Source organism: Pecten maximus, chromosome 2, assembly GCF_902652985.1.
Source record: "Pecten maximus chromosome 2, xPecMax1.1, whole genome shotgun sequence".
Lineage (NCBI taxonomy): Eukaryota > Metazoa > Mollusca > Bivalvia > Pectinida > Pectinidae > Pecten > Pecten maximus.
In genome coordinates, this window is record NC_047016.1 from 29072709 (window position 1) to 29144797 (window position 72089).

At 33.9% G+C, this 72089-nt stretch overlaps 1 protein-coding gene and 1 long non-coding RNA gene across 2 annotated transcripts; one reads left to right on the forward strand and one right to left on the reverse strand.

Moving 5' to 3' along the window:
* Positions 1-10856: 10856 nt before the first annotated feature.
* LOC117321753 (homeobox protein HOX3-like) lies at positions 10857-55687 on the reverse strand. Its single transcript, XM_033876269.1, has 3 exons — positions 55600-55687; positions 20208-20889; positions 10857-16590 (listed from the first exon to the last, which is right to left on the reverse strand). The coding sequence occupies exons 2-3, from the start codon at positions 20827-20829 to the stop codon at positions 15701-15703; spliced, it is 1512 nt and encodes a 503-aa protein (XP_033732160.1). The 5' UTR covers positions 20830-20889; positions 55600-55687; the 3' UTR covers positions 10857-15700.
* On the forward strand, positions 37902-55810 carry LOC117321754. Its single transcript, XR_004531406.1, has 2 exons — positions 37902-38045; positions 55631-55810. It is a non-coding gene; the product is annotated as an uncharacterized LOC117321754 (long non-coding RNA).
* Positions 55811-72089: the final 16279 nt, after the last annotated feature.

The window sequence follows — 72089 nt, forward strand, 5'->3', positions numbered from 1 at the left end:
TTATTTCCTCTTGCAGGAGACAGGACGTTTGGAGGATCCCACTTAATTACATAGCATAAAAACTCTCTTCTTTGAACAATGTTTGTTTGTATGTTAGAGTTTTTAATGAGTTCCATGAGTCGGCTATAACTTTTTTTTCTTACCTTTGAACAAGGTACTATTTACATTTTGTGAAAAAACTATATGTCATAAGCAATTGAATGACTTTAAAAAAAAAAAAAAAAAACCTGATAATTTTGCAAATAGTTTTATAGTCTCAGGTAGTGAGCTGTTTTGCTGTTTCCGGCAGGTTTTAGTCGCCACAAGGCCGGGTAACAGCGCCGAGATATCGAATTGTACATATGTATCAAGTTTACAAAATATGAGATACTCCGCGGGCTCGGCGTGGTTTCCTCTTGATTGACGGGCACAAAAAATACGGTCATACCCCACCGCGCTTCATTTACACGAGATTGCAGCAAACCAAGTAATCTTTAAACTATTAATGTATCACATTTCATGCGTTGATCCCATAGACTGTGTCGGGTGATATTTGAGTGACATCCGGCCGACCCCGGACGCCATAGTCAACACTTGTCCGTCAAAGTGGTTTTTGTTCGCTCCTCAACTTTGGAAATACATATAAACTTAGTCATGTCGAAAATTAAAATATGATGAAAAACAAATTTAAATGGTTTGAAATGTGCGAGAATTCCAATAAACGAACATGTTGAATAGCAGCACATTTTTGAGCGTATAAAACTAGCTTTAGAAAGGTAACACACGCATATATCACACTTTATTTTGACGCCTGTTGAGTCATAGAACCTGTGAATAAAACCAAATGGGTATCGCGATAAGGGTTATGACGGCCACCTGCAAATGACCATCATTCAGTTGACACTCTAATAATCAGGCATACAAAAAAACAAACAACGCCATTTTATTCTTCAGGATATCGGAGAATCACGTTTCCGTTTGCAAATATCGTATTGGTGAATATTGTACAATTTTTTAAGAGGGATAGGTGCAAAGAGGATTGGGGGATGTGAGGGGGTTGAGATATCTGTTGCACAACCTGACGGTAGGATAAGGCATATTTGTGATAGTAAAAAGTAAAAAGAATGAAAAAAAAAGAAGAAAAAAAGACCAAAGCTAGAGCTAGATTATTGAATATTTTTGCAATTTATTATATCACTATTAATTGGCATATAAATCAATACGGTTTAAGCTGCCATCCAGTGAGTCATACATGGACGTTTTCAATCAAAATACATGTAAAGGCAGTTTTTCATATCAGCCATATTTACAACTACAAAGCTATGATGGCTTTCCTTTTAGATTTTTCATCAGCATGAAACTATATCTACAATAAAGGTGCGTTTTCAGTCCGTTGCACATGAAAAACAACTAAATCAACAAAATCTTATCAGAAAAAGAAAACCGGATATGATATAATATTGTTTCCTTTTTTAAACGTAAAATATTATTTTCCGTACAGTGATATGTTGAAATTATTTTAAATTTCTATATCAAAAAGACATGCGCTTTAAAACTATCACATATTTTGTGTAAATTTTATTTTTTAAATGATTACAGTTACCCAAGGACGATATTGACAGACAACAACTACCTTCATACAATGAGATAAAACCACCTGTTGGTTTTCCTGTTTGCCACTGGGTAGCTTTATCATAGGGGAACAAAACACACAGTTTGTGAGGACTAGAAGTAAACCTCGACGATGACCCGATTGATAGAGGCTGTAGGAGCCACACCTTTGAAGTCTACTAAATTATTGTCACTGAATTGTTGTTTTCATTGTAAATATTTGAGTGTGTTTGTAGCCCGTGACACACTGTACCTGTTACTAGAGTAATGGATACCCAGCATGCATTGTGTCGTCAAGGAGCGAGGGATGGATGACATGACATCTACGTTGTGTACACGCTTGATTCTGCATCTCCGTTATCCGCGATTCTTGTGTAGTTGTCAAACAGACAACCCACCTCAAGAATGTTCTTTTGATGTTTTTGTAACAGTCAGAGCCTCCGTTTTCGTGAGATTCTGGACTGATTTCTCAATTTCTTATTTTAAATTTTGTACTTCCAGTTGAAATACGCTTGCGATACGTAGACCTAATGCATTCACCTAATAAGTTAAAAGTTGTCAGACATGTCACACGTTATGTTGTCGGGTGAGTGTTAAAAGTTATCAATGAAAATATCATTTCTGTTAACTTTATTTACCCCTTAGGACATAATGATACTTTCTGTTCTGGATTATCTTTTATCATTCTGAAAACAGTTTGAGGCCACTACGCTGCTATTCCGTCAGGTGAATATTTAGGAGGGCTCGAACCCGGAAATGAGGTTTAGTACATGGAATAACATTTTATCGTTATATACCAATGCGCATGCTTCAATCACTCTGACTTCGATGCAGATTTAGTTTCTAACTAGGCAGCGGGTAAGGGCTCTACGAGGAAATAGTTCATTAATTTAAACTCTGGGTTAGAGGCTAAGAGAATCAATCTAGACCAGCGGAGGAAAGGTAGCGCAGGCCGATGTAATACGGGGCTTTGTCCATGTCTACCGCGGGGAATACACAGTCGTTAGGACGCTACACCGATATGGAAATCCAAATCTCACAAAATCCCGTTTTAACTCTCGCATCAAAGTCTTTTCAAATAGACCCATATATCATATGAACATTTTCAGTCGATCTGGCTGATGCTGGATTCAGGGGATTTCTTAAAATCGTTTTCAAATTACATATTAGAATCAGAGTGCCGAGACTGCCAACACAGAAAGGACAGATACTGTCAAAATTCAAAATCCTCCTTTTACTGTTCACTGTGAATATGAATATGTCAAAGTTTGAGATAAGTTATATCAAGTTTATGAAAGATTTAAATATGAATTTACACAGTCATAAGTATTTAATCTTTTTGAATCTAGGGCAGGATCTAATTCTACCCGAAAAATTACGACAACCAGCGTAAAGTACATTGCGGTGTTCCCTATATACCATGTAAAACACCGATTTCCTTTTTAATGCCATTTGGTGGTTTCACTGATAAGGATGGGTGTTATCACTTAGTCAAAATGCATGCGATCCGATACATATTTGAAATGAGCAGACGGTTTTTTCAAAACGAAGACGTATTGTTATGATACAAATTCTCTATGGGTGATAACAATTGTTTAAATCGATGATATTAGTTATCTAACGTTCGAAAAAAAATAGTTTGAAATATTTGATTTTTTTAAACTCCCTATTAGCTGAAGGATACTAACAAATAAGTTATTTTTGAAGTAATAATCACATGATGATGATGTTGTCAAGTCTAACTGGGATATTAGAACTATTTATGTTTGGTTCATTACCAACTGTTATGGTACAAACCCTGTGATTACGATTTGTACATCATATCCTCCATTGAATGATTCGTATGAGTAGACAAATTTTGAGAATTTATCTTTTCACTTCTTGTTTGACGTTCTTCTTAATGTTTCCGTTGACATTTCTCTACAATGGGAAACCAAACTAAACCAATTATGATACAAACCAAAACAAGGCACCGAAAACATGGAAAAGCGAGAAGTGTTTTATTCACTTTTATGAATTGACTATTTCGTTTTAAATTTCGGTTTCGATAAATACTAAATATTCGTCATGACAGTAAACATATTACTTGATATGTGCCTGATATCTTACATGTCCGATTGTAGCTACACATTAGATTGTTGCCTGATTATTTGTTATACGGTGTGGTTTTGTATTTGTATTCTTTTTGAAATTTCAACTCATTCTGCGTAATACTTAGTCATTAGTCCTGCTGTTACCGTGCTGTAATTGCGTACACGAGAAAATAAAATAAACTGAAATGTTTGAAATATTTCCATATTTTCATTTCAAAAATATGAATTTATTAATATGATATTTACATACATACATGTACCAAATGATGATGCTAGAGATCGTCTAATACTGTTTTTTGTCTTCCTAGGCCACACGTGTGTAACTAAGGGCCAAACATGTGTGGACATGTAAAGGTAAGGAAATCAAAATTGTCATTGGAATAATTAAATATACAGGCTACGTTCGTCATGACATCGGTTTTTAATAAAGTTATGATATTCAAGCATTTGAGTGGGACATGTAGTATTTCTATCCGGGTCAATGCATGACCTGTTTCTCCCTACCGTAGCGACAATTTGACTGATCTAGATTCTGCCAGCCATTGGGAGGTGACCCGGGTTGACGTGGTAATCACATTAACCTACCTTTACGAATAAATGCGAATTCTTGCCCTTTTATCTGGCAATAAAGATTGTGCACATGCAGCTTAATGTTATGTGCTCCGCAAGCGAACTACATGACTTCATTTATGTATCAACACTGCTCGCTCCCCAAGGTGTCGAACACACAGTAGGACATCATACATCTCCGGAGTCAGTAACCGACCTGGAGGCTGGCCAGGGAGGAATCGGAAAAATATACATATACCGTAGTTTGTTTCATGTCGACAGTGTTTTTTTGTTTTCTTTTTGAGAGTTACTTGGATCTAACCAAATGTGAATATATTTATAAGATTGAAAGCTCTAGCAAACTCAGTTTAATTAATGATTATATTACTGCAACAGAAAGTAAGATCAAGGGAAGCTGTCTACACCATGTCGGGTTTTTACACTCAAAAAGAAATTGCAATTATCATTTTCAAGATGGATTGATATTTTACCTTTCAGTAACTGAACATTAGTGTTTTTGTGTTGTGACTGTATTTAAACACGTAGATTTTATTTCGTAATCGTTTGAATCATTTGATTTGAGTGTTTTCACTAACATCCTTTTCGCAAAGATGTATTTTAACCAACAGGATACCTTTATGCATAGTCACTGCACGAATCAGTAGCTTGGACAAAAGGTAGTGAAATTGAATTTAAATATACATTTGTATGTTTTAAAAATATCCAAAATTCTTCCCATGGCATACTTTAAACCGTTGCGTAAGATAGTACAGAAAAAAAACAACTTATATGTGTTTTTATCAGTGACATTGAAAGTTTTGTGATAAAGGTAGCATGTGTTTCACGGCAGAACGACACTGGGATGCCGAAAAAAGATTGCCAATGTGAAGGTTTTCAACGCTTTGTGAAACAGAAGGTATTTGGCATGCAGTAACGCAATGAGTGGTCCTAGAGTGAGAACAGACTTGGTCATGTTTAAAAATAACATAAGAATCATGATATTACGATATAGGAAGTGTGCTTTTTGTCATGGTTAATTAAATAGTTTACAATAGGTAATTTTGAATTGGAGGTGCTCTGAATGATTTATAGATAGTCTTAATGAAAACAGAGGGATGCAGTAACCATTGTCTTCCTATGATCTTTGCTATTGTTTGGACGCAAATGCCAAAATATAAACATATGTATATAACTCCATTACGACCTAAGACATCGGCAGTAAACCGCCTAATAGAAAATACATATAAAGCGGCTTCTGGATTGACATAATTACGAACCCTCAAATTTTTCTCAAACAATTGTGTTGTCCACTCATGTTTATGATCATCTGAAAATTTACAATTTTCCTATTTGTATTGATTGATAGATTGTTTGTGCACATTCCATGGTCCATTTACTCGTATCAGTACACAGTGAAGTACATAGCTATTCTTAAATTATGCAAATATTTAAATGGCAGTATTAACTTAAATGAAACGCATATACATACATAATTATACCATTTTATTAAGACATATTCCATGTTTCACAGCATACGCACAATTGGTATTTAAGAATTTTAATCAGAAAGCTGATTAAGCCGAGGAGAGTATGTATATAGCTTTATCAGGGACCCTCGGAGGTTTACATAGATAACAAACCTTACCATGTGTTAATTGGGAAACAATAGATTGAAAGGGATATTTGAAAGCTGATAAGATAGGTGTCGATAGTAGAACAATGTATTGTTTCATTAGCACCGTTTATCCGGTTTTTCTCATGAATTAAGAAGCGTAACTTTGTATTTCGAATTAAATCCATGCCTACTTTTACCAATACCTGGGTAGTATCTTTAAGTTTCCGTGAATCTGTATCGATTCCAATACATGAATATACTTTATATATATATCAAACGAAAATATGTCGAATATACTATAAGAAATACGTCCCTGATGAGACACAAATGATAACGATTTCTCATCTAAACAACACGGATACAATGCAAAGCTATTGTTACCTTTTTCATCATAGTAAATGTATATGATACAATCATTTTTTTTACAAATAGTACTGGTCAAGTTAAGATTGGAAAAAAATGTGTATATGATATTTCCGCTACATAAAACAACAACAACAACAACAACAGCAAAAAGGTCGATAATCAATTTAACCCGACACATCCTACATGTATCACGATAAAGGTTTTGGACGAGCAACTTTAACACGGCGGATTAATACGATTATCTACCGGAAGTGCCGGCTTTTTGCTAATTTTAAAATAGGCTGGAACTGTCGCCAGAAAAAAAAGAAAAATATTAGTTCGAGTCTTCGCATAACAAAAGTGCGTTGTGAAATTGAATCCCAGGATTATCAGCAGAATACCGATATCTGATACAACACGTAACTTTTCAAGTTTTCCAAATCTTGTTTAGATGTTAGATATTTTTGTCAAAATATGCAGACTATATCTTAAACACCGAACAATATGTATATTCGCGGATATTCTATCCCCGATTCGATTCAAGTATATTCTGTTTATCAAAGTATAAGGGCTTTTTTGTTGTTAAAAAGCACAAATGATCACTAGTGGATAAGGCATTCGTCAATTAAAAGATAATGCTTATATTTCAATAACATGTATTCATAACCATGCTTCATGAGCCGCAAGTTAATCCCAATGCTTATCAAGCCGGTCAAACTTAATCCCGAAATATTTATAAATGAGATTAGGAAATGCACTTTATTCCTTCATTTGTTATTCTGATATCTTGTGTATGTATAACATTCACCAGACCGCCTATACAGTATATTCCAAATATATACCAACACTTAAAGTCTTGTTGCAATGTTGGCAGATTTGCACATTCGAAGTATTGACAATATAAGTGAAAAAAAAGAGATATTTGTCAGGACAGACGAACAAGCTCGAAATTAGAATTGATTTATTATATCAAAATCACACCGGAAAGATGATACACATCGTTATGATTATGGACCATCTGCTTAAAAAATCTTTTCTTTCTCAGCGAATCGTTTTTAAAGTAAAATGGGGATATTTGGATCTATATTCATGCAGAGAGTCCGTAAACCGTTAGCGGTAAATAACACTTTAAATAGCCACTTGGATGTCACATTCATACTAAACACCGCTATCAAATGTCTTTTTATTGCAGAGACAGCGTACATAACTTCACAAATAAGCTAGCAATCGTTCATTATATCGATCTATGCCTTAAAAAATAGGGAACGATACTGGTTAAGTAAATATGACTGGGCCGGTTTTGCTTCACTATATTCTACAGGATGCTACGTTGTATAACGGTAGATTTTATCAGAATAATAAGTCAGTCTTCAAAATCTCCTCAAAGAGGCAAACAAAACTTTAAGACATTAAAGAAATGAAACACCGCATTGCTCTCCGTCCTCTCAAGATGGACACCCATCATGTACTTTATGTAATAAACATAACCTCCGTGGTAGTAATATACATCAATACAACTCTTTTCAAGATGAACATTAAACATTCAGATGCTTTTCTCCCTATTATTTTTATGGTTTCATTTTATGTTAATATTTCAAAACACTGATAATCAAAACAATGTATTGTTTGAAACATTATTCATGTATTTTATGTGTTAACACACGAATAAATCGGAACTGTCGTTCCTTAAAACAGCTGGGTTATTGATAAAGTGTACGCCAATGCCATACAGCGAATGATATTACGAACATTATTCTTGCTTCCACGTAGGTATGATCTGTTGACAAATCGCAACATGAGAGATTTTCAGGAAAAAAGTGTTTGATTATTGGTATTATGACCCAATGTAAGTATCTTCGAGTACAATAAACACTTAAAACGTGAATTGTTGCAGATAGTTGACATGCAATGCAATGCCTTTGGCAGATGCGGAAGTGGGTGTCACACGCGGTGCAGCATTCAGGAACACCCGGATGTACTTCAAGGCTCTTCAAGAGTCATTTACATGTCTCATTTTTCGTTCGTCGTCTGTATTTACTTCAGGATAAGGTTTGTCATCTGTATGGGGTGAAGCGGCTCATTTTGTTTTTGTTATTTGTATACCTGACATTGTTTTTTCGTCATGAAATATCTTTAAATAAAACCCAACAAAACATATGTATAAAGCTGATTGATAGATATCACACAAAATAAAGAGTAATTTTTTATCCTTTCTATGATAATAAATTACCAAAGAATGCAAACCCCTACATTCACCTCATTTTGAAAATGAGACGAAACCTGGAATTGACCTACATTTGTATGGTTAGAGTCGTCGATGAGGCGGACCCTCCCGGAAAACCTTATCTCAATCTCGATGTACTTTGTCAAGGGTCTCCATGTAAACATCTATTCCTGCTGGTATTTTGTCCTAGTTTTGAGTTAGATTTACGGCTTCGTAATCATGTCGGGATTCTCTGCTGTTTCAATAAAACAGTTCTATAAAAATAGAAACGAGACAGAAATAGAAGTTTGGGTATTTTATTATAGGAATGTTTCGGTTACAGAGAATAGTATCGTGACCTAAACTGGATGTACTTGATCCAGCTACTTAATCGGTGTCATTAGCCCCACAATACGCTATACGTTGTTTATACATATTGTGATGATTTTTGGGTGTTCTGACATACAGAACGGCCAATACTAGGAATGATACCGCTATGTTTTCACGAGATACATGAACAGATACACAATCATTAAAGTGCATGTGTCTGTAAAGATACAAGACACTTTTCACGGCACTAAGGAATACTCAATTCACGTAATCAGTGATGACGCAATCTACGGTCTTATCAATGGAAACATCTCCCTGGTTGCAGTAAGACACGATTTCAACTTCACTGAGCGCTTATGTACAAGATCTTATCCACGTAACGTTAATGCATGTAATGTGATCTTATTAAGCATTGAAATGACTCCATGTAAAGAAATACTACCTTACAATATAAATACGGCTACCTTGTGTCCATCGTCAGTATAATATACCATAGGCGGATGAGTGGACTGATAAGTAAGTATATATACAGACGTTTTACTCGTATAGCACAACTCCTAATGCAACATTTTGATACAATAACTTATTTCATCAGATGATAAAATTACCACTTATATACATGATAGAATTATACACATGTATCATACTTTATTTTATAGGTATTCTTTTTAATTTCCATAATTTTAAGAAAATATTGAAGTATTTTGGGTAATTCGGAAATATACTGCTTAATTAAAATACTCTTACTATGTAAAACGTCTGGAATTGTTCAGTCTATGTCAGTGTGTATCTCTAATTCCAGAAGTAAATAACATTATAAGCAATGTTCAAATAGTGTATTATAGGATTTGATTAGTTTTGTTGCTTAGACAAACAAGTTATTTTTGTTAAATATTTTATCCCAATAGAAGAACTATAACTAGCATTGGATTACGAACTGGATGGATAAAACTCCTATCATACGTCGGAATGCTTGATAATGATTGCAGCATGTATTTTGTCGATTATTACTATCTAATTTAAGTCTGGTGTGTTGATGGTGATTGGGATGTATGCTATACCAGGTAAGTTTATTGCTACGAACAGAACGGAAAAACCTATAATAATCAGTAAATATACCAAAGTTTAAGACACTAAAGATATTTTCAATAAGTGTTATTTCAATTTTCTTCTGGTTTCAACTATTTGTTTTCGATGATATGCATATGTTTACAACCAAGCAATGTTTATTAATACTGTTTTTAAACTTTGAGAATGTATCAGAAATTATCGGTAATGTATGATTAAAATGAATCTATTAAACACCTCAATTTATGACCTTTTGGTTGTTGATTGTTTCACATTTTGCCAATAGGGAAACATTATTTATTGAAGTGAAAATTTTAGAAATTGTTTTTATAAGGATTTGACCAGGATTGATAATACGGTTGTCGCGGCGATAAGGCAGAATAATATTATCCTTCAAAAACTTCTGCCTTAAAGTTACATCGGGCTCCTTTTAGATTTATTTTGTTTCCCTCGTTTTGTTAATTTCGGTCAAGTTAAACGTACATGTTCTGTTATTATTTACCTTGCCCTTGTGTGGGGTTTCTGTCCATCAAAATATGCACTGTAAAGACATTTCATTCAGGAAAAATTAGTTAAAAAGGGTTGTGGATAATTTATCCTACTTTGTTTTGCATAAAGAATGAACAACTTCCTTGATTCAGCAATATATGTTATAACAGTGAAACTTATCATTACAACTAGTTTGACAAGCTTCATCTGTAACAAATACGGGATGATTTAGTACTCATTTCAAGAGTTTCCATGCAAATCTATATCTTATTTGCATTTCCCCCCTTTTTTGTCGATTTTGACTTAGAATTACGGTTCCATTCGAATGTCGGTATTATACATTTGTTGAGATGTATCGTAAATAACAGTTAATGAAAGTTGTACTGATCCGCTACAAAGTAGCATATATCGGTACCTCGTTAAACTGTCATTCACCAATGTTCATATTGACATTATAGAGCATGGATTTCTAGGTACAATTTGTATGTTTTGTATTACTCTCTATAATGGCAGCCAACGGACGGTATATCAAATGTAGTACATTTACTATCTAAAAATGCATTCAACTAAATCATATTTGAAAAATGTATTTATTTCTCATTTGAAGGTCATTGTACATCATTATAACATTGAGCAATAAACACTAAAACAGTTCACAACATTATTTAAATACTTACATACAAATATTTGATAACTAAAAACATGCGCCTAGGCTAGCGATAGCCACCTCTATCGATTTGATATTTCTAAATATACCTGGCATTTAAACATGAAATGTCATACAGAACAGAATCAGCGCGTGACAGCTGTATGTTTTCTATGAACAAGATCTATATGGTCTAAACAAACAACGTTAAACTTTTCAGGTTTCTATATATTTCTCTTTGAGGAGTAACTTCTGGATATTAACCATTTATTATTTTACTGATTTATTTATTTGCCAAATGATTATTATCGTACGCTATTGATATTGGCGGGGGTCGATTTAATCAGGGTGTGGTTAACTTGTTTAAATTATCTGAAATAGTTGACAATAAATTTGATACATTTATACACTGTTAACCACTATTGAATAGATTAATCAATGACAATTCATTTGTCTAAGATTAATCAATGGCAGTTCAATTGTCTTTGTGAAAAAGTGTGTTATTGCCTTGGTACAACAAAACACTGACTATGTACAAATCATTTAGGTCGATATTATTACATTGTTAATACTTAACTTATGTTTTCTGGTTTTGGCTGTTCGTATTACATAACACCGACTGATAAATAAAGATATTATCTTAGTTCCCACTCAACAAGCTACATAAAATACAATCAATATCAGAAAAATAAAAATACAGATTTACAAATATTTTCTGCATAATTAAAGAAATGAAACAATATACAAGTATTCTCGTAAAACAGGGTATATTAGGCAAAAGAACAATTCATGCATTGATGCATTCATATGTAATAACAGTAACTATAAGACAACATTGTCATATTTTACCCTTTTGACGTCATAAATATCTGATAAAAATGAATGAATATTTAGGTATTGTCTATAGATACACATTCAATCAATGATTTTGATATATTAAACACTTATTAACCTAGACTTTCGGTAGGCGACACTATTATCAATAATAATAATTACGTCTGATGTATATACTGTGAATGGCAAATGCTAATTATTTTACTAAAGATAAACTGTATATTTTTCTTTTTTTATCCGGAATATTTTGCGTTTATATTATGTAACGTTTTTTACTGACTGTGATACACGTTGGATGTAAATATTCACATAATGATATATGAATAATCTTGTTTTTCAATACACATATTCATTACTGCAATATGAATTTTGACAGATATGTAAATTATTACATTCATTGATGTAGCAAAATTTCATACTATTTATCGCATAAAGAATATTTCCCTTTATGCGATATCTTTCATTATCTGCGAATAGACGATGTATTATGTTAAACAAAGACAATTGAGGAAGTAGTTTTCCTGGCCTTTGTATATAAAAACACAAATACTAAGACGTATTTTAATAGGTAAACTCTTACTGTGTTTTTCTGATGTGCTGACGTTATGGTTGATTTTTATTTCTAGTGTATGTAATAAAACTGTATATAAATAGCACATGATAATATGTTTCGTGTATACTTATTACGTTATATCAACGGAATATATAATTTTGATATATAACATATAGCAGTTTGACATTCTTTTTTGCACTAAAAAAGTTTTTTTATACTTTGTTTCTCGGTGAGTAAATGGGACAATAGGAAATTAAACAAAATCTAATAGAATAACATTGATATTCGTTATCATATAGCTTAAACTAAAAGAATTGTAATTAGTATATTACGTTACACCATCTTTATGAGTAATCATGTATCGAAATTCTCGTACAACAAATAGTATCTGCTAACCCAATGTTAGTATTGTTTACAACACTTCCTAGAGACTATCTACAGCTGACGTGTTTAGATGCCCAGGAGATTCACTACCACGGGAAAAGCACACGATACGGCCATAAATATTAACAGCCAATGACAGATGTCGAGATTGGAGATCAATTGAAACATATTGAGGTCTGGACAGACGGCGGTCATCCTGATGTTAATGACCACTAGTGAATATCATAATACCCATGTCTTTATGTCCAGCACGTGGACATGAATGCGCTCCATTTAACTGACCGTTCCTCATCACACCACGTGAATCTTAAGGTCAGATTTCAATGATAAAACTCTTCACAGTTGTACAATTCCTGATTTAAAATTTTATCAATAAATGTGTACCGCATTGATTACTAGCAAATTGACTTTTCATTTGACATAAACATGCCTGAAGCACCATTTGTAAATATATAGATTATCTGACACGGTCCAGTGAAACTAATCAACCAGATACGATCGTAGATGTCTACAAGGCTAAACTAAATTTCTAATATATTCAAATAAATATTTAAGTTTTATCGAAATAATTAAAGCGGTTCCTGATCTAATAAAGTCTTATGCTTATTACCAAAGGTAATTGTTATCAAGGATAATACATATTTAACGGTAACGTAATTCATCCTTTAAATACATACATACATGTACATATCTTTACATATTTTTGTAGGCCTAGTCAATTCTTATGCTCATCACGATTCAAGGCTTGATCGCAGGATGCCACAAACATTTAGCAAACTCTTTTCTGCCGTTGAGTTCAAATCAAATAAAAATATCCAATTAAATATGTTTAGGAAGAGCAACTGGTCATTGACCTAGGGGAAGGCTCAGTTTGTATGTAATATTTAATACGAATGTACAAAATTTCTTTAAATTATCGAAACGAATTTTATATAGAGCCACAATGACTTAAAATAACTTCAAAAAGGTATAACAGTATGCTAATAGAAATAATAATATAAAAAATAGAAGAAAAAATGGAAAATAAAAATAAATAAACAGAAGTATAAATGACGTTTTTCATCATTTGTGATATACTTGGGTTAAGTGCAATCTGATCATATGATTCAAAGTAAGTGTACGTGTATCGATAGAGACCAAAAATACGTCAACCATTACCTGTCAATAACTCAAATAATAGTTTTCTCATTACGTGTAGAAAGGAAATGGGCACCAAAACGTCTGACGAGAAAAACGTATTCTTAAAAAGGGGGAAACAATACTTATTTTAGAAATTAATCCATAAAGTATGAAAAAAAATTAACAACGAGAAAAATTGACGAAATTCCACATACGATACTGACCTTACGAGGATATAATATGCAAAAGAATCAGGAAAAGTGATTTGAATAGGCCACAAACAATTGGAGATAAATTGATAAAGGTTCAGAATAAACCTGTTTGTGCTGGGAGGAGGATTAAGTAAGGAACTTGATCCAATCGCATTCCCTGTTATCATGAGGCAGGCAAATAATTACAATCAATATCACAAATCGCCCGAAGGATACACTATCGAGAAAAATGTCATTGGCAATTCCCATTGGTCGAAATGCTTCACTTCAAACCAACTTGCGTTGATCTTTTGTGGTATGTGGATAGGCGAAGATGTAGTAATTGAATCTGTGGGAACGTCAGTTAGAGATCGTGAGTCGTGCCAAACAAACCATAGGCAATTATCTATAGAGAGTCGGTTTGTGTTATAGTTATTTTCTATTTTCCCTATGGAAAAGTTTAAAATTAGAGCAATGCTATGACAACAGGCTATGCGTTTCCTATACGAAAAGTATTTATGTGGACGTCTTTCTACCACTTTGTGATTTCTGAGAGAAGTCTGAAGGTCAAAAATATCTCTTTAAGCATGTACTATCTTTAATTAGTAGTATTAATATTTATTCCAATTAACTTCTTCTTATAGAAAAAAAAGTATCTTGAAATATACTTGAAATAACCTACCTTTGTCTTTTTTCTATATCTGGGATTGTAATATTACACAACGCCCCTCATCTTGTGTCTAATGCTCAATTCTTATTAATCCAGTTCCCAGATCTGCCGCCAAAACAAGACGGATGCAGATGGTGAGAGTAAAGGCCGTTTCGTACAGGAAGCGATAAACCTTTCAATGTCTTCTCCCAACCCCATACCACATGATAAGCTAGTAGGTGTCGTAATTGGTCTATTTCCGATTTGATGCTTTTATTACTTATTTACATATGTAACTTTTAATTACTTAATTGTGGTTAAGAAACCGATACATTTAATTACATAATTGCGGTACCTACGATTAGTGTCGGGCTATTCCCGACGGAATATCTTCAACCTGCCATGTATTCATTCTATAGAAGGATCCTGTCATGGGATTGTCAGTATTACTACTAGTTTATACGATCGGCGTTTAATTGGCAGGGTTAGTTGAGTGCATTAACACACCATGGCATGTAACAATTAAATCATTAGTTTGATAGTTAAGCAAAGTAATCGTCACCGCATAGCAGGTACGCGAACAAGTAAAATAATTTCATGTTTTCCTGTACATAATTAAGATATCTTTCTACAAATAAATCTTTTAAAACATATTCTGTTTGTGATTTTTGTGCATGTTAAGGCTTTAAAAAGAAAACATAGAATGGTAAATAAAGAGTAAATTGAAACGAAATCACGCTTATTAACCAGATTAATGATTTGTTAACAGTAAAAAGTTTGTATCATTGAGCACTGTAAGAAAATAGTTAATGAAATGCATTTACACTGCTCGGATTTGCATACATTAATATGACTATTATGTTTCGCCTGCTATCAATAACAAAGCATTAAAAATGTATCTAAATGGAATTTCAGCTATGCATCAATCTGACATTGAACCTATACCCCTTGGTAAAATGCATGCTATTTAGATACAATCTATACCGTACTTTTTACTCAATACTTATTTAATTCCTACAAAAATACCATAATGATATTCCAATTAAAGGTGAGTCAGTTTTGGCACATAGTCATAGCCCTGAGAGTAACAGTTATTTACGCTACTGACCGCACAAGGCATGGTGGACGGGTATATAGAGTTAACTCCCATGTTGACCCCGGGATCAGTGTCCTCCATGGGGTTTACATCCGGGTACATATTATTCATATAGTGACCGGAGTGATAACCTTGACCGGGTTGGCTCACGTGTAGGTACTGTTGATGTGACGTCATATGTTGTTGATGTTGATGATGCTGAGGAGGTTGTTGCTGTTGATGAGGTTGGCCCATATTTTGCATGTTCATATTTGGGCCATTTTGGTGATGGGGATTAGGGGACATTGATGGTTTCATTAAAGGAGAGTTGGGACTCTGCTTCTGTTGGTACTGCTGATAAGGATTCATGACATTTTCACCTGGATAAGAATTAACTCCGATATTAGTCTGATTTGAGTGGGGATGAGGTTGAGGACTGGGCAGCTGCGGAGAGTGCTGTTGGGCCATCCCTTGGTGAATAGATAGTCCCATCCCAGGCTGGATTCCGTGCCCGTTCACATTGCCGTGACTTAGACCATCCGGACTAAGTTTACCGCCACAGTCACTTCCTAAACCATCCGGTCCTCCCGACAAAGATCCTTGACTATCACTGTCCGTTCCGGAAAGATTACCCCCGTCCAGCCGTCCGCATTTATCAGAAGATTTATGTCTTTGTTCCTTTTTAAATTTCATTCTCCTGTTTTGAAACCAGATCTTGATTTGTCGCTCTGTGAGATTCAGGAGGGCTGCCATTTCTATCCGTCGTGGTCGACATAAATATCTGTTGAAGTGAAATTCCTTTTCCAGTTCCACCAGCTGGGCGCTTGTGTAGGCGGTCCGGGCTCTTTTGGTTGGTTCTGAAATGAAATCGTGTTTCAAGTTATTTTCAAAGAAGAATTTTTTGTACCAATAACTGTTATATATATAAGATGACTACCTACAGTTTTGCTAAATCAAAACAACTTCCATTGATGTATTTTCCATAGTCCTTTGAAATAATGTAATATTACTTTGCCTTGGTTTTATATACGGAAGTTATTTATGTTTGTAAAGCAAACAAAAAGGAAAGGAAAGAATATTCTAGATCGGTGAATAGTCTACTTATAATTCCCTTAATTTTTCAAGCATGCATATTTATCCTAACCACAGAAGTTTGTTTGAGCTTAATTTTATATTCTATGAGGGAAATCAAATTACTCCAAGTGATAGGATATAAATTCTGTACGCTGATATAGAAATATTTATTATTTTGAATTATCGTTTTTTTTACATACCACCTAAGACCTAAACCTAAGAGGACCGTCGGCATCCATAAGGTCAAGGAAGTTATCGATGATAGACGAATGCTATTTGGTTTTGTTATGGTACTGTTTCTGACGTGATTTTTCACATATCTTGTTTATCTTGAGAAATCAGCAGACTGCCTCGAACATTTAGCCATTCGCTTAATTCGTATAATGATTAATTATTGATATCACTATTATTGCTTTTAATGGACAACATATTTTCTTACATTTCATCAGACCCGTTTTGATCTTTCCAATTTTTCTTCTGAAAATTCTCCAAGATAGAAGCGCAGAGCAATTGTATTTTATGTTTATTTTTTAGTATTTATTTAACCTTACGCAGATTTCTGCTTTCATAACAATGATTGATAGATAAATATATATTGATTAATTACCATTTCAGTGTTCTTATTTATGTTGATGTAAATCAATTGTTTTTGTTTTTCCTGATTGTCAATATAATCATATATGTGCAATTTGAATCTTTACAATTTACACGAGTAATTGGTGTATTTTATTGAAATATATATCCTCATAAATTGGCGTATTGTATGCGCATTCAAGCGGAACGATATATTGACCACAGTAATTTCTGTTTTATGGATATCGAATGATGTTACTATAATTGATATATTAAATGGGAAGATTAAAAACACCTTGTTCATCTGAAAGTTATCTATTTTGCTAACTTGGTACAAATTGTTTTGATCCATTATTATATTGACAAACAGGAAAAACGAAAAACAAGTCCAAGGACAAGATAATAGATATGGACGCTAGTTCTACTTTAATACAACTATTGAAGATAGATGAAGATATTCTATAACACAATTTGGGCATTAATATCAAATTATGTGCAAACTAGGTGTATTCATGATGTCGCCTAAAAACATCAAACCAGATTTCATAATTTTAAATCATCCAAAGTAGGGCAAACAGCTAAATAAACCATTAAATATCAATCAAATAATAGATGCATTAAACTCATTTATCATTAAAATATAAAAACGTAATGTTTAGATTTTTTTCTACAATGTAAGCCATTTTTGACGTTGCTATTTATATCCTGATATAAACAATCTCTGAAATGTATATGATAATATCAGCATTATTTAATGAATCATCTAAAATCATGAGTTGGATATAGATGAAAAATTGAAGATAACAGCTAAAAATGGTATTCTATATTTTCAAAATGTATTGACGTAAATAATAGATATATACTTGGAGAAAAATAGCAAATAATGAACTTTGTAGGTATGTATCGTTAACACAAGCGCAAAAATTACAGAAAACATAGAAAATATAAATATAATAATCAAGCAAATATTCATGGAAATAAAAATGTTAATGTAGTTATTGTCGGAAAGTAAAACGAAAAAAAAAAACAAAAACAAAAACAAAACAAACAAAACCTGCGGTTATTGTGTATTTTTACACCAAAATGATTATACTTTAGTTGGAATGAAACAATCTTATTTGAATATCAATGTAGAGAGGTACACAAGTTGTATGCATATTCATCAATGAATGTATAATTTATACTTCTCGTATTGTCTACTCAACAATTCTCGTATGACATTAAATTGGCATTTTATTTCCGTCAACCATGCGTGACCTATTTGTAAAATAATTATGAATTCAAGCGTATGATAGTTTTAATGCTTAACTGTTTTTACACATTCAATCAATATTGATTGATCAATTTGCGAACATGCATGTCATTTGTATTATGTTTCCGCATTAACTTTGATATCACCTATTTTTGGTTAATGTACATAGCTCATAATATACTATTGAAATGCTCGTAATTACTTCTATCGACCTAACATGAAATAAAATATGATATCAATCAAATGATCGAGAAATAAAAAAGGTATATTTACGTAACCGAAAACACAAACACAACGAATTAATGAATATAAGTTTGTGTATGTTATGTACAATACACATATCCGTTACTTAATCAATTTCCATGTGATATGTTTTTGTATGAAAGAGGCAATCTATTATTTGCAATTTCGGTTATGTCATCGTCATTTAGATGTCTTGCTTTCGAGACAATACTAGTTGCTACAATACATATGGGGAACGTATGTTTTATATCGATATTCTGTTATTTTATCAAATTGCGTTGCAATCATACCTCTGACATATTGGCAGTAAATTATATATATATAGAAAATATCTTAATATGTATCGTAGTTACATTCTATTAACGTATTCTATCACTCAATATAATATACATGCATATACTTAAACAATACAATATACATCTTGAATTATTGTAAAATAGAACAATGATAAAGTATATTGGAATACATTGTATCGATTAATTAATGATATATTTCTTTCAAAAGTGTTATGGTATTAGATAAAATATTTCAGTATTAAGTAGGTAGATCTGAACTGTATTGAAGAATGTAAAACTACCGTGTCAGTGTACGATTCTCATCCCAACAGAAGCGTCTATATATCACAGTTTTAATCCATCACTCCCCCGTACACCGTAAATCTCGTGTCGGACAGGTTTAAACTGTACACTTCATTGCCGTGTTAATAGTTCTAGTTTATTGCCAGAAAACGTCGGATGGGTCATCTATCAACATCGCGAATCCTGGTCAGAGATCTCGTACACCTCTGCTTCATTTAGTACCGTTACGAGCTCCTCGTGGATAACAGGGAATGTTTTACATGGCGGACTTGTTTATGCTTTAATTCGAAATTGTTCTAAAGGGTGTGTTTAACTTAGAAAAATGAAACACGCATCGATACTGTTCTGCTTTTGAACCGGTTATTCCATTTTATAGAAACAAGTCTGATTATTGTATTATCATTGATGTGAAGTATTAATATGTCGAATGCATATCATTTCAAGTATCCTAAAGACAACTTTGCAAAAATATCAAATATTTCTAATAATTTAACAAATATGTATATTTACTGACATAAACCGATGACAAAATATTTCTTCTGTTTTTTGATGGCATCCATAATTAAAAGTTTTAGTTACACCTGCATTATAATTAATATGTTTTGTGTGTGTGCAATTGGGTTAATTAACAGTAAGGTTTACATATCAAACACCAACCATGCATAGATAATGAGACGTTACACATATGATTTTGGACTAAAGTAGGACAGCTGTCATCATGGATTATTTCAAACAAATTCAATAATGAACTCACCTGATAATTGTGACTGTGATTGTGCTTGCGACTGTTGTTGTTGTTGCTGTTGCTGCTGCTGAGGTGGAGTTGTTTGAGATTGTTGCACAGATTGTGTTGCTGGTGGTTGTTGTTGCTGTTGTTGTTGTTGCTGTTGATTCTGTTGTTGTGGTTGATTCTGTTGATTCTGCTGCTGTTGACGTTTTGAATTTTGCCTAGAATCCTTCATCCATGGATAAATCTCACCTTGTTTTCCAGGAATCACTGATCCGGTGTTTGTTCCCCCGGGGGGACAGGGCAGAGTCTGTATGCTGTGTCCGTTAGGGTACGGCTCGTTACCAGGGTAATGTGCCTGGGTAGGAATATATTCAGATCCATGTGAAGGATTATGGGAACTCTGAAGAGAACACGGATAGAAGTCTCCACCAGGTGGAGAGGGGCTAGGATGCCCGTACGGTGCGTCAAAGGATGGGTATCCATTTTCAACAGGGAAATATGCCTGGTATGGCGGCGCGTGGTTATAGTAGGCTGCTGTTTTGTGCATGTCTCTGTCTCTGCTAGTTAATTCATTCTCCAATCCATACGACATATTATGAGGGTTCAAATCATCGCCGGAACAGCAGACGACCTGTCGATGGGTCATGTGACTAATTATGCACCAATCACCTGTCAGCTTCTATACTCGGAAGAATGGAAGTTCAACCTGAAAAGAGAGAAACCAAATACAACTGAAGAATACAATCCACTGCCGATTATTCTGAATTAAGCCGTGATGAAAAATGCATTAATTTTGTATCGTGGTAATAAATTTCACATAAATAACCTCGGACCTGACAAATATTTTGGTCGTATACAATAGCCTTTATAACACCTCCCCTCGCAGTCTGTCTGACTTGCGTAAGGACACTTTGGAAAATTTACTGTTGCTTTCATCAAACTTTTGCATTGGTGTTCCAATTCAATGGATTCGGAGATCAAAACTTCACCGACCTATTCACAGTCCGCCAAACTTGTGTAAGGGGATTTAGTTTCATAAAGTCGGAAAATCAAATCGTAATTTGCAACGTATTTTGAGGTTATCGTTAATTATTTCATCCGCCCTAACTGATAATCTGTACCCAAACACCACCGGACTAGGCGCGGAATAATACCCCTGACACTTAATTAAATCCCGAGCAAGGTATTGTTAGTTTGATACATAATTAACTGATTCATTTATAATTTTTTGTGTTTTTGTTTAATACGTATTTTATGTACAAATACTTATATACAAATTTCATATTAGATTAATATTAATGCATAACAAAGTAATATACTTAAAAAAATTATCAGATTTAAGAATTCTATTTATTTGCGAGATTACCGTAACTAAATAATTTATATAAATCATCTATTTTTATATTAATGATTATGGATGATTCGATTCTGTCAGACGAGGCAATATGCGTAGGTAATAATGAAAGTCCGCTGTTGTGTAATATTGCTTTTACACTGTATGCAAAAACATATTCGGATTGCTACAGTAGGATTTTAAAAATTCGGTTTCGCATACGTAAGTGAACTGGTTCTGTTAACAGAGACAGTGAAGAAAATAAAGTTTATTTTAGAATAATAATTACAGTGAAAACAAAATTGAATTACAATTGTAGATAGGTAAAGTTAGAGAAAAAAGCTTACATAACGTCTGCTAAAATGTAACAGTATGCTGTGGTATCTGGCACATTGTTATACATATCATTGAGCCTTTTGGATATATTCCTTTATGAGAAATCTCTGCATGATTACATGTAACATCCACACGTGTTCTGACTAAAACTGAAGACAGGAATAGGCAAACCATATCATTATAGGTGATATGATATCTTTGTTATTTCGTCTCAATTAAACCTTTCAAGAAAGGTGTATATGTTTATATCAGCATGTCTTTTTGCATGCATGGTGTTTATGAAGTTCTATACTGATGTGCACCCCAGTTATCTCGTTCTGTGCAACGTGGAGCGGCTCAATCAGCACTTCTCTAAAGAAATTCGATAACTTTTGCAATCAAGCATTACAAGCTATCTAAGTTAATTGAAATTGGAACAATTGAATTAAAACCAAAGACAGTGCTGGTTCTAGGTATCAGACGAGTGACTGGACCAAAAGTCGGGCCAGTTGTAGTCGTTTCCGTAGCCTCTAGATGACATGAAACTGTCTTTAGGTTGTAAATGTCAGGATTTATCACACATCAGCCATGACAGCTTCTGTCTAGATTGATACATGATAAATTGAACGATAGATTATTACGCGGGCTGTAACGGTAAATAGTAATCCGCGCAGAAAAATAATTCCACTTTAACTCCTTCAAAGGCGAGTAGCCGCGCACAGAACATAGTCATGATCAAAGCTGTAGATTATGAATTCAAATCGTGCGAACTGTAACACCGTATATGACATTTCTACAAAACGCCCGTCATTCTATCATATAAATATATCCATCAAGTGTATAACAAGACCATCTCCTAGCTGGTGGGAAATAACTAATCGAATTATTCGCTTGTATTGCTCTTCTTACATAGAAGAACCATCATGTGGACAAAAATTATAGTGAGCGGTTGACATTATATATAGACGCTTTTTGATCGCCCTGGAGGCGCGATAGAACGTGTAAGCCTGTTATAAAGAAGGATAAAATCGTTAAAATAAGAATTAATGAAAATGTTTCTCGGTAGGCGGACCGCAGGCTGCCTAAAATGAATTTTTTAATGTTCAAAATTATGCCCAATTTACTTTTGAGAAAATTGGATTTTTGCAACATGGTTGAGTTATGTTGATTTGTTCGTTTGAACTACTTTGATGTATCAGTTTTTGGTTTACTGAAAGCATGTTTCATTTCCGTTTAGTCGAAACATTTTCCACAAAATTGAAATTTCAATGAAACTTGCTCCTTTTGAAAACAAGTTGTTTTGTGAATGCGTCTCCAGTCAGCGTCAAGATTGACTCGGCTTTATAAACATATATACGTTTTAGATGTCACTTGAGCAAGAGAAAAACATATTTCGCATGGTTGTTTCATCAAACAAATTCCTGTTCTTAAATTGCCATGTCATGTCTAAGATGTCAAAAGTGTGTATGAATGTGTTGTTTCAAGCAAGGAGATGGGCATCTGAATTAAAGATTTTTGTAATTAATACCCATCAAACTGACGTAGTGAAATCGTAGCGGTAACGACTGTAACTACTCATATCACATCATGAGGTAACCGGAACGGATGTCAGCGAAACTAACGGCTAAATATAGAACAGGATGTGACCCACAGAACACGTCCAGAAATGAAAACAAAAATATTCTATAGCTACACGCTTTATGTTGTTAGTACAATAGGGTACGCGTTGTTAGTACAATAGTGTACGTGTTGTTAGTACAATATTGTATGTGTTGTTAGAACAATAGTGTACGTGTTGTTAGTACAATAGTGTACGTGTTGTTAGTTCAATAGTGTACGTGTTGTTAGTTCAATAGTGTACGTGTTGTTAGTACAATAGTGTACGTGTTGTTAGTACAATAGCGTACGTGTTGTTAGTACAATAGTGTACGTGTTGTTAGTACAATAGTGTACGTGCTGTTGGTACAATAGTGTATGTGTTAGTACAATAGTGTACGTGTTGTTAGTACAATAGTGTACCTGTTGTTAGTACAATAGTGACGTGTTGTTAGTACAATAGTCACGTGTTGTAAGTACAATAGGGTACGTGTTGTTAGTACAATAGTGTACGTGTTGTTAGTACAATAGTGTACGTGTTGTTGGTACAATATTGTACGTGTTGTTAGTACAATAAGTGTGACGTGCTGTTGGTTACAATAGTGTCCGGTGTTAGTTACAATAGTGTACGTGTTGTGAGTTTTACAATAGGGTACGTGTTGTTAGTCACAATAGTGACAGTGTGTTTAGTACAATAGTGTACTGCTGTAGGTACAATAGCTGTATGTTGTTATTACAATAGTGTACGTGATTGTTAGTACCAATAGTGTACGTGTTGTTAGTACAATAGGTACCGTGTTGTTAGTACAATAGTGCATCATGTTGTTACGATAACAATAGTGTACGTGTTGTTAGTACAATAGTGTACGTGTTGTTAGTACAATAGTGTACGTGTTGTTGGTACAATAGTGTACGTGTTGTTAGTACAATAGTGTACGTGCTGTTGGTACAATAGTGTACGTGCTGTTGGTACAATAGTGTATGTGTTAGTACAATAGTGTACGTGTTGTTAGTACAATAGGGTACGTGTTGTTAGTACAATAGTGACGTGTTGTTAGTACAATAGTGTATGTGTTAGTACAATAGTGTACGTGTTGTTAGTACAATAGTGTATGTGTTAGTACAATAGTGTACGTGGTGTTAGTACAATAGGGTACGCGTTGTTAGTACAATAGGGTACGCGTTGTTAGTACAATAGTGTACGTGTTGTTAGTACAATAGTGTACGTGCTGTTGGTACAATAGTGTACATGTTGTTAGTACAATAGTGTATGTGTTGTTAGTACAATAATGAACGAGTCGTTAGTACACAAGGGTAAGTGTTTTGAAAGTGTTTATCAACAGGAATCTGATCTGGCATCGATGACATTAACAGTATTGCAGTTTGTTTGCAACAAAGTAATGTATTTAATTAAGGATTAACATCAATTATTTTTTTCTGTTATACAGTCATAACAGAAAAAACTGGAGTGTACTCTAAATAAACCGCGAAGCGGTTTATGAAGAGAGTACACTCCAATTTTTTTATGTTATGACTGTATAACATAAAAAATAATTAATGTTAATTCTTATAATTTAATTTCGTCTTATACACACCAAGATATTTCACTTTCTTTGGCGAACTCTTTTCTGTGATAAATTATTACGCAACGTCATCAGCCAATCAAAAATGACGTTACATTTCGCAACGTCAAAAATTTTGTTATGGAGGTATAACAAAATTATTTCAGCCAATGAAAATGCGGGTTTCATACAAAATTAAATTATAGCATGATGAACACACACACACAAACCTCCATCCAGATTTGATTCCCCGCACCACATGTGGCAACAGTCACAGAAAAAATGCACGTGATATGTAATGAACCTGTCCTTTGCTGGCCCTTGAAATCGACAAATCATTGCCTAAACCTTTTAAGTTTAATTCTGATAGCAACTTTAAAATTAGGATGATGAATTAACAATAGATAAAGAGCCAAAACGACCTGGAGAAGAAATTATATGTATTATTCACTATGATATATTTCCCGTGCCACTGCCGTTCATGTACATATGATAATGGCTCTATGATTACAAAGAATCATTTTATTCCCACACTTCACAGAATGGTGAATAGTTGTACGATATGATGTTACTGTAATCCCTTGGGCTGTTATAGATCGAACATGCAAATATGTACCTTAATCAGGAAAGGGAAACAAACATTCCAAGTAATTCACATAGTTATTTGAACAAACCAATATATCAATAGAAAAAAAGATCAATTGACTAGTTTCATCATGTGGAGTTTAATTCACAGTTATCAAATTGGACATAAATCTGTACAATCCTTGGGGCTTTTTCATCAGGCCCATTTATTCCATTATCTGCCTCTGTGACGATAGAAAGTAACACAGGTTGTCAAGTTTTGTAGAGACAGGAAATTGTTCTGCCTTTTTTGTAATTAGAGCACAGAAACTGTACCCTGTTTAAGCACGGTCCATTTGGCTAAAGCAAATTGTTTGCATATATTTAGATGGTATTTCATATGCTAATATCATACATGTTCACCTGAATGAAATCGAACAGTAAAAGGCTCTTGTGTGTATTATATACATTTGAAAACAAAGGTTAAGTCATACACATGACATCAGTTATTGCTACTGTAGGACTTAGGATTAACTTGTTGCCAAATCATCGACTACGTTAAGCATGAAGACAACCGAGTTAGAATTACAAACTAATCGTTTAGCAATTGGCATAATAATGTATAGGATTTACATTCTTATAACTTTATCTCAAATTAAGCGTGTGCTTGCATACATAATATTTCTACTGTTAAAATAGCAGGATTGGTCAGGACCGTTATACTGCCGTGAATGCAATTCGTTGCATGAAAGTTAATTACTGACTGTAGTCGACAGAACAAACATGTTTCATAGGAATGACCACTATATGGCTAAGGTCATCATCTTGTGTCCAATAGTTAATATTATAAGAAATAAATAAAGAAATAAGAAAATAAATATTCTTTAAAAAAGTTATCATTTGAGATCCCCACAAATGACTATCTATGTAAATGAATTAACCCAATATAAAAACGCATTGAGTTAAGATCGTGTCTACTCGTGTGGACCTAAGTCTGCCATTTTTAGGAAGCGCCATTACATGGACCTTTTTGCTAGCCAACAATACTAGCTCTATATTTTACTTTCTACCCTAGAATGTAAGCTTACCCCAAGGATAATTGAGTGACCCATGGCCATCCTCTGCTGGATCTGCATCACCGATTATCTGTGACGTTACAATCCTTCGGTGACAGAGGATAGACAGGTCCCCATGATGAATGGGGATTTCATTACTAGAAATGCAAACAATAACTGTTCAGCTACTGCAGATCAAAATTCTTCAAAACAGATGCTGATATCCTTGTTTGTCTTTGCTCGTGATAATTACTTTCAGCAATCATTTACAGGATATTCTTTTCACTGAACAATTAGCAAATCATCTGTTCTGGATCCCACTTCCTGCTATAGCAAAAAACCTACTTTTATCATGTTACAGTTACAATGTCAGAAGGTCCAAAATAAATAGATATGCTTAATAAACATAATGTAGTTACACCAAAATGATATAACCATTGCAATAATTGTGCAAAGCAATTTACGTTAACCAAACCCTTAGTCGTAACAAATACATTTCTATCTAACAAACTATAACGTAATCTGTTTTCCAAAATTATAAAGCTTAACAAATGGATAAGGTAAAACGTCATCCTAGTTCGTATATTTATATGTCTTATTTGAGGGCATGTTCAACATACAATAGATTATTTAAAGGACACGATATCTTGAACCTATCCTAGGCAGTGCCAGTGTAACCTGTAAGCAGTATTGCATCTGCCCGTGTCTTTAATTGACAGCGCGGGAACCTGGCTTAGTTTTCTCGTGTGTAATAGTATACGCCACAAATGACATATTTCGGTTTAAAAAGAGTATACAGTGCGGCAGGGGGCCCCTTTGATACTGTTGAAATTGATGTGGGATAGCCGGTAACTCTTCATAAACCATGGCCACCACCACCACACAGATGAAAGTACGTCAGATTCCCGGCAACACTTCAATCATATCCAGGTCCCATTCCCCCCAATGCTTATAAAGGCAAATGTTTACACGATTAGACGGCCAGTCCAACGGGATGTGCGACTGATACAAAGGATCTTTGCGTTACAAAACAGATGTAGGATGATAGCATGGTGTTATCACAGAAAAGCAAGAAGGCTAATGAAAAAGACAGCCTCTCAATGTCTAGATGTAACGCATGGCTATTATCTAAGGTACTACAAACAATAGATCGACTGCGGTATATCTGTTTTCCGTATACTATCATAACATATGATTTTTTTTTTTAGAAATAGATTACATAGTCAAAATGTCAAAAAAGAAAAATGCCAAAACGATCAAACTGCGTTCATATTCTCGATATTTTCATGGAATGGGTATGTGTGTAAGTCACAGATTGTCATGTGCGTTCATTGTTAAAACTATATATCAGAAATAATATGAAAGTATATACTTATATATTATTTCCCGTGTAATCATTGAAACTAATGCTATAGTGGGATGGATTTTCTGTTTACAATCACTTGAAATGTGAAGGCAAGTCTGCTTATATGATAGCACAATCCATAAAAGTAACTTGTAATGGAAAATAAACCATTTTATTTACACAAGATACACTTACTGATGTCACATTCAACCTTCATATCCGACAATGATATTCAACTCTAAACATAATAACCCACAAATGATAATACTAGGTAAATAACACTCAACAGTTCAAGAACAACTTCCGGTTTCAGTTTTCATGAAAAAACACAATTGTTGATTAGTTTCCTATTTTCCCATTAGAATGCTGAACTCAACCGTAAGGTCAAAAAAATCCCCATTTTAACCAATTTGTGTTTCCATTCAAGTGTTGCTACTAGGCTGCATGTGTACGGTCTCACCAATCCGCAGTGCTGATTCGTCCTGACAGCTTGGAAACGATACTTGCAATGATTTTATGAAGCTTGACACGTCCAAAAGGTACCAACAGTTAATCAGCAAGGATCACCGTGGCAGTACGAGATGTGTTCGTGAACATTACCATGCAATCAACATCGACAGATATATGGGTTTCCTATTCTCAGAATATTTCAAGAATCATACAAATTGTTTTTCATTTGATTTATATCCATATACACAATATTCAACTGTTTCCGTTATAGGAATTAAAAATCTAGTTTGTATAATCAGTTGCAGGATTTGGTCTAAAATCCATAAAGGAACAATGACCTTGTCTGAAAATAATTTTGATAACTATATACCTTCCTATTTTAAACATGTTTATTCAGAGAATACTCTATAAGGAATACTAAGCATTGTCGAGATGGTTTACTGTGATAAAAGTAAAAAAGCAGTATAAATCACATTAAAAGCTATTACTGAAGGCATGTCTACATATCTATCAGTCCAATATCAAATTAACTTGAGATAACACGTAGCCAAACATTTGATTAGTTACACGCACGGTACATGTATCATATTCCGCGTATTTTGCGTGACGGTTAAAATCCAACTGTAACGTAATAACTGCGAAAACAATATGACGTCACATATTTTTTCAAGATTTGACGATTTGAAACTGTATTTAATGTGACTAACGCTCCAATTGACAGAAATCCTTGTCATCCGGTGACGTATTATTGATAAGTAATAATTTCGTGAATCATAAACAGAAATGCGAAACAAGTTTACCAAATATAAGCACTTTAACAAAACACTGGTACTTTTATTTTTGTAATATGCTGTTTAACTGTTAATATTCGCAGGGAATTTAATTTCACCGGATTCCCGGTCATTATATAAAACGCTTAAATGATATCAAGGGAATATTTATATATAAACATATAGGCAAAAATGTCATGGAAAAAAGATAGGATATTCCGGAGGGTTGAACGCCACTTTTATAATCTCTGACTCTAAATCTAGGTCAAATCGTATTAATATGCCACAATAAGAGAAATGAAATAGTGAGACAACACATTATCAGATTTGTTAACATCAGTGTTCATATTACCACACAAGGTAAATAGGATCGTAACGGTTTAACACACACATTGGTCTTCATTCATTTTACAATACATAAAGCGAAGAATATGATTGAAATTTTATGTAAGAGTGTTTTCTATTCAACATTGATGTATATGATCATTTTCATATTATGGTTCCAATGAAACCCACGTTATACATGGAAGATCATTAAACTATAAATCATATATGAGTTTAGCGTAACATTGAATGGTGCTCGGGTTGCACAGTGGTAACACATTTGCCTGTGCAGTTCCCTCCCACATTAAGGCCCTTTCACGCGCTTCTATCCCAGTCAAAAAAAGTGATTAATATTAGTTGACATAACTTGTTTCACAGTTATTGTAAACTAATAAAGCCTATTTTTTAAATTGAACGTTCTCTGCTTAGAAATTCTGCCTGCTATAGCTAATATTTTTTTTTATAAATCCTAAAATATATATATATATATATATATATTGTCAAATATTCAGGATCTTACGGAAGAAAATCTGCGACAAAAATAGATGTCTGCAATTAGACAAAGACATCGGACATCAAATCTATCAAATAGATATATTAACAGACAGCCACGTGGGTTTTCTCTCGGTTCTGCAGTTCCCTCCCACATTAAGGCCCTTTCACGCGCTTCTATCCCAGTCAAAAAAAGTGATTAATATTAGTTGACATAACTTGTTTCACAGTTATTGTAAACTAATAAAGCCTATTTTTTAAATTGAACGTTCTCTGCTTAGAAATTCTGCCTGCTATAGCTAATATATTTTTTTATAAATCCTAAAATATATATATATATATATATATATATATTGTCAAATATTCAGGATCTTACGGAAGAAAATCTGCGACAAAAATAGATGTCTGCAATTAGACAAAGACATCGGACATCAAATCTATCAAATATATATATTAACAGACAGCCTTACCCTGAGAAGCCAATCCCCTGCGACATGGAGACTTAATAAGGAAAATGAGGTTGGCATGCTACTAGATAGAAAAGGAATATTAAGGACAGGGAAAGTCATGCCCTCACGTTTGCTAGCACGTTTGAAAGTACGCTGTCATTGTTCCATTATGTTAAGCATACTTCGTAAGTCCTTTTTATATTTTTCAGCAAAATCAGGCATGACCTATATTTCCACCGACTGGAAAACATAAAAAGTCGTTAATCTTTTTAAAATCCAGGAAAAGAAGTCGACGTCATGTTTGAAGTATCATAATACACCTACATACATGTACCTAAAAAGGGTCAATTTAGTACTTTCAGTATTTTGAAATTTTAGTATTCCCACGGATATATGCTAGGCATTTTTAAAGTGATCAGCATATATATATATATATATATATAATGACATTTCGAATTTTCAGAAGTCTGTTAATTGTCCAATCACAAAACAGATCTCACCATTGTATTCATCATGTCATACCACACCAATAGACCAAATTTCTACAAATCAGAATCCTCCAGTGGGCAGCCATTTTGTGGACCATGTTTCATTGTGTATGGTTCATCTTAGAGAGTTTCCCAAAGTTATTAATTTCGTTTATTTTCATTTTGATGCTTAAAATAGAACAAAATCTACTGATCCTGTTTAAATGTTTTAGCCAATCAGAGGCTACGACGGCCATCTTAGATAGTTTTCGGGAAAACAGAAAGTTGTTTGCACATCTAGAGGCCGTCATTAATTATCCCTCAAAGTTTGTTGAAGATCAGATATATTGTTTGAGAAAAGAAGAAGAAAGAATAAAAAGAATCGGAGTAAAAATAAAAGGTCTCAAAACTTCGTTTTGGCGACTGAAATGAAAAGAGAGAAAATAGTGTCCATCTCACATAAAAGAATGTAGGTATGTTGAAAAAAAGCCAAAATCAAATAGTTCCCCGTTTGTTATATTATGACGCCGTCGATGAAGTTATGACGTCATGGTGCTCTTTATTAGTACTATGTTGCCATTAGAGACATCAGAATGGAAGGTGAGGTCTGACTCGAAGCGGGAACGAATAAATATTGATAGTGTGAACTATAGAGTGTATACACATAAAAAAACCTTAAAACCTAAAATCAATCTCAGAGAACAGTTAATAATTTCCGACCAAATTCTTAATACTGAAATCACGTGCGCCGAATTTCGTAGCAAGATATAATTGCAAATGCATTTCGTGATAAAAATGATAAAGTACGCAGATATAAATAATTCATTATAAATAAGGATATTCCCAATCCGATATATCAACTTATTAGTTTGATCCAGGTATTGGTCCGCCAATGATTCATCAATAAAGGTATAATGTAAATTACTTGTAAGTGGTTTGTAACGGCATATAATTATATATATGTAGTACACTATTTCAGAGTTGAGATCAAATCTGTCTGTTGCAAAGATTTAGCCCCGAGGGGGATTTTAGATGAAATTTATATGATGTGTTTCTTCAGATTAGCGGTACACGTCAGCGAACACCTTGACAGTCGGAAGCCACGGCGCGAATTACAAGGCCTAGTATCTCGTATGTATAAGATGCGTCCGGCGATAAGATAGGTACATTCCTGTACATTCTACACTCTACCGCTAAATATATGGCCGGTGATGACACCTCTTACAAATATGTCATAACATGCGTCCACGCCATATTGGCAAGCTCTGCTGGATGCCATATCTCGTTGTCATCTCGCTACCTCTCACGTGACCTTGGCACATTTGGTACCTCTCCAGGTAAAATACAAACGAATTCGATAGTAGCCTTGTGTATTGGGTGCAATAAGTGTTTCCCGTGTCATTTCTGATTTGACAGATTAAATATATTTCTAATGTGTTTTTGAACTGTGTTTGCAGACTTGATAATTCAAAGAGACGTATACCTGAATGGTTTCCATTCCAAAGGAAGGGTATGCTTTAGATATTTCAACAGTTACCAGCATTACCTAACTGCATCACCTAGGAAAGCTTATGTCGACTGTTTCTATTTTTCGTATGAACTTTAACCAACGATGAAAGTTCCATCGCAAAAAACATCAGGATATCATATCTATTTCATTCGAATGTGAAGAAGCGATAAATGGCTTCTATAGCTATGATAGAGACCAAGACTTGTGTTTAGGTAATGTTAATATTTGCATAGATAATACCACCCTTATTTGACTAATATCTGTTATTTTCTAACGATAAATCATACAACAAACACACAGGCATCTGTCCGACGTATAGCACGAATGGTTGACACCGATAACGTATTTAACTCACCCATAGAAACAAAGAGTTCGTAGTAGAATAAATAAATTAGATTATGACCACGGATTCCGAAAACCAGGTTGGGACAGAAAAACGACATTATTAGCATGTGAGTTGTCTTGACACGGGAGGACTGGAAACCTAACGAAATATAGGATGTCCCGACCGGTCGGCTAAGTGGATGGAACAGAAGAGATGTCACACGCGTGGAAAACCCAATCTCCGCTACCATAGCAGATTGGTGACAGTTTATTGTCTTACAAATTTGGGGTTTCATCTTTAATGAAGATGAATCGTTGTATGATGATCAGAGACACAGAACAATATGAAAGCAGACTTTGCCATCCTAATCAGTTTCATTTTTATAATTTGCGAAAAGCCAAAAAGCTGCCTGCTGAAAAGCAAACGCGATAAAGGGAAAAGACGTGTGATTGGGTTTTTTGCAGGAAGTGAAAAGTTTGACAGAAACCCCCTTGTGCCAAATTACTTTAAATCGAAATGGGAATGTGCATTGAAAGATTCAGATAATAAAATTAAATTTAAAATCGCTACTTTAACTTGTCAGTAGGTCTCAAAGTAAATGGTTTTAATGTAACAACATTCCACACACATACTAATCCGATACAATATCATTATGAGTGCACTTTCCCGTGACTTTAAAAGAAGCGAATGTCTTCGCATATCGGTAATAAAGCTACTCCGTTAAAAAGCATTGCGCTAACAAAGAAATGATGAACCTAGACAAACTAATTGAACCTGATTATTGTGATTGATAATAAACTAACTTAAATATATCATGTTTGTAAATCTCGAACTCAGTTTAATAACTCAGATAAAAATCGTACTGGCGGAATTAATACCAAACTGATTTCAGTTTATTTCAAATGTTTTTATCGAAATAAATTGCACACAAAAACCGAGATATCGTCAGCTGTATACGGTTCGCAAGTAATTTACTCGGAATTCCCATGGAACAAAATTTAATATCCAGACATGTTTTTTGTTTGTTAAGAATAGAGAAAATTATTATTATTTTTATCGTTAAAACATTAACGCGGAATAGAGTTAATGCGAATTGAAAAATGCAGTACTTTTCTGTAGGGAGACATAGATCATGTTTGAGATACTAGCGGAAATATATATACATATATTTTAGAATATGTTTGAAATGCGAAAAACACAAATATACAGAATGCAATTTCTCATTAACTGAAAAAACTGTTCCTTTACAATGGTAACTAAATCTAAATTTTATTGGTCTATGAAAAATAATTTTCAAGCCAAAATGTTATCGTTACCTTACGGAAAATTAGTATCAAAAAGAGTAAACTTTTCTCAGAATATTTATTACATTACCGAGCGAATTTATTTTTATTATATACATGTATATCTTACATTGAAGAATATTCTCAATATTATTGACTTAAATACAAAATTATTTAGATAAAACCTATATGTAATTATATAGAGTTAAAAGGGCGTGAAACAAACATGCGTTTACCCTTTCTACAAATCTATTATATCAAGAAAATTTATGACGCCCTGAATTGAAAACCCGCTTGGCTTCATAGGGTAATATGTCACCAATATATCTTGCCGAGCACGGTGGGTAGCTCACTTGATGGCTTCTCTCAGGGGTTTTATAGGCCTCGCCATTAGAGCAAAATTAAGGAGCATGAACCCCAATCAAAATAATGGATGTGTAACATACGATAGCTGATAATTATATTCTACTATAACAATTCTTTATCGGATGTGAGTGTTAAAAACCCTACGTCATTTGTATTAGAAAAATAGACTTTACTTATACAAATATTGTATAATAAAGGTTTATAAAAATATGAAAAAATGCTGATAAATCATAATAAATTGATTTAAATGGAAATTATATATGATACATTCAGATAGCGATCCATCAGGTAAACATTATATACAATGAAAATTATTCTATAGCTTATCACATTATTTACTAATTATATAACCCTGATATATTATTAAAGATCACGCACTGTATAAGTATTGCACTGAATGATATTTCGGAACATTATAATATATTTTTCGAATAAAATGGAAGGAAAAGCAAACAGAAATATATTTGTATAATTAAACAATTTCTTCTAGGAGGCGAGAGTTCGTTAAGCGTATACTTAAACATAACAGATGACGAAAAGTTATTGTAGATGAAAAGATTATAATATTATATAATTCTTCACAACTTGAAAAATCTGGAGCCGATTCACCACAAATTAAAACACCAGTTTTCTTTCCTTACTTTCGATACAGTAGGCAATTATGCTAGGGTCATAGTACTAGTTATGTAAGTGGCATTTCATTTCTGGGATATGGGGTGAAAATTGAAGCAAAGTATTTGGGATACGGTTGATATAAAACATTCACTCACTGACCTCTATTTCCACAGACAGGCACAATTTCTGACGTCCCTGCTTCACATATAATGCCGTGTGTTATATAATTAACAAGAGGTAGACACACTCTCGACATGCTTTCCTCAAATCAGCCCAACATCCTTTCCATCTTCCTATACTTCTTAATATCTCCTCTGACCCGTGTTGACCTTACGTGTTAGAGTTTTCCATGCCAATTCCCCGCAAAATAGCAGGTGCTGAATTGTTCAAAGTAATGCAAAACACAAATTGACAATGAATGAAAACCGAAAAGTTACCAGATAATCCAACAGTAAAAACACGAAATACCAGTAAAATACCGTTACTGAATTGACCCGATGGGTAAGTTTATCGGCTAGCACAGCCTGCTGTGCTCAATCACATCCTTACACACTATAGTGATTCTCATAGTTGTTTTTGTCAGAATACAGTACAAAGTTAGAGAACTACAGTTCCAGTCAAATATTCATCTGTAGAACATCAACCCGACTGTCTATCTATCACTGTTCACAACCGTGTTCTCATGTGAAAAACCTGACGGCCGTTTTCAATATGGCAACATTCTTTCTCGGATACGCTGTTTTAACTCGGATTCATTCATGCGGAACAGATCAAAACACGTGAAGCAAATTTGAAATGGTCTTTATGTTTGTCTGTGTCACTAACCCATAAACCACCCTTTCACCAAACACCAGTGTGAGATACACGGGCCAAGGGAGTTTTACCCGGAGTGACCCGGGGTTTGTACGGTTGTGACAGAAAATAGAGTATTAGTTTAATGTATATTGCACAATACTTTATTCCCGGATCTCTCACACATTATCGCACAAGTTTAATAGAAAATACGGATCTAGTCCGGTAAAATATTTGATACAATACCTCAAATGTAATTATCATAAATTCCTCCTCTATACATTAAAATTTTAGTATGCCTATTATTTAAGAAGATCAATGTTTGTGTTGACGTGCCGATTTGTAAATTACTATATTTCATTGGTAATTATTATTTTACATAAAGTATCGGTTAATTACATAGCGTATGTTGTGGTTAAATAATCCAAATAATTTAATAATGTGGCTAATTCAGTTTCATTTTTCTAATAATGCATAAAATTTTCAAAAATATTCAACTTATGAGCAAATCGTAAAGAATTAATGCAAAAAGAAAAAAAAATGTATCTATAGAGTGCACATCTCTGTTGTTGTTTCTGTACAAAGAAGACCCCACAGATAGTACATATACAGTGCGATAAATTCATATTATAACCTACGTATACTACTGTGTGGTAGGTACTGTGATTGTACATAGCCACGTGAATGTAACTAAATTAGCTAAATAGAAGGTGAAGGGGGAATAACTCTAATTACATTCCGTTAATTAACTGCGACGCCCATTGTCGCATCTTTTAACATATAGTGGTAAAGAACTCTCATGAGGCACTGATATAGTTAGTAATAAGCATGGAATAATCAATGCAATACTGGCACGTAAATTGAAAATAAGATAAATAAATGAAATAAAAAAATATTTTCAAAGATTAATATGTTAATATTATCTTCATTATAAAAGAAAATTATGTCTAAACTTGTATTTTACAAAATATAATTCATCTAAATCTTCACACATGAAATAATGTCACCTGTCGAACAAACATACTTACGTAAGATTGTACATGCTAGCACAAAAACGATGATGATGAAATAGGTATCTGTGTATAATAGGCGGTATGTTTGATAAAATGTGATACTTATTCACCGAATTTCAATAAACACATTTTTTAATATTTTTGTTTTCAATTTGCAAATTTGAAATGTCGAAAAATATAGCAGTATAAAAAAAGTATATATATACAGAGGTGCTATCTATATGCTTAATGCGCATTGGTGAATTAACTGCAGAATTATTATTATTTTTTTTTTTTTTTTTTGTTATAATTTCGACAGGAAACAGAGAATAGGCTAATTTCTGCTAAGTAATTTGAGGTGTAAATATGGATGAATTTCTGGTCCTTGTATTTAATGCGTGCCGTGTTGGATTATTTATACAGTAACAAATGGAAAGTACCATGTACATTAAAAACAGGAATACTATATTTTGAGAATTCAGTCTCCACAAATGCACATATTACAGTATTCTCTTTAAATTAGACAATGGGATATCGAAAACACGTGACATATTCAATAGAATACATGACAAAAACTCTTAGTTATTTTTTATCTAAAACTATATATAAAACGTTACTTTCTAATTCATCCATGAATAATCAGTCCGTGCATTGCTATTTTTGATTTAATTATGCCCAACTTAGCTAGTACTGAGTTTCCGTGAACACAAGCCGAAGTACATCTGGCCGTCCTACAGAGTGATACATTTCACCCCGTTCCTTATATGTACCGTATAAGCACCGTCTCTCAGCTGATGGCCCTCATCTATCATTTGCCATGAATGGGTCTACTTTTTCTATCTGTTCTCTTCTCATGCAAACTTTGTAAAAATTGGAAAATAATTGCCACAAAGCTGAGATAACAATTGGTTCTGAATTGCTTCCCTACTGCTAAGTGACAATCCATCGTTTGTCGATGAACGAGCAGCGCAACGTTAAGATGTTTGTAGGTTTTATTCTGTGCATTTTTATTTTGACATCTGACAGAATTGATAAATTAATATAACAAAAGGTCGTTTGTCAATGGTTTTGAAATCCCGGCACGAAACACAGAGTCGTTACTTTGCGTTCGGAAACAAAACGAACTGGTTGTAAGTTGAATATTCAGGGATTATCGTTGTGGTGTGCAAATGGCATTGAAAAACTACGACATTTATTTATAAATTCGGAAGTTTCCGTTGGTTTATGCAGAACATCACAGAATTAGGTTATAAGAAGGTAATGTTATTTTTTACATTGTTCTGATATGTGTGTTGAATATCTAACAGTAAATACACTACAATGAACTATATATACAGTATATATGTGTGTGTTTAAATTGTGATTCGTTTTATTTGTAATTTACGCAATAGTTTAGGGAGAGTTCTATAATATATAGGCTTGCATTATAATGGTATCAGCGTATTTAATTTTAAGTCTTTGGAAAAATTTGCACTAATGTACATTTTTTTATCTTAGATTTTTCTGACAAAAACACACATGAATCATTCTCTAGACAGAGGGGAGCAGGCATACAAAATGTTAATGGACAATAATATTTTAGCATCATATAACGAGGAGGAAAATACATTAATCACGTGAACATTTTCAACCACCCATGTGTTCATACCTATGATATTTTATTCATGTGTGGTTCATGCCATAAAATATATTTAAAGCGATGATATGCTTTGAGTCAATTTACCTCCGAACGTGACTGAAAATCCCCAGAAAAAACCCTTATATTTAGCTAGTGTTAAATGGGACACCTATTCAGGTATATCGTACTCGGTAAATCAAAATGAAAACATGCTTATGTTTTAATTTTGCTTAGAAATGTTTAACCCTTCAATGGAGTCTAAATAATTGTTTATATTTTGTAAATTTTGATATTAATACAATATCATATTTAACATTTGAAGTCCAATACACATAACTGGATATTCTTAACCATATTTTAGTGTTAATTGTTTTGTTAATTAACACGTATATATGGTATGTACACAGAGCGCTGTGGACACTAGTGATTTGAATATGAAGTGCCCGTCAGTGTTTACAAAGAGTATTTATAAATCGCCCTTTCTGAAAGATTTCCGCTCGAAATCAGAGAAACACCGAACGGTTCAACAATCAAAAGAATACGATTACAGATAACATCCCCGCGTACGTTTCACACAATGTCTACATTGCATAAATTTCCCTGTTAAAGTACACATCGTTTCTGATGATAAACGTACTCTAACAACTTATCACAGAAAGAGTATGTAGGATGAACGCTAAATCAAAATAAATTACGTTTACCGTTTCATATTTAACAATACAATAATATATGGGTTTTTTTTCACTCGCTTGGTCAACATGAATTATCGACAATAGAAATGTAATATATTCTGTACGTTTCTTTCTTTCTTTTCTCTCTTTTTTTCAACGTCATGCTATTTATCTTCTTATTTATTTTACATTTTAATATAATTTTATCCTAGTTTAAAATTCTGCAAGAACCTATTCATTTGTATGAACATTGTATTTTTGCTAAAAAGATCAACTGAGTTCATTTTTAACAACTTTAGGACACATAAAACATTAAAAAAAATAAATGTTTTTGATATTTATATATTACATTTTTGTGAATAGTTTTTTTTTACATAACGTATCTCTAAACATACTACATTTAATTAATGTAATTTTTTCTATAATGATTTCACATGTATTATACTTTTCATTGTTTGGTATGTGATTATGTATTTATCAATGAACATTCAGAAGGAACATAGATTTATATATGGAAAAACTTAATTAATGATGATAGTTTTTTTAGAATCATTGTAGTATTTTTTTTATCAATTTTTATTTTATTTATAGCAATATTTGTTTACGTATATTTGTTATGTTTTTAATCTATCTGATCTTGACGTTTTAGAAGAATAATAATCTAAGATTGAAGTGGACGTGAATTGCTTGTTGAAATTCGACATTTACGTGACAAGTATGTCAATTTTCGAAACATTTTATGTGAAATGTTCAATTCCATTTTAACACATCCCCCTTGTCCGACACAATGACTGTATCTTGTTGTAGATTCTGTTTGAAAGGTTGGACTATTCGATCTGAAGTTTATACAATGAATACAAATCGAATTCTGTAGTATGTATTTTTCTCTCTCAGGTTAGCAGATGTTAAGCTCTCAAAAGCCTCCCTAGTATCAAAGCAATTGTGAACGCGGGGTAATAAACTTCTGACTCGCGAGGGATTTTATATAGAAAATTAATGCTATTCGTTGGTGATTGGTTGCAGTAACATTCATGTGCGCCTTCAAAAAGATAAATCTGTTTGGCACACATATTCAATGTTGTATGTATGCTCCAGTATTGATTTCACCTTACATATTTTCGCCAACTGCTCGACTGTTGTAACAATGGTTGATGTATATTGTTCAACTATTTCAAAAAAAAAAAAAAAAAAAAATATGCATCTGTCTTAAACACAAATCCTATTCGAATATGATAGATCAGGAAAGCATGTTTAGATTAAAAAGATCGATTCAGCCAAAATCACGATGCCGCAATGGGTTACATAATCAGCAGATATGGCAATACATCTTATTACAATAAAGCTTAATCTATTATCTGTACATTTCCCTTGGCAACTGAAGTATACTTTCATTTTTGCCCTAAAATGGAAACTGTCGACAAATCACGTTATAAAGTATGAATGTGTAGGTTAAGGCTCTGTGTGAACCATTCTGTGACCAGCAGATCATCTCTACTGTAAGGGAAGACTGTCTGGTGACATTTTGCATACTGTGGATGTCATGCTGGCTTAAGGTGCAATACTGGTGATTTTGTACCTTGTTGACACCCTACTACACGGTCTGTACAGAGGACAGGTCTGTAGTGTGTTGTTATTCGTATCCGTGTTAACACGAGTTTACAGAGTCACCAGAAAGCCACTATGAAAACAGAAATACAATAGAAGCAGTTAGAATCTGAGGTAGCCGCAAGTCAAAGCGGTGTTTTCTCAGTAAACACGTTGTCAGGTTGTGAAAACACGTGTGACATTGACGTGGAATAGGATACACACAGTCAGGTGAAGATGCAAAGATTCTCCCAGTAAAGTATTGTCACCTTCCAGTGCCTCTAACGCGGGAATGGAAATTCATTGTCTTTGTCGTACCATATATCTTATATTGTACATGTTTATAAGTAATTTAAGAGATATTTAGCGTTGAGATTCTTTTGAATTCATTTGCCATAACTGTTTACAGTTTGTTTACAAAGTGAACAATTACGACACGACATTAACAAGCATGAAAAGCTTGTGGGACGCAATCCTTGTATAGCTAGGGGTGTAGTTCTGGCTCCAGAAGACATCACTATGGAATTCACAGTGAAAAAACGTCTTGTCAGCGCGGTGTCAGTTTACTATATTTTGATCACCGAAGTGCGATGCTGGTGATGGGATATACAGTGATATACTAGAGAACATATAACCCCATGTCTAGTGATATATATGTGTAGATATATGTAACAGTATATATGTATTTCTTCATATGACACAGTTTACATGTTTTGCATTATTTTTCAATAATTACGGAAAATGACCCAGTAAGTACGACGATTATGCAATGATTTTCTTCATATAACGATGGAAACATTTATATTTTTATATAGTGATGAATAATTAATATACTGAAACATACTGTTTATATTTACATCATAGACCAGTTAATAGATGGGTAAATAAAGTTATAATTCAAAGAGTCATGGATGCCATTTAGATATTCAATAGATCTGAAGAATATTATATTAACATAATATATATTAAATTTCATAGAGCATTCGATATTAGTAAAACTGCATAGGGTGATGGTCTCTAAAATATCAAATTTATGAATAGAATTGAGCTTTATAATTTTGCTCAATAGGATATGTCTGATTCTGGGGACCGTATGTTTCAATCTAGGGGGAGATAATCTAGTATTATAATTAAGCTGGGCAATTCTTCGCAAAAAACTTAGCTGTTGGCGGCCAGACTCAGGGTGGAAAGTTTGGGGTGAAATGCAGTATTTATATCTAGTTTAGTGTGCTGATTGTAGAATAAACATTGTAGTAGCTTAGTTTTTTTAGAAAAAAATGTAACCATTGATTTAGAATAGAAAAAAAATGTAACCATTTATTTTAACGACCTATTCCACATCATGTCATGACTATGAAGTAATCAATCTGATGTCAACAAACAATATTTGTAACACTGGAAAATAATTTATTTCACATATTGCATTAAAGGAAATATTTAAATATATTGTTCAAAACCCCACAAAAAAGGTTAAAAAACGAGCGCAATTGACTCCAACTGATCTGGCCAATGTCGGAAGTATTGACAAAAATCTACTTATACAATGCAAATATTATTCAAGCTAACAATCTGTGACCTTGCTAATGGATTGGTTGGATTATCGCTAGAAGTATACGTAAAGATTTTGCTTATTACACACCAAACGTCTTCAAAGCATTACGACCCATTGAAATGGAATAGATTCTTAAGGATAATAGAAAGTTAATGACACAACCTATTCCTTCTTCAAATTTATTCATTTACCAGACTGAGAATAGAAATCTTCAAAACGAATATTTGAAAAAGTAGCCAAACTAACGATGAATTGGTAAGAAAGAATCGTGTGACTTGGAGAACAAATTATCAAACCTTTTGATTAACAAATACTTTGATATCTGTTTGAAATAATGTTATTTGAATAACCAATTAGTACTTTAAAATGGAATTAAAGAGGCGAAAATTCGATACAGATCTCCATCAAAAGTTTTTTTTTCATAAATTGTTCATCAAAAATGATATTGATTTCAAGATAAAAAGACAAAGAATCGCATTTAAAATTTTTGCTCCAAACATCGTAAAAATATCCTTTTCAGTATCGTCTACTTGACCATGCATGCCGTGGTATGAAGGCGTGTGATCGTACAAAACATTTACCTCCTATATAGCATCCTAATGAATTGGGCGTCTTTTGAACTGACAAGTGTCATGATAAATTTTCCATTCATATCTGAAAATTTATGTGAATTTCAGTTAGCGACATTTCTGTTAACATATATTTCGCATTAAACGCCCGCTACGAATAAATGCTTTTGGTTTTTAATCATTTCTAAGCTTTATTATCCCTTTGCCGTCGTATTTTACAAGGATATATTTTCATTATGTATCACCAAGTAGTATATCGATATTAATAGACAGTTAGCCACATATAACAAAAGTGTCTGTCCAGATAGGAACCTTCTAATGTATCTGTGGTATACAAAACCATGTACCCAACACCTAACCGAATATCATTGTCTGTGTCGGGTCACAAGCAGATACATATAAAGTACAAAGTTCATGTCTTTTGACACGTGGTTTTATAACAGAAAGAATCAGACGCAGGCCCTTGGTTAGGGTTAGATATTATTTCGTCTGGAGATACCATGACATCCAAAAGAAATTCAACAACTTTGATTCAAGAAAAACAATCTCTTGGCTATAATGCTATTTAACGCTGAATATGAGAAACATGTGACGTAACATATTGATTACGTCATCATGTAGAATGAATATTTATGACTAATATCTTGTGATACCTTGTTATAAAACTTTAAGGGTCAGATCATTAATAACTACCCACCATTAGGTATGTCAATATTTGATTAGACAAAAAAAAAAAAACCAAAACAAACAACCAAACAAATAAACAAACCTCCCAGTGATATTTGAAGCAGTTTTAATCATGGATTAGAAAGCTTGTTATTGTCATCTTCTAATTCCACATAACAAAACGTTTTAAAGTCGCGTGTAGCAACTAAACATCTGACTACTTGCTGTCAATGGTGAGGTTAATATTGTCCTAGCCAGTCCTCTTTTGGTACAGAAGTTGGTTGGTGACATTATACGATGATATCAACAGTCAGTGAGACATATATTTAATAATATAAATCAAATAATAGGTTCTAGTTTGCATTTCTTAAAAAGAGAGACGAAATGCTTATCTAGATACTATTATCATTGTAGGAATCAGTTATATGACAACTGTCAAGTATAACCATTGTGTTGTATTTAATGATATCCATTTTGGGGAGTCAGATTCCACATCGTCATTGGGTGGATTCGAAGTCAGGATATATACTCAATAGCATGACACGACAAAAACATAAACCACAAAAAATGATGGGATCACAAGGATAAAGCATTAGAAATTAATAACATATCTGTCCGAGGTGAACAGGGTTCAGGTCATAAGTGTACCCAGTAACTATTATATTACACTAGTTTGTTAATATTGCAATTCCATCATATTAAGCTGAATAATAACCATGATATGCCCTTGGTATATTTGAAATCAAAACGGCGGTGATATAATTATTATCATGCAGAACAATAACAATAGTAATTCTTGTCTTTTCTTTCATTAAGCAATAGTCGATATCATACATTGCAGTGTATCAACATAGAGCTTTGGAAAGTATGCATGTCCTAGAAGTTATCTGATTTAATCTTACTCTGCTGATTGATTTCTGCATTGGGAAGAGTCACTCCTTGCTACAGGAGTTGGTCCAATTTTGACAACAGGCACATGGGAAGTTGTAGCCTCGCGTTAGTTTTCTGTCTGGTCGGTTAAGGGAAACTATCTATTTAGACAGTTTTAACACTTGAACTTGATGTATCTGACATTGATACGACCCGACTTTCCTGATTCAATGACCCTGCTCCATATCTTGACAATGAAAATAAAAGATAGGCACCTCTTCAGTTTAACTCAGATGTAAATTACCCCTCCCTTTTTGAATCTCGTTCTCGCGAGACAAAGGCGAGATAAAAGATATGCAAAAGTAGATCTTAGGTTTGTCAAACCTATCACGAGAACTACTTGAATTTTAACAGAGAATAAAATGCCAAATCTAATGGAGTGTTCTGTGGAAACTGGATCGCGATAGTCAGAGGGTCTATGTTATTAATGAATGCAAGATACGTGAATGGATAATTCGGAATTGATTCGTAGTAGTGTAATCGGGTGACTAGGCTGACACACCGTAAAAGGATATGCTAAACTGTGTCCCGATAGGGTGAACACAGGTATACGGACAAATATGGCTAGCACAATGAACGAATAGCGAACCTCTTGAGTTCATGGCCGGCGTATTTGGGACGTATTGTAAGCCACTTATGCGGCATGTGTCAGCTACAAAAGATGCTATACAGCATACTTCGCATGTTCCCGATTTTACACGAGCTTATATGTTACCGAGTGTATTTTGAATATATTATCATTTAGGTCATTTCCGGACCTTGGTGTCATTTAGTGTATATCACCTCACCCATTTCATAGCGTTCTCCGAATGATTACGACAGCATCAGATAAAATCCTAGTTTTTATTGTGATATGTTTTACTTCATATTTCCCGCCTGTGTGGTATGATATGCCCTTCTGTCAGGAAACATGGAAAATAGGTTGCATTCATGTTTCCATACACTATGTTGTTTGTTTTTATTTTTGTTTTTATCTTGAGGGGTTGTCTAAAGACATCCCTAAGAAAAGTCTTGAATGGTTCGCTAATAAGACTAAGTAGTAAGTTAAGCCCATGTTGGGCTCGTAATAAGAATATCAGTATCTAAATTTCTGGTTTTGAAACATTAAGAACCTCTTGCAGATACTTTAGTGCACACATTTTGTTTGATGTGTGTGTTGAAAATTCATTATCTTGACGTAAGAAAACATGATTGTCTCAGACATCATTTTGCAATGAACCGGATATGCGAATAAGTGAGATTGTCTTCATAGACTACTTTTGGCCTCTAAACCATCCTGAATGCAACCCAGGTTTTCCCTGACCACAGAATTCTGTTAATATGCATTTCGTTTATTCTCCTGCAATGCACGTTCATGTTATTAGTTTTTGCTCAGATGAACACGAAACAATTAAACTGGAAGTAGCAAATGAAGCACTGACGTCAATGGACAGATATCAAGCTAAAGATGTCGAATCTGGAAAAAAAACTATTGTCGCAACTCAACTGTACTTAAAACTGTAGACAACGAGTTCTAAATCACAAAGAGCTTCAAGACGGGTACAACAACTGCACGTGCATAATGATTGATGATGCTCACGAGCGCACGTGCAGTGGTCGTCTGCTTGAAAACTTCATGTTGTCAAGTGACATTTGATGCTAAACTAGGTCACACTTTAGAGACGAAAGCACATGAGTGGTATGAGGCTGGAGACAATACTTCCTACGAACAGCACAGGAATAATGCCTAGACAAGGATCTGGGTACACAAATGCCGGTCGTCACTGTGACACCGCAAACTGACAAACATCCTCAATGTTATGTTTAAGACACAGCCTATGTTAATTTCAAAACAAAACTCAATTGCAACATGTCATTTCATTACGAAAACAACTAGTTTGTACATCTGTTTTGCTATGGGGTTGTGATGATACACTGGAGCTATATATTACCTAGAAAATGAGATATTTTCCAATAAATGAACCACCATTGAAAATTCTACAATAAATGTTACCTTAGATAATTCCTATCACTGGCAGATGATATGCAATACCGACATTTTACTGCCATACATAGGAATATAGTAAAATTTTAAAAGAAAGGAGAGGGACATTAATGTGTATAGCTCTAAACATTGATTAACTTGTAGACTAGTGTCAAGCATTATCCAAGGATAATTGCATAAAAGCGGAGTAGTCAATTTAAGTTTCTGTCTCAGGCTACATAATGGATGTATTAGGATTGTAGAATGTAAGTGCGAGTAAATGTATTATAAAATTATCATTTTGTAAGTTATATGGTACCCCAAAAACTGTCTACGCTTTGCTTTTTCTACAAACTATCCAGTTTTTACCATCACATGTGACAAGGGATGACTACAAACCACGATGGAAAGTGTCCACGAACATCACATATTTGATAGTATACTTCTGTGTTGAAGGAGCTTTGTAAGACCCGCGATAGACCCAGACCTTTCGATATCATGATTCGTGTTGTTGGAGCTGTAGTAAACCTGCGATGGACCCATACCTGTGAATCTGATGATGCGTCTTGTTGGAGCTGTATTAAACCCAAAAACAGACCTAGACCTGTGCATATTATGATGCGTCTTTTCGGAACTGTATCAGACGCGCGATAGCCCCAGATCTGTGGATATTATGATGCGTGTTGCGACTATATCCCAATAGACCTACAGAGCTCTGTGAGCCAATTGACAAATATTTTCGACGCTCTGTGGTGAAAATTGGCAAAACAGACTGATTGTTTTTCTCAATTACAATCGATTGGGGATATCGTGCTAATTCCAAGTAAGGAAGGGCAAGATGTTAGGGCTAAAGCAAACACTGTCAGGCCAGCTATCATAAGGCGCGCCAAGACGTGTATAGAGCAATCAACTTAATAGCTACGCTGATGGCCAATCAAACAGACATTGGGTTCCCAATCAGTGTTCTACAATAATACAACTCTCCTAACTTTTAAGAGTTTAAAGCGATTGATAACAAAGTGGCAAATGTATAAAGGCATTAGTCAGGTCACACTTAAGGGTATACATATTTTATACTATGATTTACATGCAAAACAAACGTTTAAATGCCCCCTTCACCTATCGATAACGAAATGAAACACACATAACCGGAACAACAATATAGATTATAGGGTAAGAATAAGAATATTATTTCCTACGTCATCATTAGAAAACCAAGTGAACAGAAATAAGTGAAAACATTACAAATCGATTAAAAATGTTATCCAATGCTGCATTCATTTCTCAATTCTTTTATTACCTTTGGCCTAACTGACAATCAATTAAATACAAACACCAAATGCAATATGGCATAAAAAGAAAACAGAAAGCGAGATTCATATATACTTGGCATTATTTGATATTTTAGCAATTATTTGTAAGTAGAAATAGTTCTGTGACATTTATTTGTATAATCGAACTCAATTATCTTGTTTGATGTCCATTCATTTTATGAAAAACTTTCGAAAATACATAATTCATATAGTCTGGTACTTATAGAACTATTGGTAATTATTGCTGACTGTCAGATATTAAGTTAGACGGTGCGCGTTAGTATGCCCGGGGGTAGACTGCCCCCTGTCTCTAGAATATTAAAATTATAAATAAAATTGAGCTTTATGATTTTGATCCCTAGGATATGTCTGATTCTACTAAGTTTCAAACTAGGGGCAGATAATCTGGTATTAGAATTTAGCTTGGCAATTCTTAACAAAAAACTTAGGGTCTGGTGGCCAGTCTAGCCCGGGGGTTACTCTATCAATTCTCAACACCCAAGTTCTAATTCAAAGGACATAGGTATCACTAGATAAGGCTTAGATGTACGTGAATATGTTGTTGATGAAGTAGAAGCCACTTGACCTTCCTGAATAGTTCTCTTTTATTTGTGCAAAGTTGGCCATAGAATACGTTAGTAAATATTGTGGTAACACCTTTCCCTCGTTTAAGCAGTTTCAGTTAAAATTATGGTTTGTTTTCAATGTCTTCGTTTTGTATCTGTACACCCGCATCAATAGATATTGTCTGATGTCATTGATATATATCGCGCCTCTGTAGAATGATGTATGACGTTTATTGTAGATTGTTAACAAGGTACCGTATAGTAGATTAGTATATCTTGTGTTGCAAGCAATATGAATATGTAGATTGAACGTAGCTATGTGTATGTATATGTATATAGACAGGTTTAACGATTTGTATATACATTATGCACATAGGCTAGGGTTAATCGTATTTCTTTATAGAGGTGACTATATTGTAGCGTGGTGCTTTCCTAATTATAACATGTTTTGTACTTACATCACAGGCCACTTTGCATATCTAGTTAGCGACTGTTGTAAATTCATTTCCATAACCATCGTTCATAAAGTGGATCCGTTTTCATAACTAATATACACCAGCTTTTAAGTCTATGATAGTAAGGAATATGCATTATGATTACTCTGGAAATAGCTATGTACTCTGAAAGTAAGGGGTATAAATTATGAATACCATGTAAATAAATAGTAAGATATTAAGGAGCACCCGTTATGATTACTCTGGATATAACTATTTACTCTGATATTAAGAAGTATCCATTACGAATACCCTGTAAATAAGTAGTAAGATAGTAAGGAGTATCCATTATGATTACTCTATAATTAGCTATGTACTCTGATAGTAAGAAGTATCCATTATGGTTACTATATAATTAGCTATGTACTCTGATAGTAAGAAGTATTCATTATGGTTACCCTGTAAAATCTATGTACTCTGATAGTAAGAAGTATCCATTATGATTACTCTATAATTAGCTATGTACTGTGATAGTAAGAAGTATCCATTATGGTTACCCTGTAAAATCTATGTACTCTGATAGTAAGAAGTATCCATTTTGATTACCCTATACATTACTCTGTACTCTAATAGTAAGGAGTATCCATTTGATTACTCTATAATTAGCTATGTACTCTGATAGTAAGAAGTATCCATTATGGTTACCCTGTAAAATCTATGTACTCTGATAGTAAGAAGTATCCATTATGATTACTCTATAATTAGCTATGTACTCTGATAGTAAGAAGGATCCATTATGGTTACCCTGTAAAATCTATGTACTCTGATAGTAAGGAGTACCCATTTGATTACTCTATAATTAGCTATGTACTCTGATAGTAAGAAGTATCCATTATGATTACCCTATAATTAACTATGTACTCTGATAGTAATGAGTATCCATTATGATTACCCTATAATTAGCTATGTACTCTGATAGTAATGAGTATCCATTATGATTACTCTATAATTAGCTATGTACTCTGATAGTAAGAAGTATCCATTATGGTTACTCTATAATTAGCTATGTACTGTGATAGTAAGAAGTATCCATTATGACTACCCTATAAATGACTCTGTACTCTAATAAGGAGTATCCATTATGATTACTCTATAATTAGCTATGTACTCTGATATTAAGAAGTATCCATTATGGTTACCCTGTAAAATCTATGTACTCTGATAGTAAGAAGTATCCATTATGATTACTCTATAATTAGCTATGTACTGTGATAGTAAGAAGTATCCATTATGACTACCCTATAAATGACTCTGTACTCTAATAAGAAGTATCCATTATGATTACTCTATAATTAGCTATGTACTCTGATATTAAGAAGTATCCATTATGGTTACCCTGTAAAATCTATGTACTCTGATAGTAAGAAGTATCCATTTTGATTACTCTATAATTAGCTATGTACTCTAATAGTAAGGAGTATCCATTATGATTACTCTATAATTAGCTATGTACTCTGATAGTAAGAAGTATCCATTATGATTACTATATAATTAGCTATGTACTCTGATAGTAATGAGTATCCATTATGATTACCCTATAATTAGCTATGTACTCTGATAGTAAGAAGTATCCATTATGATTACTCTATAATTAGCTATGTACTCTGATAGTAAGAAGTATCCATTATTGTTACCCTATAAATATATATGCACTCTGATTGTAATGAGTATCCAGTATGATTTACCCTATAAAAAGTTATGTACTCTGATATTAAGGAGTGTCCATTATGACAACCCTGTAAATAACAATGTAACCTACTAGGAGTAAGAGAGTCCTCCCACTTAGAAGCTGGGATACCTCTCATTTCTCCCTAATAGCGTCACTTTAGTCCCTGCAATGCAGTTAACTTGTTACGTCGTTTGGGTAATTGTATAAGTGATCATTCTGATGAAGAGGCTACGAAGGTTGAATCAGTGTCACATTGTGATCATAACACTGCTATTCCAGTGTATGTTCATGCTTAATTGTCAATATCTAAATATATAATCCCATGAGTTCCTCCTATATCAAGGTGAGTATAGTTTTAATTTGTTGGGAATGATAAGCATTCGTTTGTTTGCTATATCACAAACACAACACATGCACAGTATATGCATAACAATGGTAAAACGTATCAAATGGTAGATAAGAAGCGAATGGGAAATATTGTATCTGAGGCACCAATGGCAATGCTTGGTATGCTAGTTCATAACGCATAAAGAGTGAAAATGACGCAAGTTCACAATTGATATAAATATGAATCTATAACAAAGTCCTTCAGATTTATTGTCCCGTGTGCTTCGCCTATACATTTAAAACGAGGTTAAGACAATTACAATAAGTGAACGAAATAAATGATTTGTGTACGTTCTTAAAAACAATTTTGTTAAATAGTAATCAAAAGTAAACTGTTCACTTCATTTTGTGTTATAAGGAGTATGGACAGGTTAACTTCTAATTATCAGTTTCAGTGTTCCCTTGCCTTCTTCAAAGTATTCAACTCAGTAAATACATTAAACACAGTGCTTTAAAATTTTATGCATATTGTGGAAGCAACCATATTTCAGCCTGCAGTACATTTAGTATATATTTGAGAATATATCAGTAGATAAACTAACAATACAATTAAACTTATTATCCTTTCAGTGATCAATATGTTCAGAACACAGTGGTTTTCATTTCCAATATTCCTAATTAATTCAGATTATTACCTTTCTCAATGTTGCTAATAGTCATAGTTGTAACGTGAGAAACAAATTACATTAAAAGTATCCCTTATTAGATTTGACTCCGATTTCTGACGAAAATCGCACATGGTGAAATCAGTTGGCGCAAATATTTGGTGACTATAGATGAGCTAAAATATATATTGTGACGACTTAGATTGCCAGCTGAATCATATCTCTGTATCCGAGGATACCAAGCGTTGACTCCCAGCCAATCAGTCTAATGAGCTTCGTCAGCTAAGTCCAATTAAAACGCTTTACAATTAGACTGTTGGCATACAGCAGCCAATCAAAGTGTCTGTTAGATTAATGACCAGATTGCATGCACAGCAACTGTGCTTATTTGTCATTGGTCTTCAAAGGGATTATAAGATTTTAATTAAAGATGGTTGACTGTGTTTAATGACATAAGGACACGATGACACCTTTCCTCGGAAGATTGCGTGGGTATTGCTATACACTAAATAATTTGAAACAATTTATATAGAAAGTATAGTAATTTTATTTAGCCATGGAGTGGAATTCCAGTAAGGGGGAAAAAGGATACCAAACAACATAATGAACTATGGGGCTGAAATGGGTATATGTAATTTTAGAGTATATTTAATCATCAACTAATTATGATTTATATCAAATGTATGTCTATTTGGTGATGGCATTTATCCTAAATATTTCTGTAAAATATCTTTACATAGTGAAGTACACGTATATACTCTAGATACGCTATTTTATTCACGGTCAAATCCTCCCCAGGCCTTACTCTAATCTCTCAATCAAACTTATTTACTTTTCATGAAATACAACAACAAGTTCAGACACCTCGTCTGAACAAATTTGAGGCTATATTCATGCATAACTTTTGACAGAATAAAAATACAAGTATATCGCCCTGGGGCCAACGAGTATACTCGAAATAACACACTGAAACCTCTGGATTTGACAGGTCCTGTCTCCTGATATAGACAACCGTAAACAGCCTTGCTCTGGCATGTATCCATCACAAATTCTGGACCGTGGTCGGTGAAGACTCTGGCGGAATTATTGATCCGGTGTACTTGTCGGACTAATAGAATTTCATCGTTTGTGAAATAAACATAGTGCACAAGATGATATAGATTTCATACTCGCAACCATGGAAACGCATGCAATGGCGATTGTAAACACTATGGCGGATCAATAATGTATAATAAACAGCAATAATCAATAATAGATAGCCATTGGCTGACCGTGCAGAGACGCCATACATGAATAGATGGTGTGAGTTGTCTAAAACGTCAATATGATAATATTTGAATTTATAAATAAATCCATGCATAGTTGATGCGCGAGATAAACTAAGATATACGTTGACAGCTCATAATTAATCTCTATTTCGGACAGAAAGCGAATATAGTGACAGGCAAGGATTAATGATACTGTAAAACAATATATATATGTCAATGAAAGCGGTTCTATAAACCACATCATTAAAGATTTCAGCATCACACTGATGCCGTATCAAAGCAAAAATATCATAAGCATTGTCAGAAATGTCGGAGAATTAAATAATGGTAAGAACATATATATCGGGGGTCATTGATACGAATGTCCATCAGCATATATCGTAAATATATCGAAATGCTAGTATCAATTTTGGCACTAATAATTCATTTATTCTTCCGCAATCGTTACTCTCACCGATGGTTCATGTAGATAGACAATGTGTGTTCATGTTTAAAGCGACATTAATCGAAATCGTTAAAATAAATCACAAAACAAGGAACGGATTGTACATACATAATGTTAAGGTTTTAAGGTTTTAGAAATCACGTAAAAAATAATAAAGTTATATGTAAGATTTATTTTTCAATAATAGTAAGGTTTATATTTCAACTAACCTTTCGGTTCAAAATTAAATTCAATAATTATTTATATCATTATGATATCATATAGGGTCTAGTAAGTAATAACGACATTATGGTTTAATATAGGTACTGGATCCAAACAAACAAATATTCGCTGGATGCTTATTACTAGAAACAGATAATTTGCGTAAGATTTCATTAAACAGTATGTAGCTATTTTTAAGTACAAAGATGATCCCATTGTATAAAGCTTGATTATTACATACTGTGTTATTAAATGGAAGTATCCAAGACATATTCAATTTTCTTGTTACTAAAAACTAGATTCCTTTATCGGTTAAATATTAAGTTTCAGTTAACGTTAAACGGTGAATAGTTTAAGTTGTTAGTTTCATTAGATAATTATTTTCAATCTTACTACAGCTATTGATCCGAAATGGCATAAAAAGTAATCCGATCTTAATGTCATAGAATTGAACATAATTAATGATAACATGTTTTTTTTTCTCTTTTTTTTCGTTGGTGTTGATAGAATTTTAAATGTGTTATTATTAAACGCGAATATGCAATAGGTCATTTATTTAGAAAACCTACTATGAATAAATGATTTAATGAAATAAGGCAGAATTTTCTCAATAAGATGTATGATATTTGTAGTTTCCTAGAATTATTAATAAACTTCATGTGTAAACTGTGGATTGTGTGTGTGTGTGTGTATTTACTACCATTTTATAATGCTGATAATTGTAAAAATAAAGGTACCCCTATTTGTGTCAAAAAATTATATTGAGAAATATTGTCGCGGTGTCCGAGTTGTAGTCCGGCCGCCGTTTTGTGTCTTGTGTGTGGGATCACAACCAAGATGTGGTAATAAATCACCATTAACATATAAATCGCCATGACGGCATTTATAGTCGCTTTACACACGAGAATGTTCATTTCAATCACGATAAACCGACCCAAACAGCCGTTCGGAAACAATTCACTCGCACGCTACATCATCAAATAAATAGGTGGTTTTATATATGTACTCTACTTAGTGTCAGTTCACGTTCTCTATGAATTAGTTTATTTTGTTAAATACTTACTTGTTTGAGATTTTTTTTCCCATTTTATATATCAAATTAACGTCGCCATGTTTTAATTCCGCCATGTTTGTTTTAAAATTTTTAAAAGCTTATTGATATTTTATAGAAATATATAAAATATATAAATCTGTTTCAACAACTTCGCATATGGTGAAGCAATAGATGGCATTCAATTGTATCTTAATTCTTCAATATAACATTTAAATTCAAATCAAATTCATCGTAATTTATTTGCTTCTTTTTTACATACTCCATTATAACATTGCTACATATATATTAATATATAATATAAATATGCTGTATCACGAATTTACCTGTAATGCGTTACTATGTATTGCAGGTTAATATAGATAATGTATTTAAATTGCATACTTGCTTTAAACAGATCACCTACGATAGCACTAGGTTGAATATTTTGGTGTTTTGTTATGTGGAATACTCATAACTTTATAATAGATTAATCATTCATAAGGTATACCGTCTTTGGTATGACATAAACAATTGTTTACTGACTGGTTTTGATAAACTTGATTATACTTCCGTAGACGAAAATACTGAATGTTTATCTAATTGGGCAATATACCATCATTTAATTACATTTTAAATAGTTTTAGAATTATAGACAAATATAGTCTATTGATGTAGGGATTCTCAGTTTGGTGTTTCTTTTTCTTTTTCCTTTTAATTTTTGCAATACCGACATCTATTTACTTTACTTTATACCACATAATGCGATGTTCGCGATTTTATTTTTTTTGTACATGTACATATCTAAACAGCCCATCGAATTTGTTTTGATTAGAAACTTAGTTTAACAATATGACATGTTGATATTTATTTTAAGGAATTGTGAAGTGAAATTTGTCATGAAGCTTTATTGCTTTGCATGGAAACAAGCGACGATCATATTAATAGAGATTTGATTTTATAGAACATATCCTTGAACTAAAGTGCATGAGCACACATTAGTCGTTATTAAATGTCATTAACATTATCTTTGTATGTGCATTTACTTCATAACTTAGATATATATGGTAAATTGTATAAGAGCCTTAATATTTATTGAAACATATCAATGTAAAACAAATCGTTAACCTTATTCATGGTTAAGAATCCTATTTAATATAACCGAGAATGTTTTTCTGTGGATTATTGATGTGCCCATTGGTTAGACACTCATGTAGGCGCACTAGCATTATTACGATACCATAGTATAACCTAAACATAGAGATGATATGGATACTTACCAATATTCAGCTCAAGTGCTCTCCGTTTCAGGGGGTAAAGTAAACTCTGAGTCCAGTGATACGAAGACGGTATTGGCAGATCCGGAATCCTGCATAAGAACAGAAAACATCGACTTATTGGGACTGACAGCTACACGTTTATCCTATTTCGGATCAAAATTTAGTTTATACCGTAAGTCAAAATAAAGTATTACATAATACGATTTTAAAAGAATGTTTATTTTATCTATTTCGTTTGAAGAAATTGCGTGCGTCGATAAATTAAGAATTAGATCGACCGCCAATGGTGAACTATTCATCAAACACACACCAATGGAAAGCAGGGGTACTATCTTCTCAACGTTACGGCTGGCTGGTCAAAGTGCCATTCGGAATTTCCTAACAACTCCGTTTCAGCAGGGCTAATTCAACCTAGCGAGACATAAGAAAACCGTTTTGGGAGATAAATCTCCCCTGTGAGGGACAAACGTTAGACTCAAATAATTTTAAACTTGACAAGTCGACTTACAGGGGGTCGTGGTGAGAATTTATCTGTTTGTATATCACATATATTTACAAAATAACCTCCATCTCGACTGTTGTTGGTCCGATATACCGGAGCACGTGCTATCGGGTTTCTAATGACTGTGTATCACACCTTAGATCTGGCACGCCGGGTCTGGGTATATACACTTCGTTCTATTTGGCAAAACAGCATTTCATGATCATATCAGCCCGTCACATATATTTTCATAAAATATTCATCCACTTTTATCAATAATGATATTTAATTTCCTGCAAAATTTTGTAAAGAAGGCTATTTGAGATAGGGTGTAGAGGCGACACCTGATACATGAGGTATAACAGAGTTTGATAGAGATTTCACTCGCCCGTACACATTGGTCGTGACACAAATTACCCATAAATGTCTCTACCATTGCACTGTGATCTCAACTCCATCCAATTTACCCTTCAAACAGTCTGCTTTGTCAGGGAAGTACTCTGCATATATTTAAATTCTGATAGCCAGTTGATAGGTAATCAATAATAAATCGCAATTATACAAAACAGAAATATTTTTGTTCTTTTTGTGATTTGTTCTTTTTTGTTTTCGCTTTTATCTTAAACATAATTTCATTTACTGCGAAGTATTAGAACTGTTCGAAGTGACGTTAATATTGAGAAATATCATTGTGTATCATACTTCAGTATAATTATTTTCTAAGAAAAGTGTATTTTCGTGTAAAGTACAAGTTTGTTCTACGCCTTGCTCCATTGGTGTTAAATAGTATAAAGTAGCTACGAAAAAAGTAAATAGAATTATTTTCAGAAATATGCAAACTAATAAACTTCAAATAAACTGTTTGTGCATGCATGTCCATTAAATCAGAAGAACTAGAAAAAAAAACAACTTTCAGATCGAGAAAGTTTCTACTGCCACCTTGCCAGTGGCAGTACAGAGGGTCGCTACGGATGTTTCCATAGCAGTTTTAACAGGTTCCAAATTAACAGCAGGACAAATGGAAATGGAGCATGTTTTTTTTTGTAAATATTTGAACCCTTCACATTTGACAAGTCTGACTGAAAGGACCTAGTTTACTCAGATAATAATAAAATGTGTTGAAGATTGTTTAAATGCGATTGAATCAATACAGTCTATGATATTTAAAAGTAATGAAAAAGACTTTTTGACATTCCCAACATATTCCTCTTATCACAAATACTAAAAATACAACTATAGAGATCGTTTTGGGTCGAGATATGCAGACATTTGTAAATTGAATTAAAGTAGTATCTGCAGAAAACCAGAACACGACTAATACACGATATGCCACGTAATGATATTCATAATTATCAATGGAAGTCGCGCAAAATTACAGCAGTTGATGGGCTAGATAGATGCGAGTTAATTTCAATATAAAAAGTTTAAAGTTATAGGATAAGATATTAATTGAAGCATCCCACGATTTCGATATACTTTAATTACCTTAACATGTAAGCATGATTTAGACCATAGAAAACATTAAACTGATTCCGTTGATGGTAACGCATCCATACATATGGATATAGCACTGGCATACAACTGTCATACAACTGTCATACAACTGGCCAATATATTGAGCTTTTGGCCGATATAAAAATTCCAGGCGAACTATTTACCTTTCGCAAATCGTTTATATCACAGACTTCTCCGTTTTCAATTAAATGTATACCAATAATGTTACTATACATAGTAATAAAACCTATTTTAGTACTCTTCATTTTTGGCAGATTTTCCAATGTATGCATGCGTAATGTCAATATCAGCTAATTTGGAAATATTTGGAAAACATTTATCTTGTCAGTTCAGAAGAAATTAGCATTTTTGGACGTTTGGCAGATATGCGCCTGTTTTACATGTCGATGCTAGTTTGTCTATACCAGAAATATCGCCGAAGAGGAGTCGACGATGGGGGTAAATGGGAGCATATTGAAGGACACATTTGGGGGATCAGTAATGTATGTACGTAATACCTCCCTAACAAACACAGCTTTACAATTACATACAGCATCTGTCATGCATTCACCGGCAGATTGCTGGGGATTGAGATTAATGTTTTCTTTGTTGTTGGTCTTCCATTGTAGATGACTAATGCTTTTACATAAGTCGGATGATTGGCCTCTACCACTGCGCTAAGTAAACGTGATCCTTACCGCAATGGAAATATACGTGGAATTCAATTTGAATTACATTCAGTTTTTGCTGTGCCTTCGAAAATGGCTACCATATTAAAAAAACATTCCACTGAAACGATATCGTTTGTAGAATCAATGAATGTTTTCAATGCACGATAAAGCAGTATTCCCAAACTGTTCGTTCATTTAATTCTATTGCCTTAATGTCCGCTAGGTTTTAGACCAAAGATCGAAGAGCAGGACGTTTATCATGTATTTGATATCAAAGGAATGCTGACATAATGTCTCCTAAAATGCAAAGGACAACTCGACCTCTCAGGAATGCCTTACTTTAGAATTGACGGACACATACGATCACTTTTTGTCACAAGTTGGAAACCAAAAAGAACAGAAACTTTCGCAACGTGAAATTAATTCATCTGAACTTGAATTAAACAAACTTAATTCACATGGCAATCAAAGGGAAAAACTCATGTACATGTGAATAACATACAAACACATCAACACATACAAAACAACAATTCAAAACTGCTCAATACTGACCATACACACTTGCCCACAAAAAAATACACATCGCTAAAAGAAATCGACGGTATTTGCGTCATATATGTATTGTGAGTTTCATTAAAACCGCTGCGTGAACAATGATTCCAGTATCAGTAGTTATTGGTAACTTCTAAAAGGGGGTAACAGTATAACGTGAACATATACGATAAATAGGCATCGCCATCGCTCTGTTCTTAAGATTTTCATATTGACTTGCTATTGATCATATTCTATTGAATAGAACTGTCCACAGATTAATCTGCTGTTACTTTTCACTCTTTCCTCTTCTGAGTATGCACAATAGTAACAGTGAGGTCAAAGTTGGGAATACACTTCAATATGTATTTACTTCACAATACAATATTTATTCATTGTCTCGTCGTAAATGGATTAGCATTGAACGGTTACCAGATGCTAGTATACAGTGAATAGAAAGGCATATAAAAATTGTGTAACATAAAGATTAAATGTCGTTCGTCAAGGCAACATGATCTTATACACTGTATACAAGCATTTTGTTATAGTGTATTGTACATATTTACTTATGTTCCTACTATCAAATATAAGCCGATTCGATTTCCGGTCTACCAAATCCCCGATATCAACAATTCAATCTAGATCCGAGAGCAGCCAACACTAATCAATGCATAAAAATGTGGTAATGTTACATACATTATTATTTTACAATAATGTCACAAGTTAAAAACTCATATCAATCACTGTCTGTTGGCCTGGATTGAAGCACAACAAGGTTTTTAAATTTCTGCATGAATATACAAATGTATGTAAGAAAAAACACAACAATAATTGATATATCATACACAGATAATGATCTATATAAGAATTTTCAAATCGACTCAAACAGTTTAAGTTTGAACATAGCAGAACTTTAAAACGGCAGCCCTGTCTGTTGCCTCTAGATCTTGCATGACATGATGGTATTTTAACGTGATTGATTTTGTAGTTTAGCATTAACATGAACATTCTGTCTTGACTCAAAATATTTTGGTTTCTGCAACAAAGAAAGATATCTAAAATAAATGTCCCAGTATGAATTAAAATGATGACAAATTTCAAATGACCTGAAAATACATTTCTAAATTATAATATTGTAGCAAATATGCAACAGAACCATTAAAAGTTATTTGCACTAAATAAAATGATTGTCAGATGTAATGTAAATCATACAATGTTTTATCATAAAAGCTTTCATTAATCACTGTTTTCACATATGAGGTTGAAAAAAATGCTAAAACTATTTTAAAATGCATTTGCCATACCAGGATAGCCTAATTTCGTCAGTTAAAACAAACTAGAGGCGTGCGTTTGACAACGCAACTGTAATACTGTTAGAGTAGGTTGGTGTCAGTGAGGTGCGATTTCTACGAAATGAATTCTTAAACCAATTAGATTTAATTATTGCCTTCCGAAAATATACTTTGGTTTTGGTTATTCTGTTTTGAGATTCTTGGTAGCCGACGCTAATTCTAACAGATCATGCCTTTCGAAGATCAAACAAAGCATATTGGCAAGCAAGTTAATGATACTTTAATAAAGAAATTTAGAAATTCGAAAGAGCATAGCAGTATACCAACTAGAGGGATACATGTAACACATACAGACAACACAGGTGACTAGAGGGAGCATGTTTATGTGAACCTCGCCAAACATATCTAATAATAACGAAATTATCTTTACACCTCTCACTAATTAGAAAGGTTATCTGTGTAATTTACACTGTTCGTGTTGAAGCAATCTCCTCGGTAAAAACTCTTAAATACCAAACCAAAAATTGAAATCCACAACTTCAGTTCACAATGTTGAATTTCAGAAATAACCCGCACTATAATATATAATGAGAAACAGAAGTTTGATTGACCAATCACTATTTCTGGAAAAGTGTAACCTATTATGTTTTCCTAACAATACAATGCATGCTGATTTTACAATAATATTCTATGTTCAAATAATTTTCCTGAGGTGTTATCGTAAAATGCAAAGCTGATTCTCAACTGAAGTATTTTGTAAGATAACAATGCTTTCATTCGATACTCTGTCCCTGATCGATAAGAAAGAGTACGACCTGCCTTCCCAGTGTCCTAATTAATATAAATATCGATTATATGATTTATTACTTTAAAATCTAAATTCACTAAAACGTTAAAGTACAAAATTAATAATATATTCATAATTTCACCACCTGTTATATTATCTGCGACAGACTTAAGAGTACATTTCGTTGAAGGTATGTCACAGTACTGTATCATACCATATATGGCGATAGTCCTTTTTGTTGTTTCTATATATGTATTTGCCTCCCTTCCTGAAGTATGTGTATTGTACGTACTAGATATGATTGGAACATCTACTTACAATATAAAATATTTGTTAATTAGGTACGTCCTGGACACATGACATAACATAGATCTCCCGTAGCAACTACCATAAGACACACAAGGTAGGGCTTACTAGCCAGATGATGCCATTCCTTCTATTTGGATGACTGTCGGGTATATTATCCATTTAATTACTTATTTATTTATTGAATTACAGTATTACCATGAAGAATTAAATACGTTCAGTATAACTGATGATGTTGTTTCATGGAAACGTTGCAGAATCTAGCATAATCTATTCATGAAGAAGAGGGAATGAATGCTAACACCTAGCATGTTAGTCTACGGATATGAACTAATATAGTGTTAATGAATATATAAGGATTCAATCACCAATGTGCCGAATAACTACAGCTACCAAATAACATTTTGAACGCTTATTTTTGTATTCCCAAACATCACATTTATCTTTGGGATGTTAACAGGCACTATTATAGTCACCATGTTTTGGTATGAAACAGGAATGGTGGTTATTGTGATATGAGTGACATTGTACGAGGCAATTACATAGTTCCTTTTTGTATTTGTGTAACATTTTCATCACTAGTGAGCCTCATATTGAAGGATTTAAATTTTGCCGGACATATTGTATTGTTTCAGCATAATACCCTTCAATATATATACACTTTTGCCAGCGGTGTTTAAGGACCTCAATGCCACTTTTATAGAAAACTCCTTTTCTTGGCTGTTTAGAATGTCAACTACTGCATGTTAGGGTTAGGGTTAGGGCTAGGGTTAGGATTAGGGTGTTTGAAATAGCTGTTTTCAGTTTTGAAAATAGGTGAAAGTCTGATGAAGCGAGATCAGGTGAAAAAGGCGAGTGCTCAATCAATTTAAAGCCACAACCGTGAATGGCAACCATGGTAATGAGAGACTCTTTCACCCTAACCCTAAACCTAACCGATTTTGTCCATTTCGCAAAAGTCGCTTGTCTTGCTTACTTTAGAGTGCTACCTTGTCGATATGAACTAACTAAATGAGACCAGTCTTTGGGTACACGGCCCTATATAGTCAGAGAATAGTAGGACTTAAAAAGAACACCCTTGAGTACCTCCTTTACTACGAGGCTCACAATATATCAATCAACCCGCGTACATTAAGTGAAACTTTGCACGAAAATAAACCGCTTAAATAACCCCTATAATTTAGCTTTGTTTAACCGGGAAGTTTTCGTTTAATTAATGGTCGAAGAAGAAAACCTTATTTTCACTGCTACAACCCGTCGTCTGCTTAACATTACCCTGACCGTAAATGACAATTCCGTTATGGGTATTGTCCAGTTAAAGACTCAAACACGTGGAAAACATTACATGTATACACACGTTCAGATTAAACCATTTTTCAGCGTGTAAACATACCTGACATCAATTCCGTATAACGACTTTAACAGACATTGTGTTCTGTCTAAAAGTCAGGCGAGTGAAACCGTCAGATTCCTGTTATACAGATCGCACATTCTCATGATAAACCGTGCCACTGAACCATGGACATTGCGACTTACTCACAAATAAACCATCTCCAGCCACAAATGCAATCCCAGTGGATTCTGTGCTATTAAACCCGCAAAAACCATCAGCATAAATTACAATAGACCGAATAATTCTTTTACAAGATTCAGGAAAGTATGGGTAAGATGTTTATACAGTTATATTTTTCAAAGAGATCTTTAAAAAGGATGTGGGAATTATATGCCAAGTTTTATTTAGACAAGTGGGGGTTAGCCGTTACACAAGAGGATCAAATATCATATAGATTGTATATATATTGAGTTTGACAATGATGGATTTTTATAAACTGTCTGCTCCCTAGGATCTTTAAAACTGACTGCTCCCGTGGAGATAAGTACATTGCCTAGCTTTAAGGGCCAAACTTCAGGCTAATACACTTTCTCTGTAAGCTATTTCCGTTCTCTCACTTCGCCATGTAATTGAAGCAATATTCCTTATCCGAACGGTTTCATGAGAAGAAAACAATGCAAGTTCATGGTATCAATGAATAAGACAATTCTATGCGAACTTTCCTCAATGAAGTGGAAAAATACACTAAGAACTTTCAGACACAAAGTCATTTTACAGTTCCTGAGAGTTATCGTTCAATATAAGTCAAAATGTATCGTATAATGCAGAGATTCAAATATCCATAGACATAGGAACATCATGAAAATATTACACACTGAACAAAAATATAGTATATAAATTTGCATATAACGAAAACAAAATATGTGGTTACATCTCTTACATTATTGTTAAACGAGGCAAACGCCTCCATTTTATTCTGAATTTTGGAATGTTTATCATGTTCTGTTGGAAGACGTGTCTCACTCATCGAAAACATAGTTGAGATAAATTACCAATATTACCAAAAACCAAATTTTCTAATAAGGCTATAATTCAATGTGGTTTTCAAAGTAGCTGTCGCAAGACGAAATACAATCACAACGTCAAATGTACATGTACACGTGACGCAATGAAGTAAATCATTAATGCAGTAACTATCTTACATGTTTTTTGTAATAAACGCGATACACAATGCGTGCTGAACTATTTTAAAATGAATTATCGTCGTAACATTATCAACTATGAACAAAAATGCAACGGTTTACATTTAATAAACCATCCTGTTCGGGAAGAATGAGGTCTCGGATATATACACACCTGCGTCTGACCACAACTATGTCAACAGCGTGCTAAGCTTTTAACATTTCAGACTTTTAACCTCTTCACTTTCCAGGTATAATATCATTATAAAATCTATATTCGCCTTACTGTAAAATCAAAAATAGTTGTGGTGTGAAATACTATGGGGCAGTTCAGAGATAATTGAATGCGCATGACATTCGTAAGAATATAACCATAAGAGTGTGTATATGGTTCTACAACTGTTTATATGTTTATAAGAAAACAATCGCCAGAAAGTCTCAAAGCAGGATTGAAGACTTTAAATACAACACCAAACACGGAATAAGGAAGTGTTCACCAAACCAGTGCAAAATGATGCGTTAATTTCAAAATCTAGGAAATCGACTAATTGAAAACATGTATAACATTAAGAATGCTTTCTGACTGATCAACAGTTTAACTACTGCTTAAATATTATTGCTAGAATGCTGTATATTACTGCAATTACTGGGAAAGGCGTTAACTGATGGTAGAGCATCTCCGATACAGAGGAGACAACGACGGGGTTGGTTATCAGTTCCGTTAGATGGAAGGCAATAGCAGCTTGACTTTATCTCACAGCATAAACGTATTAAATGGGAAGTTTTTACATGTAAAGTTAAATTTTATTGCGAATCGATTTGGAAATTCTTATAGAAAGCCAGTATTTCTGTCCGATTCAAAATCAGCAGATGTGTAATCAGAAGTTTTTAAGATAAGACGGTATTGATCTGAACACCCTGATTACGAGATTCGTTGAGCCTCGTATATGGCATTCCTTTCGGAAAAATCTAGGCTGTTCGTGAAATGCTATGTCTGATGTTTCTTCTCGGTTATGGAAATTTGTGTTTTTCATATTTGTCGCGAATTTGTTTCTCTTGTCCAGAAACCAAGTAAAAGTACAATGGCTACCATGTAAAAAACAATCATGGCTTCCACAGAGGTATTGAAATGCAGTAAACCCGATGGCTAATTCCATAAGAGAGTGATGTTTCGACGGTTTTGACGATCATACAACTATACAAACGTAGTAATCCAAAAGTATCATACCCTGTGGAAGTGGGATGTTGATGCTTTTAGTTGGTATGACCTTCCAAAATATTTAAGAAATGAAAGTTCTGGCACGTTTTAGAGCATCTTAGCAGAGACCTGTACAAAAGGGAGCAGTTTTAGATCTTAGAATGAAAAAAAATTGTAATCATATATAAATGAGAAAAATAAAGTCGATATGAACGAAATATTGGAAATATACAAAAAAGGGAGATAAGTAAGTTCTGAAATTCGATTGGTATACTGGAGTTTCTATCAGAAATAAAGGTTTTGTATGTTAGCCAAGGGGACCTCTCCGGGGGTCCGGAGTCCATTACATCGATAGGGAGACGAGAGATTAGCAGAATGAACAGGCAATAGATAGCCTGGTATCTACATCTGTTTTTACGTAGCGGGTCCCAGGGGGTAGGTCCCACTTGTCAGCTCCCATTGAAGCGCCTTGCTATCTAAAACCTAACTCTATCGTACCACCTCTAGTGCAATCTACTCCGAGACGTTTTCATCGTAAGTTCTTATAGAGAGTTAAGTGAACACCAGCAAGGTAACTGTTGGAAACTCCAAAACGGCTCTTTCCGCACAAGTCATCGGATTCCAAGAACGCCAGGTTTGTTTCTGGGGCTTTTAGAGTTGAAGTATCCCTAGTGTTCATGCAGTAAATAATCATTAAAAACAAAATCTATCTATCGCCGATAGATTGCAGGCATTGCAAAAAATGAAATTAATGTACTTTTCTGACAAGTTTTGTGTACGGAAATTTCTGTGTATTAATTAAGTGTTCCCCTCAGTGGCCCCTTCTGTCTATATCTAAAATTCCCGTACTCGTTTTTCTTTACTATTGCGACCACTTAAGAGGCACTTAACTGTAATGGTATAAATACCAAAACTATATACCCATTAATGAACTTCATTACAACAAGAAATTCACCAAATCTTCACAGCTGAGAGGGTAGGAGATTTTTGTCTAGGAACACAGCCTTACAACACATGTGGGTAGTCCAACCTTACTCGCACATCAAAGGCGCCGACAAGGTAGAGAACATAAATTACTCTGGTTTTGACAGATGCAACTGTTTGTTGGACTTCCACAATGGCGAGAATAAATGAGAATTCATATCATTTATACGTGTGGTTTTGTGTGATTTAATGGGTTTTCGTCTATAGCGGTATCGGAGAGCTGCCTATAGAATCACTGTTTTATTATAGCCTATATATAAATAATGTATCAGAATTTACATGCGTGTGTGCGGGATGACGTTGGGTGAGCAGAATCGCCCAGATGTTTGCAGATTTCGAGTTAGTGTTGCCGTAAATCTTGAGTTAAGTAATACTGCCAGTGACATGCAACTTGAGTTAGCATGCTATTATAAGTGATATTACCAAGCGCTCCATGTCCTCATTCCGATCCAGTTATTTATTCGAAAAGGTCAAAAGGTTCAAAGTAGACTAATTAACCTTAATCTTGTGTCAATAAGCTAATTTACAGTTGGAGTTGTTTCCATTTCCTACCACTCGACTATGATATTTATGTTTTTTCAAATATTATTACGGCTAAAAATGAAAATACAAATGTAACTGAAATTAGTTCCGTACCGTTACCGATGGCGTACAATGATACAAATTATGAAAAATATAGGACTTATTATTGAATTCCTTTGCCACGGTGTACTTTATTGTTGCTTACGATTACGAGATGGCTCCCTTCACCCCGCCCCCCCCCCCCCCCCCCCCCCCCCAAAAAAAGAAAGAGTTCCAAAAAACAACTCTTTGAAAAGGTACCGACATCTTATTTCCAGTGACGAGTATCAATCTCGTATAACTGTTTTAAACATAGACTTAATCAATTAGTGTTGAGATTTTTGTTCTGTTTTAAAATCCGTCAATTGGTGATATCGGATAGCGAAGCTTCAAAATTTATGAATTGATGGTGTCAACTTTATGATAGAATATGTTGCGAAATAATATATGGTACACTGTTCTTTTTATGAAACCTTCGAAAAGGAATTTTGTAAAAATATACAATTTACATTAGATGCTGAAAATGCACTGAATCTTTTGTTTAGGCTTCAGCGTGATTCAAAGGGTCAAACGAGTGGACTTTCAGTGGTAAACTATGTTTTGTTACTTAAGAAATAATTAACGATGATTCGTGTATTGTTGCAGGATATACAACTCGGACTCGGATATTTTGCAATTAAATTAATAACAAAGGTCGCAGGCCTGAGTTATTGATTAAAATTGCAAAATATCCGAGTTCGAGTTGTATATCCTGCAACAATACACGAGTCAAAGTTGATTATTTCTTTTCTACCATGTACTGTTTAGTTCTGAGATCGACCTCTTTCTAATAGAAAAACAGCAAAGAAACCCCGAGAAAACCTTGTAATTTATTGTTTGAGTATTGCATTATTTGTTGATGAAATATACAGGCAATACAGTACTACGATCAAAAGCATCTATCATATGGCATTGATTTTGAAAATAAAAAAAAAAAAAAAAAAAAAAAGGGGGGGAGGGGGGGGGGGGGGGGGGGCTCCGTAGGATTCCAACTCGCGTCGTGATAAAAACATATTGAAATGAAAGACTAACCCATTAGCCAACTCGGCTATAGTAACCTTTTATGAAACGGGTGAATATTATAAGATATATAAAATTGTAACAGCCGTGACTCACGACCGTGTATTATTGGCACGAGCGTGGGTTATTGGAAAATAATACACAGTTTTAAACCAACCAAAAGTGGCGTTGCATAGCAAACATGGTAGAATGTAATATAATGAATCTTTAGGTATCCAATTGATTCAAAGGGTTAAAGGAGTGGATTGTCAGTGGTAAATTGTATTTTGATACATACAACATAACTTAAATGCCAAATAATGGATATAACATCAAATGGATGATGGTCTAACCTAATGATTTAATCCATTTGGAACAATTTGAAAGACGTGTATATGTTGTTAACCGGTGCCTAATGACACGAAAAACACAGCAATGTTAACAGTCCTCGCATGTCTGTATACATCAGCTAATCTTACATACATCAGGCGCTTTTATTGTTCATGCTGATATGTTGTTTTATGGTATTAGATAAAAACGATTATTTGTAGTAAATAGATACTAAATATGCATTGTACCCAGAAGGTACATGTATAAACCAGGAGGAGTCGGCTGCCCAAACAAATAAATCAAAACTATATTTTATTGGAAACTGTCCCGAAATCTGATTTTGAATATGACTTTTCCATTTTTACCAATTACCATTCCAATAACCGGCACTGAGACTAAAACACTGGCTTTAAAACGACAGTAAAGTGTTGTTTTTTTCTGAAAACGACGACGTGTTCAAGTAATTAACATGCAATAACCTCAGTTACACGTAAATGATGCACCAGTGATGAAAGGGAAACTATTAAACGTTCTGTATAGGCTAGGGTGTCGGCAGTAATGTTTTACAGGAATGATCGTGTCTATAACAAATCTTTTCTCCCTCACAGACCTATCAACGTCAGCAACACGTGTTATCGTAAGCTCTTATTAATCCGAATGCGTTATGATAGACCTCCGTTAATCCGACCGACACGTGCATGGAGCTAACTGCATGATGAATTGTTTATGCGAACGTGTTATTATACATGGTACAATATGCATTCGATAGCCATCATTCTTTTGTATCTCCTATATAACTCTATTCGTACGAAAACCAGCACATCCCCGGCGAGCAGCATGCGAATTTTGCTTGTATATATGTAGTGTTTGACTCCTCTATAGTCATTATTTCTAACGGCAGTATCAACTTTATTTTCCGGAGATTAGAGGTGTTCATGTCGTCATTTAAAAGATATCATACACCAGGTGGTTAAGGGTAGTCTCGAGTTAGATATCAACCTGGTATCCCGTTAATTATTGAACAATGTGATAATTTGGTGTATCGATGTGTAGGCCGAAAAACGAAGTGCGCTCTGTATAAATTTCGAAGAGGTTTGTGCAAAGAGTACACTTTCGGTTAACAAATGTATCATCACGTTCAATCCTTATATTGAAGTATAAAGCTAAAAAGAAACAATCTTTAACGAAAATATTTTAAATTTACAATGGTAAGGGTGTGTTTCTGTGGCGCAATGACTTTGACGTTGACCAAACACGGGTCTGTGCGGCTTTCTCCGCGCGCCGTTATAGTCGCAAAGCCACTAGTTTATTTTAGTTTCAGTTCCAAGTCTGTTTGCATTTTTGAGGGAAAACTGCATGTTGATGGTCGAAAATATGGACAATTGCAAGAAAAATCGCCAAAAATTCAGAAAAAAGCTAGTGATTAAGTAATTATTCATTAATATTACCGGATATACTGACATACCAAAAGCGTATCTATATATTCAACAATCCATCCTAACTATTAAATTCAAAAGAAATCAATATTTGTAATAAGTATATGAACGTCAGAACAATATGAGTAGTCGTGGAAAGTTTCATCAATTGCGAGTTTTTTTAGGGCAAAAAAAAAATAAATAAATAAATAAAATAAAGCAATTTCGATCGACATTACTCTGAGTAACTCGACAGAGGAATGGATGTATGCGTATGATATATCATATAGTCTTGTACGTTAATAGAAGTGACGCAGTGGAAATGACACATCATAATTATATAAACATGTGTGAATTCCTATACGGAAAACGTTTCCTTGGTTTCAAAATCTCACAGTATTCTCAGTCTTGTTTTACATTACACTAGGAAATGTGAGGATTTTCTATGAAAAAAAAAAAAAAAAAATCATCGGTACTGGCTCAAATATCAATATGATTTGTATAGATTTATAACGACCGACCGAATACATTGTCCCGTCGACAGGAGTTTGGCAAATGTATGATTTTCAAAAGACATTGTAGTTTGAGCTAATCTTGTATAAGTGTCGCGAGCATTCTTTCATCGCTCTATCAAAACACGCGCATTCCAAGGAAAATTACATTTAACATCACTAATTTGTTCGCTATCCCCGGGACGAATAGATTACTTCGAGATTTTACCCTCCAAACAAAAGTCTTTCTAATTGCTCGGGTCCGTTCCCTGACTTTCGTAGCACCATTGTGCTAAATTTCTTTCCCTCATTGATTTGGACTGAATGCAAAGAACGGTCCACGTCTTGCGCGTGACGTACATGTCAAGGTCGGCGCCATTGACAACGAAGCGCGTGTCAACAATATACCATACGGTCATCAATCTTATGGGGTTCACATCTGTACAACAAACCTAGCACGTCACTGCCAAATCCCGACACCGGACGTCATGGCCTAACAGTAAATAACGACACGGAGTACGGTACAGCTAGCGCTGCTTCGTCATTCCGGACATACAAGTCAACATACATTGTTTCTACCAACTGTGTCCAGTCTATATTTAGTTTCTAAGCGGTGAAATTCGCCATTCTGATCTTTTTAAAGCCGCCAGAGTTAGCCGATGTTGAAGAAATACCATTTATAGTCATGCAACATATTGATAACTTGTTTGTTCAAATTATTGAAAAACGATAATTATTTGTTTGTGTGTTGTTGTTTTCAGGTACTCATCATGTAGATGCATCCTATGATTTGATTCTTAATCTTATTTTTCCATTCTTCGCCTCTGCAGTTCCAATAGATTCACGTTATTTTATTTTATTTTATTTTTCGGCATAGCCGTATAATATTCTTTTGGCCCCGGATATGACGCGACAGGTGGCGTTACTGGTCAAGATGAAGTATGTTATTGGTCAATGTAGCGGTCAATGCAAAATGCAGATATGTAGTTAAAAACGAAACAAAGTTCAGATTGAATGCAAGCTGAACAAATGGATGTATCTTTTCAAATGACACATTTAAATAAAATTATATTCCTGATTCAAATGCAGTCTTAGTATCACCAAAAATGATTCAAACTGATACAATTTTGTTATCTGTGCTGAAACACATTAGTTCGTTCATTTATTTTACCAGCAGTTTTTATTATAACCACCAGCATTAAAACTATGCCGTTTATCTTTTTTAAAGATATTTCTTGTTTCTTTTGCTATTGTGTTGTATCCTCTTTCACTTCACCTCAGACAACACATGAAATTTAATTCCCTGTTGCTGTTTATAGTATTGTGATTAACTGATTAAATGTGCTACATATAATGATTGGCAGTCAGTAATTTGCAGGATTAAATTCATTTATTTCCGAAGAACCGTGTTTCACGTAAAAGTTCACACAATAATGTTTTAGTCACACTGTAAAGTATACTGTCGAATTGAATTATATGAGACAGGCTAAAAATCGATTCTGAATATGTTTACGATATAAAAAAAAGTTCCTGGACGTTTTTTAAACACGGAACATATCAAGGCCACTAATACTTTTGGGATTTGTAGCACGTTTTTGTCTTATATACCGGTTCTGATATTTTTCAGTGGAGCTGCAATCCATAAAACGACAGGGCATGGGTGTTCAATATGAAGCATGGGGTCATTTTTCGGAGATTCGGACACTCCCTTAGACCACCTAACAAGAATACAAAATCGGTAAATTTATAATGGTATAACTTTGAGCTATAAAACTTAACGGTAACATCTTATGTGTAAATTTCATCTCAAGAGCCGTAAAATTATATTTCCTTTCTAAAGTTCACACTTTCGTGGTTAGAGAATGGCAAGGATATTGAATATCAAAGGACAACCGCATACGACTTTACCACCGTACTGCTGTAGGCACTGAGACTGGAACCAATCCGACGTGTGATGGTACACGCACCTTTCCCTAATGCCATGAATTAATCTTTAAGAAAAAAAATTTATATCAGATTCTGATATTATACATAAGAACGCTGAAATTTGCGCGTATTATTTCATTATTGAGCCTGATATTTCAATAGTTATCTTTTTACAATAATTTTGCATGCACGGTGTATTTGATTCATTTCGTTTGGTCGGCCGAGGTGAAAATGGTAGCACAAAGCCGCGTTTTAACACTAGTTCTTTTTCAGCAGAAAAATTCTCCGTCGACACTTTTATATCAGCTAAGTAAATATTAGTTTTTTCCTCGCATATGAATTTTAGATCTTTTGGTTTCGTAAGCTTGAATTTCATTTGATTGTTTTTTCTGTTCGCCGCGTTTAATCCCACCTGAACAGACAGGACGATTTGTTGTCGGGTACCCATGTAGTAGCTGGTGGCTACCTCAC

Excerpts from the sequence above, each read along its gene's own strand:
- LOC117321753 (XM_033876269.1), bottom strand. The coding sequence starts at position 20,829 with ATGACCCATCGACAGGTCGTCTGCTGTTCCGGCGATGATTTGAACCCT. Across the intron at positions 16,591-20,207 it reads ATCACAGTCACAATTATCAG|AACCAACCAAAAGAGCCCGG; the intron begins GTGAGTTCATTA and ends ATTTCATTTCAG.